We start from the raw sequence: 72,089 nt of genomic DNA, 5'->3' as shown, positions 1-72,089 counted from the left end.
TCACTGTGTGTAAACACGCAGTTACAGTTCAGTGCCAACAGCTGTCTGTGACAGCTGAGAGGCACGGGGAGAGGTGCAAGGAGTGGACCCATGCTGTCAGTCCCTGCACCCAGATCGCTATGACCATACCTCCCAACTTTAGGGGAAGGGAAAGAGGGACAAAGTCAGCGGCGCGCGTAGCGCGCTGCGGCAAATTTTAGGCCACACCCATTTCACAACTAGCCACGCCCCAACCACACCCATTTAGCACTTCTGATCACAATGTTTCGTTAACAATAATTATGAACAAAAAAATATGGCCACACACGACGCTCCATACTGTACAATGGCCATTGGCCACATTATGCTCCATACTGTATAATGGCCCCACATGATGCTGCGTACAGTATACTTGCCCCACGTGATGGTCCATACAGTATAATGGCGCCACATGATGCTTTGTACAGTATAATGGCCCCACACGATGCTGGGTATAGTATAATGGCCACACAATGCTGGGTACAGTATAATGGCCCCACACAATGCTGGGTGCAGTATAATGGCCACACATGGTTACCCCACCCCCATCATTGCCTTCTCCATCAGTACACACAAACACCTTTCACCGTGCTCCCTCGCAGCAGCCGGCAGCTTCCACTCCCACGGCGCTGAATGGTGTCATCCAGCTGCGCCGCTGACTGCTGTATCCAGCATTACAGCTCAGTCCCCATAGAATGTAATACAGCACAGCCCCCATAGAATGTAATACAGCACAGCCCCCATAGAATATAATGCAGCACAGCCCCATAGAATATAATGCAGCACAGCCCCATAGAATATAATGCAGCACAGCCCCATAGAATATAATGCAGCACAGCCCCATCTATAATATAACGCTGGGAGCGTCACTCTGTCCGAAGCCTTTATAGACTGCGCAAGCGCAAGCGCCGGCGCAGTCTGGACCCCACAGAGTGACGCTCCCAGGAGATCGCGGTGTGCGTAAGCACTGAACGCACACCGCGATCTCCAACGGAGAAGCGGGGACGAGCCACGGAGCCAGGAGGGTGAGTATATTTACCTGTCCTCCGTTCCACCGCTGCGCGCGAGCCTCCGTCCTCCACATCCTCTGCCTGAGACGTTCAGTTCAGAGGGCACGATGACGCGCTTAATGCGCGCCGCCCTCTGACTGAACAGTCACAGCCAGAGGACAGGACCCGGAAGACAGACCGGCGCGCCGCAGTGGAACGGGAGGACAGGTAAATATAGCAAGTACCGGGGGCCTGAGCTAGCGGCGACCCCGGCACCTGACCCCCACAGCGCGCCGGTGTCCCCGCCTGCTCAGGCCCCCAGCACAGCCACGCACAGCCGCCCGCAGTCAGCAGAGCCACGCACAGCCCCCCGCAGTCAGCAGAGCCACGCACAGCCCCCCGCAGTCAGCAGAGCCACGCACAGCCCCCCGCAGTCAGCAGAGCCACGCACAGCCCCCCGCAGTCAGCAGAGCCACGCACAGCCCCCCCGCAGTCAGCAGAGCCACGCACAGCCGCCCGCAGTCAGCAGAGCCACGCACAGCCGCCCGCAGTCAGCAGAGCCACGCACAGCCGCCCGCAGTCAGCAGAGCCACGCACAGCCCCCCGCAGTCAGCAGAGCCACGCACAGCCGCCCGCAGTCAGCAGAGCCACGCACAGCCGCCCGCAGTCAGCAGAGCCACGCACAGCCGCCCGCAGTCAGCAGAGCCACGCACAGCCGCCCGCAGTCAGCAGAGCCACGCACAGCCGCCCGCAGTCAGCAGAGCCACGCACAGCCGCCCGCAGTCAGCAGAGCCACGCACAGCCGCCCGCAGTCAGCAGAGCCACGCACAGCCGCCCGCAGTCAGCAGAGCCACGCACAGCCGCCCGCAGTCAGCAGAGCCACGCACAGCCGCCCGCAGTCAGCAGAGCCACGCACAGCCGCCCGCAGTCAGCAGAGCCACGCACAGCCGCCCGCAGTCAGCAGAGCCACGCACAGCCGCCCGCAGTCAGCAGAGCCACGCACAGCCGCCCGCAGTCAGCAGAGCCACGCACAGCCGCCCGCAGTCAGCAGAGCCACGCACAGCCGCCCGCAGTCAGCAGAGCCACGCACAGCCGCCCGCAGTCAGCAGAGCCACGCACAGCCGCCCGCAGTCAGCAGAGCCACGCACAGCCGCCCGCAGTCAGCAGAGCCACGCACAGCCGCCCGCAGTCAGCAGAGCCACGCACAGCCGCCCGCAGTCAGCAGAGCCACGCACAGCCGCCCGCACTCAGCAGAGCCACGCACAGCCGCCCGCACTCAGCAGAGCCACGCACAGCCGCCCGCACTCAGCAGAGCCACGCACAGCCGCCCGCACTCAGCAGAGCCACGCACAGCCGCCCGCACTCAGCAGAGCCACGCACAGCCGCCCGCAGTCAGCAGAGCCACGCACAGCCGCCCGCAGTCAGCAGAGCCACGCACAGCCGCCCGCAGTCAGCAGAGCCACGCACAGCCGCCCGCAGTCAGCAGAGCCACGCACAGCCGCCCGCACTCAGCAGAGCCACGCACAGCCGCCCGCACTCAGCAGAGCCACGCACAGCCGCCCGCACTCAGCAGAGCCACGCACAGCCGCCCGCACTCAGCAGAGCCACGCACAGCCGCCCGCACTCAGCAGAGCCACGCACAGCCGCCCGCACTCAGCAGAGCCACGCACAGCCGCCCGCACTCAGCAGAGCCACGCACAGCCGCCCGCACTCAGCAGAGCCACGCACAGCCGCCCGCACTCAGCAGAGCCACGCACAGCCGCCCGCACTCAGCAGAGCCACGCACAGCCGCCCGCAGTCAGCAGAGCCACGCACAGCCGCCCGCACTCAGCAGAGCCACGCACAGCCGCCCGCACTCAGCAGAGCCACGCACAGCCGCCCGCACTCAGCAGAGCCACGCACAGCCGCCCGCACTCAGCAGAGCCACGCACAGCCGCCCGCAGTCAGCAGAGCCACGCACAGCCGCCCGCACTCAGCAGAGCCACGCACAGCCGCCCGCACTCAGCAGAGCCACGCACAGCCGCCCGCACTCAGCAGAGCCACGCACAGCCGCCCGCACTCAGCAGAGCCACGCACAGCCGCCCGCACTCAGCAGAGCCACGCACAGCCGCCCGCACTCAGCAGAGCCACGCACAGCCGCCCGCACTCAGCAGAGCCACGCACAGCCGCCCGCACTCAGCAGAGCCACGCACAGCCGCCCGCACTCAGCAGAGCCACGCACAGCCGCCCGCACTCAGCAGAGCCACGCACAGCCGCCCGCACTCAGCAGAGCCACGCACAGCCGCCCGCAGTCAGCAGAGCCACGCACAGCCACCCGCAGTCAGAAGAGCCACGCACAGCCGCCCGCAGTCAGCAGAGCCACGCACAGCCGCCCGCAGTCAGCAGAGCCACGCACAGCCGCCCGCAGTCAGCAGAGCCACGCACAGCCGCCCGCAGTCAGCAGAGCCACGCACAGCCGCCCGCAGTCAGCAGAGCCACGCACAGCCGCCCGCAGTCAGCAGAGCCACGCACAGCCGCCCGCAGTCAGCAGAGCCACGCACAGCCGCCCGCAGTCAGCAGAGCCACGCACAGCCGCCCGCAGTCAGCAGAGCCACGCACAGCCGCCCGCAGTCAGCAGAGCCACGCACAGCCGCCCGCAGTCAGCAGAGCCACGCACAGCCGCCCGCAGTCAGCAGAGCCACGCACAGCCGCCCGCAGTCAGCAGAGCCACGCACAGCCGCCCGCACTCAGCAGAGCCACGCACAGCCGCCCGCACTCAGCAGAGCCACGCACAGCTGCCCGCACTCAGCAGAGCCACGCACAGCCGCCCGCACTCAGCACAGCCGCCCGCACTCACTCAGCACAGCCGCCCGCACTCACTCAGCACAGCCGCCCGCACTCACTCAGCACAGCCGCCCGCACTCAGCACAGCCGCCCGCACTCAGCACAGCCGCCCGCACTCAGCACAGCCGCCCGCACTCAGCACAGCCGCACTCGGGCAGTAGAGCCGGAGAGAGAAAGATGGGAGCAACATATGGCAGAATGGAAACAGGAACAGGCAGAATGGGGGCGCGGGATGGGAGCAGCACATGACAGAATGATTGCGCACGATGGGAGCAGCACATGACAGGATGGGGGTGCAGGATGGGAGCACATGACAGGATGGGGCGCAGGATGGGAGCAGCACATGACAGGATGGGAGCAGCACATGACAGAATGGGGGCACACACATGACAGGATGGGGGTGTAGGATGGAGCAGCATATGACAGGATGGGGGCGCAGGATGGGAGCACATGACAGGATGGGGACGAAGGATTGAGCAGCACATGACAGGATGGGGGCGCAGGATGGAGGAGCACATGACAGGATGGGGGCGCAGGATGGAGCAGCACATGACAGGATGGGGCCGCAGGATGGAGGAGCACATGACAGGATGGGGACGCAGGATGGAGCAGCACATGACAGGATGGGGACGCAGGATGGAGCAGCACATGACAGGATGGTGACCATATACCAATATAAATGCTCGCCACCTGGGCGTAGAACGGGTTCAATAGCTAGTAGAATATAATGCAGCACAGCCCCATAGAATATAATGCTGCACAGCCCCCATAGAATGTAACGCAGGCAGGTGGCAGCCCCCATAGAATGTAACGCAGGCAGGTGGCAGCCCCCATAGAATGTAACGCAGGCAGGTGGCAGCCCCCATAGAATGTAACGCAGGCAGGTGGCAGCCCCCATAGAATGTAAGGGGTGCTGCACCAGGTTGGTGGAGAATCCGATGGATGGGTACCAGGGGGAGAGTGGGAGCGGGGTGCGCTGCATGCCATGGGGAGACAAAGTTTAGTTTGTCAGTCCTCCTATGCTGTCAGAGTCTCTGCTGTAACCGCAGCAGGGCAGCGCTGCATGGAGAGGGGGAGAGACACATACATTCACTTACAGTCTGGAGATCCGCTCGCTGCTCCCGCGGTCACACAGACACGGAGTGTCTCACAACTCTGCCCCCGTGCCAGAAACCAGTCCGGGTGCTGCCGCTCTGTCCTCAGAGTCCGCCCACGTCTATAGTTGAGGAGGAAGCCGGAGGCGGGCGGTGAGGCAACTCAAGGGGGCGTGGCTACAACGCAGTCCCAGGGAACGGAACGAACAGCCAGGGGCGTAGCTAGAGCTTTTGCCGCCCGGGGCTGTTCCCGAGTTTGGCGACCCCCCCCCCCCCCTAGAACGTATGCGATTTTCACACTTAGTCATGTACCGACGAGCTCCTCTCCCTTAAGCTCCCAATGTTCAGTGAAAAACTGAGAGAAGCAGAAGAGAAGCTCGTTGTTACAGGACCATGAGTATGAAAATCGCATATGAGTGACGTGTCCATGTGTCAACGACTGGAACCTGCAGAGCTGAATCCTGACATCGCAGCTTCTGAATTCTCACAACTAATGCATTGCACACTTTTAGGATTCTCCCTGGCCGGTGGACAGTCATGTCAGCACAAGCATGCGATTTGTATACTTCCGACCACATTCCGACTAGACGTGCCTGGCCTCGCTCAGTTCATTTTCATAGAGTGAGGCCACACATGTCTAGTCAGCACGTGACCGCATGTATGTAAATCGCCAGCACCAGAGAATCCTGACAGTGTGCAGGGTGCACTGTGAGAAGTCAGAAGTCTGCAGTCACAAAGAATGACTGCAGACTCATTACAAACCTGGACATCCCCTTTAAAGCTCCTAACATAAATAAAAACATGAGAGTTAGTCAGTATCACAAATAACATTTACATCCAGGTACCTTATAGATGACGTCGCCTCTGGAGCCGTTCTTCTTTTCTTCATCTTGTCCAGATCCCATGATGAGTTTTCTCATCCACAGCCATCTCTGCAGACTTCCATCTTCTCCATTCTTTTGCAGAAAGTCTCCACATGACGCCCTTAAAGATACAAGTGTCATTATAATGCTCCTGAATAAAAAATTTCCCCGCACTATATTGTCTGCATAAAATATGACCCCCACACTGTCTGTCTTATGGTACTTGCTCTTCACACTGACCTCCCCTTTCTATACCGGACCCCTCTTCACACTGACCTCTCACACTGTGTCCCCCCTATAGGGCCCAGTATTTATACTGTACTCTCTCATCACACTCCCCCTCCTTTGTATACTATCCCCTCCTGGCTGTGCCCTTACACTGTCCCCCATGCTATGCATGCACACATCCCAACACCCTCACTCCCCGTACTCTGTCCACATACGTTTTTCACATCGCTACTCATACTGTGTCCGCATACATTCCCCTGTTTGACCCCAAGCTGTCTGCACCCATCCCCCATACTGTTTCCTCATATATGCCCCCCCATCTCCCCCTTTGCTCTTCATTTTGTGTCCTCAGATCTCCCCCACACATTAAATCCCCCCCATCCCCATGACAAATCTCCCCCCCACACACAATAAATACCCCATCTCCACTCACATTAAATCTCCCCCCACAATAAATCCCCCCATCTCCACTCATATTAAATATCCCCAATCCAATAATATCCCACTATCCCCACTCAGATGAAATCCCCCCCATCCCCATTCACAGTAAATCCCCCCCAGAATATATGCCCCCCATCCCCACTCACATTAAATCCCCCCCACAATATTTTCCCCCATGCCCACTCACATTAAATCCCCCCCACAATATTTTCCCCCATGCCCACTCACAGTAAATCCCCCCCTGCACCTTCGGTGTCTTCAGCTCCACTCACAGTAAATCCCCCCCACAATAAATGCCCCCATCCCCACTCACAGTAAATCCCCCCCACAATAAATGCCCCCATCCCCACTCACAGTAAATCCCCCCCACAATAAATGCCCCCATCCCCACTCACAGTAAATCCCCCCCACAATAAATGCCCCCATCCCCACTCACAGTAAATCCCCCCCACAATATATGCCCCCATCCCCACTCACAGTAAATCCCCCCCACAATAAATGCCCCCATCCCCACTCACAGTAAATCCCCCCCACAATAAATGCCCCCATCCCCACTCACAGTAAATCCCCCCCACAATATATGCCCCCATCCCCACTCACAGTAAATCCCCCCCACAATATTTTCCCCCATCCCCACTCACAGTAAATCCCCCCCTGCACCTTCGGTGTCTTCAGCTCCAGCCTCCACTCACAGTAAATCCCCCCCACAATATATGCCCCCCTTCCCCACACAGTAAATTCCCCCCCTGCACCTTCGGTTCGGTGTCTTCAGCTCCACAGGAGCACTTACCACCGATCTGCATCCCTCCTGCTCTGCCTCTGAGTCTGCTCTGCCGCGCAGGTGAGTGACGTCAGCAGCGTGATCACATGACCTGATCACGCTGCTGGCGTCGCTCTGACCCGGCAGTCAGAGCTTCAATTGTACTCGCATCACAGATACGAGTACAATTAAACACTGGGAGCCGGCGTGCCGCAGCTTCTCTGTGCCGGCTGTCAGCTTGACAGTCGGCACAGAGAACAGCTGACTCCCAGTGCGGGGGGTGACAGAATGCAGCCGCCGGGGGAGACACTGCGGACCGCCGCTTTAGGCGGCCCGACTGCGCCCCCCTGCCGGCTGCTCCCCCCCTAGATACGCCACTGACTCACCCCCGCATTGTGCCGCCCCCCCGCATTGTGCCGCCCGGGGCGGCCCGCCCCCCCCGCACCCCCCTTCCTACGCCACTGCGAACAGCGGGTACTAATCGGGCTCTCTCTACGTCCCGGAAGTGGGCGGGGCTTCACCGGCGGCCGCAAATTCGGGATTTTAAATGCCCGAAGCGGGACAGCGGGACCCCGGTGCCAAAGCGGGACTGTCACGCTGAAATCGGGACGGTTGGGAGGTATGCTATGACGGTTCAGTTATTCTGACTGACCGATCACAGCATGATCACACAGGAGATGCTGAAATATCAGCACTTCCTGCACGTTCAGTACAACAGCTTAACTCTGCCAGTGGTCGAGCGCCTGCACAAACAGCCAGGAGTGATATCAGCGCTGCCCTGGCTGTTAACCCCCTAACTGCTGCAATCGAGTGCGATCGCAGCATTCAGGAGGGAGGCACAGGGATGGGAGCTCTCTCTGATTTCTGATCGGTGTCCCCGCGACGTCATCGCAGGGCCCGATCATTGCCATGGTGACCCGGGGTCATCACCAAGCTACAGCAAGCTTCTAAGACCATGCTCACAGCATGGTGTCGGAAGCTTTCAGTATAGGTATAATGAACTGCAATGCTAGTGCATTGCAATGTATTACACCTTCAATCAAAGTAAAATAAGTGAAAGTCCCATAAAGGGACTAGGTAAAAAAGTAAAAAAAGAATGTAAAATATGTAAAAAAAAGATATTATGACAAAAATAGTGCACATGTTTGGTATCACCGTGTTTGGAACAATCTGATCTATAAAAGTGTTACACTAGTTAACCCCTACAGTGAACGCCGTAAATAAAAACAAAAAAAAGTAGCAAATTATGCTTTTTCATCATACTACTTTGAAAAAGTCGAATAAAACACAATCAAAAAGACAAATGTAAATAAATATAGTATCACTGAAAACGCCATTTTGTCCCACAAAAAACAAGCCGCCATACAGCTCCATCAGCGGAAAAATAAAAAAGTTATAGCTCTCAGAATAAAGCAATGCAAAAATAATTCTTTCTATAAAAGATTTTATTGTGTAGATGCGCCGAATATAAAAAACAATATAAATGTGGCATCGCTATAGTTGTACTGACCCAAATAATAAAACTGCCTTTTCAATTTTACCACACGCAGAACGGAGAAGAAAAAAAACAATTACAGAATTGCTGGTTTTTGTTCATTCTGCCTTCACAAAAATCAAATAGAAAGCAATCAAAAAATGTCATGCGCCCGAAAATGGTACCAATAAAAAAGTCCTGAAAGAAACAAGACCTCACATGTTACTGTGGGCCGAAATATGAAAAAATATAGCTCTCAAAATATGGCGATGCAAAACTTCTTCTTGCAAAAAAAAAAGCGTTTTTAGTGTGTGACAGAAGCTAAACATAAAAAAGCAGATATAAATCTGGTATCTCTGTAATTGCACAGACCCAAAGAATAAAGTCACCTAATCACTTACACTGCATGAGGAACGGCATAAAAAAGAAATAAAACCAATTCTTTACCTGCTGTGGATTTGTTCATTCTGCCTCCCAAAGATCGCAGTAACGCTCATTGCACATTTATCCTGCACTCTACACTGAGACACAACTGCCGGCGCAAGATTCCCTATAATGAGGCAGATGGAGGCACTGTGAACGCCAAAGGACCTGTGATCTGGCGATGTCTGTCGTTTTCGGCGTGCATAAAAACGCGGTCCACCATAGTTTTATGCACCTCTGAAAGGAAGGACAATGCCAGATGGAGTCCAGAGTAACTCTGCTGCCTCATTATAGAGAATAGATCCATTGGGGGTTTCATTTGTTACGTAGCTCGGAGATTTAGATGGAAACCCCAAAGTATGTGCTCAGTGTAGAGAGCCAGATAAATGTGATCACAAACGTTATGAAAAATGTTCCCAATTAAACCGTCAACTCAATCCACAAAAAAAGCAAGTCCCTACTAAGGTACTTCATCTGTTAATGGAAATATATGGGGCTTCCACCTTACTGGCAGCACAAAGGCTCTGGAAAAGCGAAATGGCTCCTCACCCACCAAAAGAAATTCAGCAAATTCTGCGCTCCCAAATCCAAATGCCCCCCTCCCTTCTGAGTCCCAGTGTCCATATACCAACTTTAGCGTTCACATTTGGCAGGGGTATAATTTACAAAATGGGGTCACTTGGGGGGAGGGAATTCTGCTCTCTAGCATTTAGGGGGCTCTGTATATGGAGTCCGCAAACTATTCTAGGAAAATCTGCACTCCAGGAGGCAAATAGTGCTCTTCCTCCACACATTGGGTATTGGCGTACTCAGGAGAAATTGCACAAGAATTTTTGGTTCCTTTTTCTCCAGCTACCTTTGTTAAAATAAAAAAATTGGTGCTAAAATATGATTTTTGTGGAAAAAATTTGATTTTTATTTTTCACTGTTCTACGTTATAAACTTCTGTGAAACACCTTGGGGTTCAATATGCTCACTATGCATCTAAATATATTCCTTGAGGGGTCTAGTTTCCAAAATGGTGTCACTTGTGGGGGGTTTCCACTGTGTAGGAACATCAGGGGTTCTCCAAATGCGACATGTCGTCCGATCTCAATTCCAGCCAATTTTGCATTGAAAAACTCAAATGGCTCTCCACCCTTCTGAGCTCTACCCAGTGGTTTACCCCCATATATGGGGTATCAGCATACTCAGAATAAATTGAAAAACAACTTTTGGGGGGCATTTTCTCCTGCTATCTTTGTTAAAATAAAAAAATTTGATGCTAAAAGATGATTTTTGTGGAAAAAATGTGATTTTTAGTTTTCACGGTTCTAAGTTATAAACTTCTGTGAAGCACCTCGGGATTCAAGATGCTCACCAAACAGCTAGATAAGTTCCTTGGGGGGTCTAGTTTCCTAAATGGTATCACTTATTGGTGGTTTCAACTGTTTAGGCACATCAGGAGCTCTCCAAATGGGACATGGCATCCACTCTCGATTCCAGCCAGTTTTACGTTCAAAACCTCAAATGATGCTCCTTCCCTTCTGAGCCCTGCTGTGTGCCTAAATAGTGGTCTCCCTCCACACATGGGGTATCAGCATACTCAGGACAAATTGCACAACAAATATTGTGGTTCATTTTCTCCTGATACCCTTGACAAAATAAAAAAAATAGTGTCCGAAGTAAAATTTTTGTGAAAAAAAGTTAAATGTTCATTTTTTCCTTCCACATTGCTTCAATTGTTGTGAAGTACTTGAAGGGTTAATAAACTTTTTGAATGTGATTTTGAACACCCTGAGGGGTGCAGTTTTTAGAATGGTGTCACTTTTGGGTATTACGACGTTGTGGTATCAAGTCAATGTATTCTTGGAGTTGGTGTGTTAATTGCATAGAACTCATTCACTTTTTATGATCTGATGAGGATGAAAGATCTCACTGCAGGGGGATATTGGAGACGCTACCTGTTTCTTGAACATGTATTAACCCTGGTTCATTTTCAGGATGTCTCTAATCTACATTAAAGTACTAATTTGATGTGGCTGTAGGGAGATGGACATACTACCCATGTTCCCCTTTGAAGACATGAGTATTGTAATGTATAATGTATATTTTGACATGTGCTATTAATGGTAATGTTTTATTGTTCCCGACAGAAGAGAGAGTTAGGGTTAATGTTTGGACTAGTCCAGAGTGGAAGGGGTCAAAGTGATGGGACAGAGATAGCTTCCTGTTAGAATGTTAGATAGGGCCAAGCTTGCTGCTGAAGCAGACCTGTAGTCTGAAATGTAAGCAGAATCTCATGATATGAGTGTCCCTGGAGTGAGTGGAGACTGAGGGAACAGAAAGTGAGATCCTAGAATAAGACAAGAGAAAGTGAAAGAAGGTATGTGGTTTTCCGGAAACAGGATTTGGGGCAGGAAACCTATCAATGCAATACCGAGCATGCGAGTTTAGGAGGTAACAGGACGGATCAGAGTAGGGAATGTGACGTGAAATGGAAAGAGTGCCCCAAGCGGTAGTTCCAAGTTGTTTGACAGCAGAGAAGCTGAGTAACGCCATAGTGCCCAAGTAGGTCCCCTAAAGCAAAAAGTGGGGGAACCACAAGTTTGAACTACAGGACTGGCACTCGCTGACTCCAGTACCGTTGTTGGGGACAAGGGAAGTTCCTGAAGTGCAGTGCTGGGTGGTGGTGAAGACAGGACTAAGTAAGGAAGGATAGAAGAAATGTGTATGAAGATGTTCCATGTGCTAAGAGAAACATTCATGAAGTTATGCACCCTCTATCAGTTGTATATAATTCCCAACAAGTTATTGTTCAGTAAAAGACATTTCCTTATTAAGTGGTGGTCTACCTCATTGAACTTTTCAATATCTGGTCCTGTCTAGCCGACGTCACCGCTATCATGCGGCCTACAAGGGAATAGCGCCCCCGTGGACAAAGTCCATACACCCAGCCAGGACGCCCATTTTCATGTAGCCTGCCGTGACATGGGAGATGATGATGCAGCGCCCCAGAGTCCTGGTCGTTGCAATAATGTCGTTCTTCCACGAGGGGGAGTGATATTACGTCTGATGGCAATAAAAAAGATCTTACTACCAGGTATCACAAACCATACACCACACTTCACACTCCAGACCACCAGGGGGAGCCTTGCTCCTATCTACTAGGGCACTCCTCACAGAAGGGTAAAACTGGTGGGTTGGATAGAACGTTAGGGAGAAGCTGACTGGGCTTTGCCCAGGCAACACCTGTCAGGCAGACAGGAGGAAAGGAGGAACATTGGAGCTGCAGGCAGAGGGTCCCTGTCAGGGGTGGGATCCTGACAGAGGCCTAGCAAGACAGAAAGATACGGAGCTGCGCCTGCCCCATGTGCGGCAGCATACTAAGAAAGGACATGAAGAGAATTGTGATGTAGAGGGTGAGAAACGAAGTCATAGCACAAGGAGATAACACCAGAAGGAGTTCTGCCCTGTATAGGCTGCCTCCTTCTGAGGCGCGTAGCCGGTGGCCGGAACACTGAGGGAGTAATAGTCTCTAGGCTTTACTTCAAAGACCGGCAGGACAGTCAATTCCAAGTTGGCTGCTCGACCTTAATACCAAAGAAGACACGGTGGCAACTTGTGGGGGTCGGGGCGTCTCTAGGGTCCCTATAAACAAGCCTCAGGCCATCAGTCATACGGGTTTGTCCTATCCACACCATCTGGGGGACAGAGAGGAAGAAATAACATCTAGAACATCTACAAGAGTTGTGAGGACCTTACCGAGAAGCTCAGCAGGGAGGTACTACAACACACAGGCGCTAGAAGGAAGGCTACTGATTTCAACCTGGATAAGGGGACTCTGAATTTGCCTTCAGACCGGCTGGACTCTGCCTACCCTGTGGTCTGTACCCTGGACTATGGATGCTGAAGTCTTCAGTAAAAGGTAAAGAGACTGCAACCTTGTGTCCTCGTTATTCCCTGCGCCTTACATCATCCACCATCTCCATCTACACTTCTGGGAAGCCCTGGGGATACACTTCACCTGTGGGAAGGTATACCATCACATCACCCCAGCGGACCCCTAAGCAGCGATGGTCACCCTGACCGAATACCACAGGTGGCGTCACGAACACTATCCCTTTTAAGACCTTTCCATTTCAATACGGATGTCCCTAGGGCCACGGACCGGGTCAGCCACCGTGACATCCCCCGAACCAAAGGACCCGGTACCGAGTACCCCACGGCCCTAAAGGGGGCGATCCAATGACGCCCCCTGCAACATTACAAGGTATCCTTGTTTTACAGGTTATAAAGATCAGACTGAGCCCACTGGGTTTAGCCAACAGGATTTTCATCTGCTTCTGACATAGAAGCTTATGTGACATCATGTACAATGAAAGACCAGCAAGATTTATGATAATAGTTTTAATAAAAATCATACATTTTGCTCATTTAAACAGATAAACACATTAAAGCAATAAGAGAAGATACAAAAATGTACACTTAGGGAACCACAGAGAAGACACAGACTGGGTCTTCTCTGCAGCCACAGTGACTCAGGTATTTTTTCACCATCACAATGATACAATAGGTTTCCATGCCAACCTGTCAGTTCAAAATGGCTGATGGAGCATTGTTATTGTGGTCATGTGTGGGGGAACTGATCATCTCAGTTTCACATCACATAGTTGGACAAAAACTATCACTGAGTTATTCATGTCATTGTGAAAGAAATCTACACTGTAGTTCTGTTACTCCCAGACCTAAAGAAATTTTCTACTTACCAAAAACAAAATATTAAACGTTTGTGTGGGCATTAGAGATCAGAAAATTGATCAGTAACAAATCAAATTTGTTACAAATTTTCTACAAAGATATCTGACCATATCAAAACCAAAATATTTGAGATTTGATTCACACAAATCCAGATACTGGCCATTTTGCTGTCTTTTTTGGTGGCTGAGAAGGGGTTAAAATAATAAAATACATTATACTCAGCTGTCCTCACTTTGCCTCTGACATTGCAGCAGCTCTTCTGTCTTCCACCTTGGGCTCCCGTGGTCATATAGGGGAATGATGAGCATCATCTCTCCATGTGATTGCATGAGGCTAATCACTGACCACAGAGCCGAAAATGAATGCTGGAAAAAAACAAAGATACGTGCAGAGGGCCGGCAGCTTTGGCAGCATAAGAACGTAAGGGGCTTCGGACAGATTTTATTTGGACTGAATCAAATCTTTTGACACACCCAAGAGAATCTGCCTGATAAGAATTTGGAGAGATTCACTCATCTCCAACAGCCATTACTAAAGTATCGGCCAGAATTACATCATAGGAGTCGGTACTAGGTCCTTGTGGGCTCAACAAGCTAGAGCTATATGTCCCATGTGACGATCACATAGATTACTCTGCTGCTAACTGCCACGCATCAGATGGAACATGGAAAATAACAGATACAGTGTGCCTCTGCATGAAGGAAACAGTCATCCAATCCGGCCAATTACAAGAAGAATCTAGATGACATGCTAGCCCCACCACCTCCTCAGATGGCCAAGTCAAAAATGACATTCCATGTGATAGAACGTGGCTAGCATGAAAATAACTAATGTAGTCAGCAGAATGGACATCGCGCCATGTTTCCTCATTGTTCCTAAAATATGACCGAGGCAACAAGCAAACCTCGTAACTGACATTTTAAACAGACCTACATGCCGATACAAACATGTACACTTCACTTTTAGTGAGCGAATAATCCTTTTAAATTCAATCTGCATCAATGTATACTGTGGTATGGTGATAGGTAACAATATGTATGGTACACAGCAAACATTTAAAGGGATCCTGTCACCAGATAAACCGCCATTAGCCTGCAGATATGGGGTTAATCTGCCGTTTAATAGCGCTATAATGCTGGCCCTAATGTTCCGGGGAGAAAATTAACTTTATTCTCCAAAGCAGCATTCCCATTTGAGGCACAGGGACATCGCCGGCGCTGGATCAGACACCACTTTAAGAGCGGCTGCTATAACTGCGCCTCTGGCCCTGACTAACAGCTGAACCCAAATGCAAAGGGAGAGTTAATTAGGGCCAGGGCGCGATTATAGCCACCGCACTGTATTCTCAGAGAGGTGACTGAACCAGTGCTAGCGCCGCCCTTGTTACTGAAAATGGAAAGCTGCCTGGGAGAAGAAAGTTCATTTTGTCCCCGGAACGTTAGGTTACATGCAGGCACCGGCAGGCATTATAACTTAATTAACCTGCAGATTAACCCCTGTGATGACACAGCATTTTATCTTATTTAGCAGAAGTCTATTTTCAACAATCACAGCAAGCCGTGACGTAATTTTCAGGTCCTGAATGCAGAATTAGGCATTCAGGACCTGAAATTACGTCACGGCTTGCTGTGATTGGTCGCGTCGTGGTCACATGGGCGGCACGCAACCAATCACAAGCCGTGACGTAATTTTAAAATGCGTGCGTTTCCTGCCTCCCGTGACGTCACGGCTTGTGATTGGTCGCGTCGCCCATGTGACCGCGACGCGACCAATCACAAGCCGTAACGTACTTTTCAAATCCTGAATGCCTAGAATTAGGCATTCAGGACCTGAAAATTATGTCACGGCTTGCTGTGATTGGTCGCGTCGCGGCCACATGGGCGGCACGCGTCCAATCACAAGCCGTGATGTCACGGAAGGCAGTAAACGCGCGCATTTTAAGCAAAGAATGCTGCCGGTTCCCTCGGTAAGGTCCAGGCTGCGTCGGAGAGGTGAGTATAGCAATATTTTTTATTTTAATTCTTTCTTTTACACATTAATATGGATCCCAGGGCCTGAAGGAGAGTTTCCTCTCCTTCAGACCCTGGGAACCATCAGGGATACCGTCTGATACTTGAGTCCCATTGACTTGTATTGGTATCGGGTATCGGTATCGGATTAGATCCGATACTTTGCCGGTATCGGCCGATACTTTCCGATACCGATACTTTCAAGTATCGGACGGTATCGCTCAACACTATTGCTGATACATTGATTACACATTGTCCAGGACAGCCAGTGTATTATCACTATTCTTCCCCTTTAACTGTGAATACTGGATTATGGACAGTTGTTAACTATAAAAATAGGTTATCTGCCTCTGTAACATGAGACAGAGATTCAGCCAAGGCATCCAGACAGTCAAACATCCAAAATAACCAGAGACTTTCTACACTACAGGACAGCAGCCAAGACATCATGGCTCCATCACGAGGGACACAGATTTGTTATTCTACAGGATGCCAGCTTAGGGGACCACAGCCCTGGCTGAAAGAATACAAATTTGCTCCATTGGCCATCACTAATCCTTGGATACATTTGGGGTAGTCAGGATTTGGACCCACTGGTCACCTGAGCCCCATGGATATGTTTGTGGGGGTCAGGAATGGGACCCACCAGTCGCCTGGCTCCATGGAGATGTTCGGAGAAGCCAGGTTGTGACCCTCCAGTCAACAGGCTTTGTCATCTTCCTAAGCTTGTCATTACCTCTTCTCTCTGTGTGTGCCACAAGTCAGATAGTCGGCCCTGGAAGCTTTGAAATAACAGCTGCTCATATCCCGAAAGGGTAACTTGGTAATTTTGAACTATCATGGGTATTTTGCTTGGACTGTCCTATGTGTTAGTTGCCTGTTTTGTAGTTCAATAAAGTATTGCCACACTGTTTTACCCTCCCCGTGTTGTCTTAGTAGTATTACGCCCATAGTTAAAGGAGAGCTGACGTTCGGCGGGATGATCCCCGGTCCATGCGGTTTCAGCTGACGGACTAGGGTGCCCACTGACCAACCGTGTCTCCACAACCCAATATCTATATGTTAATAGTGTTTTTTTCTGGTGACAAGCTCCCTTAAAAAAAAAAAAAAACAGTTTTCTGAATAGCATTGTATTTCAGTAATAAACACTACCTCTTTCAGCAAATCTGTGTGGCATATACTATATAAAATTTCATGTGAAGAAATTATTGATTTTTGGCATGGTTTCTTGTGAACACACAAAACTAATAGCTACTGAAACCAACATATATAGAATAGACCTGCAAGAAGCTTAAAGCGAACATGTTGTATGATAAAACACTATTAGCCTGCAGATATGGGGTTAATCGGCAGGTTAATAGTGCTCTGACGCAGCCACCACACTAAAAGCTCAGCTAGCATGAGAAAATAAACTTTATTCCTCCCATCAGCCTCGGCCTTTCAGCCACAGAGGTGCAGCCAATGCACTTACAGTCACTGCTCAGTGCAGAATGACTGGCAACTGTAACCGCTCCCTCAGCACTGATTGACAGCCCACTCTATAGATATGCACTGTAGAGCTGGCTCTCAGTCAGTGTCAGGCTTTTAGTGTGCTGGCCACATGGTGTCAGAACGCTATTAATTAACTCCTGTAGGTTTTGAGTAAAAGATTTCTGATTTTTAATTAGTGTATTTTCTCTCCTAAAGGATTAGCTAGTGGGAAGGAGGCATATGCCGGGGACAGCAAAACAAAAACCTACTCTGGGTTGCCCAAATTATTCTTTGGCCCCGATGAATAACTGTGTAGCTACTGACAGCCAGCTTTCCAAATTTCTTTGCACCAATTTGATACAAGGTTTACCATAAGAATTAGATCATTTGGACAGATATATAGGGTTTGCATTTATATATATTTTATTGTGAAATATATCTTTACATCGAGTGTTATTAGAATGTGCTTTGGTGTTTTTCAACACTCTGTCCTTGGAGAATAAGCGTAGTATGTATTTCTCAGTCTGGGATCCCCGGAAGGTCTGATTTCTTATTCCCCAATCACATACATCACAACAAACTATTTTTAGCATCAATTTTCCTGCACATCAAACCCAGAGACAGAGAGGAAATACCCAGCCAGCGAAAAAGATGACGAGGGGGAGAGGAAGAGGGGGATGGATGCAGAGAGGGAATTGGAAGAGCAGGTGTGGCGGAGACAAAGGAGAGAATAGTGGAAAGCACCAGAGAAAGGCAAGAAAAAATAACCAGAAGAGGAAGAGCTGGAAAGTAAGTGTGCAAAATAATGAAGCTGATAAATCAGGAGGCCGGAGCTCCAGGGGCATTATAATGGTTTAGAGACCGGGTACCACTGCATGCTGTAGGAATACAAGGACCCTTGACTCTTTCAAAAACGATTTCAACTCAAATTTAACCCCTTAAAGAATAAAACGTGACTATATTGTAAGTAGCCTTCTACTGACATAATTGGCTACTAATGTTAATTAATGTAGACATCTGAAATATGAAAGGAGCATGGGTGGTAATGCATTTATTTTTACACTCATATTTACTAAAATCTATAAGTAACAAATCAGTAATAAAGGTACAGGCATAAATGAAATATGGAAATAGTAAGAAAAATCGATTACAGTGGGCACTTGAATCTTAACCAGCTCATTGCTGAAAGCTTCGCATGCCATACGCAAGATATTGGTCACACCCAGCTCAGCATGACCTTGGTAAAATCCATTTATACATACCTGTTATTGGAAATTAAGGCAGTCAACTGTGACAACACTATGTGTCAGGAATAGATAACCGGCAGAGCAATGTGCACATAGGAAGAAAAAGAAGGCAATATAAAGTGTAAGGTATATAGCTCCGGTGTGCGGGCAGGCAGGAGGCATGGCTGAAGAAAAGACTCTAGGAGAAGAGATTAGAATGACACCAAAGGATATTGAAAATGACAAAATACAGCGTATGGGCAGTGACGAATAATGGAAGAGAGATCATTTACTTACGTATAAAGAGATAAAAGACACCGTAATAAATACTGTCAGAGACAAGATCAGCATCCATAATAAACAGCAGCATTGTCTGCACTCTGCAACGGCTGCGACTGAGAAATATCTTACAATTAGATTCTGTTATCCACATTATATGTATATTAATTATATCCACGTATGTACATTCAGCAGACAGCGACTCTTTTCAATTCAATTGTACACTTAATAAAATTGCTGCAGGTTTCTCATTTGGTTATAATGGGAAAAAGCCTGCAATTGCCCCGGCATATAGACACAGAGGTCTGGGGCGTACCAAACATGGTAGCTAAGTAGTGTGTGAACCAAGCTTAGGCCGCGTATAGCATATCTGGCAAGATAATGTGTGACAGCAGCCCAAATAAACTTGACGCACTAATTTTAATACTCCTTTATATCAGTATTTATTTAAAGGGTATATTTAAAGAGATTGTCCTCAATTTAAAAGAAGCAGCACTCACCATGACGAGCTGTAACTTTGGGATGTGTGTGGGGTCGAGGCGACATTTTGAATGGGTAATGTCCATTTAAGTTAGGCCGGGTTCACATTTGCGTTCAGGAGGGCTGCGCACTTCCTCCCTTCTTCCTCCCTGAAGCTCCGCCTACTTCTGTATGTGTCCTTTGTTTCCAATGTTAGGTACACAGGGACATGCGTTGTAAGTGGATGCATCCGCATGCGGCGATTTGACGTGTGCGGCTACCGCATGGAAACACAAAATTTTGGTATTACAGTGACTAGCATTGTTGCTTTACAGCGCTGGAGTCCTGGGTTCAAATCCCACCAAGGACAACATCTGCAAGGAGTTTGTATGTTCGCCCCGTGTTTGTGTGGGTTTCCTCCAGGTTCTCGGGTTTCCTCCCACACTCTAAAGACATACAGATAGGGAATGTAGATTGTGAGCCCCATCGGTGACAGGGATGATAATTTCTGTAATGCGCTATATAAGAAATGCATAATAAATAAAATACCTTGGAATGTCGAGTTTTTCTTAAACTGTCAGTGATGTAACTTGAAGCTTGTGGGTCACAATATACAGTGGGTACAGAAAGTATTCAGACCCCTTTGAATTTTTCACTCTTTGTTTCATTGCAGCCATTTGGTAAATTCAAAAAAGTTCATTTTTTTCTCATTAATGTACACTCTGCACCCCATCCTGACTGAAATAAACTAACTGAAATGTTGAATTTTTTGCAAATTTATCCATTATTAATGAATCCTGACTTAAATTCCCAGAGTTCATAAATGCTCGTTTGACAAGGTCAGATGGATAATTTTGTTCAGAAAACCTTCTGTTTAAAACAGCAGCTTGTTCTATATAATCCTTGTCTAAAGTACAATTCTTTCTAATTATTCGATACTGATTATTTGGAATATTAGTCAACTATTTCGAGTAGTGTCCGCTATTAAAATGAATATAGCTGTTTGTGTCAATATCCTTAAAAAATGTTTTGCTGCAAATATTATTACTTTAATAAAAATAGTAATATCAAGAAAATTAATGCTACTAGAATCAAAGAGTGCACAAAAGCATAAGCCTCAGTCATTATTATTAATTTGTTCAATTTAAAAATCAATATCATTATTCCTATTGTCCCAAATAAAAATCTAATCGTCAATGAACCTTTTATAAAAAAAACTATTTGTTTTTGCTATTAATCGTTAACTATAAATAATTCTTCCAAAAACCCCATAAAAAGATTGGCATAGGTTGGTGCTACCTTCGAGCCCATTGCGGTCCCTTTTCGCTGATGATAAAACTCATTTTCAAATGTAAAATAATTATTCTTTAAAATAAAATCCAACCCTTTCAATAAAAAATTTTATGGGCTCTGCATAGCTTAGTATCATTTCAAAGAAAATAATTAAAACATATTAAGCCGATGTCATGTGCAATATTAGAATACAATGATGATACATCATAGTGAGTAAAAGTTTTTGCGGTTTCCACAGGATTTTACGCAGGATTTTTTTTTTCCGATGGTTTCTTTGACTGAGTCCATGGCTTGTACAGCCGGAAGGCAGATTGAGGAATAGAATCACATGTTGTTGTGGGTTCTTTTCCCCTATCCCGTTTTCTCTTATATATACATTTCTTCTGACAATTCTGTTTTATTTTTCTGAAAAAGAATGAGATATATAATAAGGTGAGAAATTGTAAATAAGCAGAGAAGTTGTAAATTGTAATTTTTATATTACTATGTACTATGTACATCTTGTTAGAAAATCATTTTCACATGTATTAGTCATGTGTCAATACGTGATGTGCTCTGACGTCAGGTGGCATCTTGGCGCCATTTTTTTAATTCTGATCCTATTTAAACAACATAATAGTACTGCCCTTGCATGTTGATGTGGTATTCCTGAAGAAAGAGTCATATAGACTCTGAAATGCGGACATAATCCACAAATCTTCCTTTATAACATTCCTGTTATGGTCGCGTGTCGACCCGTGGATCTGCAGCAGCTGGCATATGCACGCTTTCATTACACTACAATCAGGTGAGCAGCTCTTTCTGATATGATACTTGTAAATCGTGAGATAAGACCCTAACTGTGCTTTTCTTTTTCCTGCAAGTTTTTATTATCAGTACTTCTGTGTATTATTATGTGTTATGATGCTTGTAGCTTTGTTTATAAATGTTTTATTTTTTTCTCATTAACGAACAACGTTCATTATACACATTAGGATTTATTTGACGTTCTATATTTGACAATCCTATTATTCTACTGCAGCAAACATGATCTTTGTGTCTCTTTATGCGTGTATTTAAGCCGTGTCGTCCTCTTATCAAAATCTGGAAGCACAAATATGGAATTTGTGTCACAGCATCATTTTCTCTGTGTTTTCTTGAATTGCTGCACTTTCTTTGATATTACATGTAGTTGTACAGATATAAATTTACCTATAGAATGATTTAATTGAATCATTTCTAGTTTGCGATGCAGTGGCAGTGATTCTGCTTGGAAACGGATATTTAAGACATGACTTTCAAAGGAGTATTACATTTATTCACTGGAATTCCCAACGAACACTTCACTGAAAACACTGAGAATGGGGGCCCTGTTCTCAAGATAAATACTGGTCCCACTAGTGGGGTCCACACCCACAGTTAATGCATGTATGAGATGGACATACCCCTTTATGTAGACAATGTTATAGCTTCCATTAACAGTATAATCTCTACATCAATTTTCCATGGTTTTCAAGATCTCTATTCTCAGTCTTTTAATGTATACAACAGATAAAAACTAAAAAAGTCAATTGAGCTGCTAAAACCTCTGTTTCTAACACACTAGGACAGATTTTATTCTACTGAAAGTGAACAATTAAACGAAGGTTCCTATTGAATGATGGCAAGCAGAGATCTTGGAAACCTTAGTAATTGATGCAGAAAGAAAATTGGAGAATTTGATACTGTTATGTTATGCATTGAGTAGCTTTTATTTGCTAAGTAGAGTGCTAACTTCTGTGAATGATATCAGGCCAAAATCACCAGGGTATGTAAACTTTTTATCAGGGTCATTTGGATGTTTTTCATGTCATTATGATTTAAAAACAGAAAACAAATTAGTTTGACATTATTTGGCTTCATCCAACCAGTAACCATGAGTGGAGAAAAAGTTTTGGTGTTATCATTCAAATTCTCTGAAAAAAAGTCAAGAAAGCAAAAATTCTGCTGGGGTATGTAAACTTTTGAGCACAACTGTATATATACAGTATTTATATAGATATACAGTACAGACCAAAAGTTTGGACACACCTTCTCATTTAAAGATTTTTCTGTATTTTCATGACTATGAAAATTGTACATTCAAACTGAAGGCATAAAAGCTATGCATTAATAACACATGTGGAATTATATACTTAACAAAAAAGTGTGAAACAACTGAAATTATGTCTTATATTCTAGGTTCTTCAAAGTAGCCACCTTTTGCTTTGATGACTGCTTTGTACACTCTTGGCATTCTCTTGATGAGCCTCAAGAGGTAATCACCGGGAATGGTTTTAACTTCACAGGTGTGCCCTGTCAAGCTTGAAAAAGGTTTACATCTAACTGAACCGAAACGTTGCTGAGAAGAGCTAATAAAAGTAGCTCCTGCTTTTCCACTATGAATGGTGTGCTCCTGCTTTTCCACTATGAATGGTGTGCTGCCTCCATTTTTTGGATTCCTATAATTGAGGTTTGATCTATGCCTTGGGGGCTCTGCACCCGATTTTTCTTGTGTTTTTTTCTTTTGCATTTTTGTGCTGCTCTCTCTCTCTCTCTCTCTCTCTCTCTCTCTCTCTCTATATATATATATATATATATATATACACTAGCTGCCATTTGCCAGGGCATAGTAACTAACTGTGGTTAGTTACAACAAAGTATAATGCAAAGTATAAATTATATTGCATATAGAAGCATTTCACATCATATATTCAATACTACAGATTTGCAACACACATTAACCGACATGTTGACAGTAGTTTATAGAATAAAAGAACAATTTACATTTTACTCAAAAATATACCTATAAAGAGAAAAATCAGACAAACTGAGCATTTTGCAGTGGTCTCTTAATTTTTGCCAGAGCTGTATGTACATATACTGTAAATATATATATATATATATATATATATATATATATATTTATTTACATAATACATAACAATAAATATCTCAGATTTGATAACATGGCGAGGCAGCATGATGGTGCAGAACAATAAAAGCTGGAGGATACAGTGAAGAAGAAGAAAGCTGCTCAGTTTCTGGGGTTGATGAGGATGGGGAAATAAGTGAAAAAATGGAGATTGAGTGGGGGGTTGAGGCCAAAAGGTATAGAGATGAGAGAAGAGCTGATAAGCAGCAAATGAATGAAAGCACACAGTAAAAGGGAAAGATGGATGATGAGGAAGGTACAAAGTCAAGCTTGTGAGTAACTAAGACTGACAGGGAAGAGATAAAGTCGATGAGAGAAAATCTTCTCTGAAAAAAGCGATGTGGTGATATTCATGCACAGCTTCTACATGGAACACGCTGGCTGAATTCACGAACCTGACTAAATATAACACTGAGTCAAACTAATGGCTGAGAGAAATACCAAGACAGGGTTAAAGCTATTGCAGTTCCCAACCCTCCCCCCTTCATCGCCCGCAGACTCAGGGAATCCCCTCTCTCTTCCTCCCTCCCTCAGCATCCCTTTTTTCCACATCAAAGACTGTGCTCAGGCTCTACCGTTGCTATGGCAATTGGCCATCTTCCCTCCATCAGCTTGTATGCCAAAGTCTGTCAGGTGTTTTGTCAATAAAGCTTTGTAATAATAGTTAACCCTTAATATCAAAGAGAAGATGTAGAAAAAGCTTGTGAAATGTCGCAGTGAAACAGGCGACAACAAAGGGCAACCTAGCGACATAGCAAGACAAAGTGCAAGTGACAAGAAGAAATGATGGAATGTAAAATCCTCTAACGCTTCCTAAAAGTCATGACAAAGGAAAACATACACTTTTGGGTAATAGATCTAACAGGGATGTAAAAGCATAAAGAGTTAATAATGTTGCACAAATCTGTGCCAAGATGCAAACATGCCATCCAGCATAAACACTCCAGTAAGCACCACAGTTTATATATCCTTCCTGTTCCCCATTTCCTTCCAGCTAAACTGTTCCCCATTTCCTTGCTTCGCCTCCCCTGTTCCCCATTTCCTTGCCTCACGTCACGTTCCCCATTTCCTTCCTGCTAAACTGCTCCCCATTTCCTTGCCTCGCCTCCCCATTCCCCATTTCCTTGCCTTGTCTCCCCTGTTCCTTATTTCCTTGCCTCACCTCCCCTGTTCCCCATTTTCTTGCCTCTCCTCCCATATTCCCCATTTTCTTGCCTCTCCTCCCATATTCCCCATTTTCTTGCCTCACATCCCTTGTTCCCCATTTTCTTGCCTCACATCCCTTGTTCCTCATTTTCTTGCCTCACATCCCTTGTTCCCCATTTTCTTGCCTCGCCAGTGTGATGCGGTAAACTAATGAATCCTCTATAGCAGCTGCTGAGATACTGAAATGCCCTATTTATCTGCAGTTTAAAGGTTAATTACTAGTTAAACTCCAGAGAATTGCTGTTCTTCGGCCCACTCCTCAATCAGCCCTCACCCCTTCCACAGAGAGATATGTCTGTCACACATTGCACTGCAGTACAGAACGCCACAATATGAAGAATCTTAACCTTTGAAGAACTGATACAACATATGTGCTTTCTAATTTTCTGTCCAGTTAGATGATCTAATTATAATACACCAATATGGAAATGGAAAGGACTGTGAGAGTGCAAGACCCAAATTATTTTCTAGGGGCTTTGGCCAGAAATGATCTTATATAGCTGTAAGGACTGTAATGGCATATAACAGCAAGTCTATTCGAAGTGCTTTAACTTACCATAGGACTGTCTAGTCTTCCACTCCTGACTCTTGCTGACCTCCAGCTTTATTGTGCGCTCAGCCCACTCCAACATGTCTCCCTGGATCTTAATGGGAACCTGTAACTTGAATCACGTTGTCCAAACTATTTGCAGCATGAATCAAAACCCATCTGCCCATGGTCTGTAAGAAAAACCCTGATGCCATAGAGAAAATAAAATGCTAAAACGGGCATTTCCCAGCTCCGCTTTAAAGGGATTCTGTCAGCAGCGTTTTGCTGCCTCATCTGAGAGCAGCATGATGCAGGCAAAGAGAAGCTGAATACAAAGATGTACCACTTAGATTACTGGGTGCAGCCATTCTGACACAATCAGAGTTTTTAGATTTAGCAATGCAGCAGAGCTGAGTAAGCTAACTCCACCCACATAATAGACAGTAAGCTGCTTATCACAAGGGGGCGGAGTCGTTCAGACCAGGAGGCATGCACTGCTGTAGCTGCTGTAATCCAGCAATCATAATCATAAGGTAATAAAGCCTTCAGTCTAAGTAAAGAGTACTACACCAGTTGACATGCTTTACAGCCTTGAATTCTGTGTTTAACTCCTACTTTGTGCTGTTCTCATATCACATAGCAAAAACTTGCTGACAGATTCCCTTTAAGTGATTGATAGGTCTCTTCCATAGTGGAAGTGGCCCTAGGAAAACTTCTTCAAACTATATATTTTTTAAAATGCCGTATAGAAAAATATACCTAGCTGCAATCGTTCAGCCAGGCTCAGATTCATGCTGCTTGTTGTTTGGGCAATATGAATCCAGTATCAGATTCCCTTTAAAGGGGTTTTCCAGGAGTAGAAGTAAATAAATAACATTCTAGGGCAGGTTGCTGTCAATGTAATAATGTGGAATCCATTTTAATTCAATGGTGATTACCTCCCTAAACAAAACAATTGTGATTTGCTAATCAAAGTATTTAACAATTGATTTCTAATGAAATTTCCTTTGGTTATTTAGTTTTTTTCTAGTCTAGGAGAACCCCTTTAAAAAGGGGTCTAGGTGGTTGCATTTTGAATATCAGGAACTACTTCATTACTTATTATGCTGTGCAGAGATAGATTATCTGCGAGCCAGTACTGTCTTAGCTCCTGAATTGCCTAAATACCGGCATGCATATTAGACAAAAGTCAGATAGTCAGTCTGACTAATGTGCAGGGACACTGAACACGGACTGCACCAGGAAGTCCAGGTTACTGTTTGGGTTCTGCTGCCCAAACACCAGGTGTTTGTCGCGTGTATGACAGCGTGGCAAACACTGCTTCCGATTGGCAGTGAAAGGTCAGACAGCGGCAGTTACCCCACTGTCAAAAGACAGCATGAGCGCTCAGCTGTGATTGGAGGTATAAAGTTTACCTCCGATCAATTGTGTCAGCTGATGGGACAACTGCTCCCATCATCTGACACCTGCTGCCACTAATAACAGCGAGAGCAGGAGTGGCAGATGGGAATATTCATCAACCACTCCTGCGCTGAAAATAAATAATTAAAAAAACGGCGTGAGTGCCCCTGTATTTTTGATAACCAGCCAAATAAAGCTCACAGCTGGGAGCTGCAACCATCAGCAGTCAGCTTCAGCAAGGCTAGTTATTAAGAATAGAGGGGTCCACTCCCCACGCCATATTTTTTAATTATTTAAATAAATCATTTAAAAAAACCAGACCTCTGACAGAGGTAATTTGCTCACGAAGTTACAACCTTAATGATTTGTTGATCAATGTTTGAGTATTGAAATCTTTAGTATACAGCTATCCATTTTTGTATCAATCTCACAATCCTGTATGTGCCTATAACTGCATTTAAACATCTGATTACAACTGTGTTATTTACGTGCAATTCAATCTTGATTTACACAAAAAAAAACAGCGTGGGGTCACCCCCATTTTTGACAACCAGCCTTGCTAAAGCAGACAGCTGGGGGCTGGAATTCTCAGGCTGGTAAGGGGCCATGGATATTGGCCCCCCTCAGCCTAAAATAAACAGCCCGCAGCTGCCAAGAAAAGGCGCATCTATTGGATGCGCCAATTCTGGCGATTTGCCCAGCTCTTCTCACTTACACTGTAGAGGTGGCAAGTGCGGTTAATATTTGTGGGCTTGATGCCACCTTTGTATTGTCAGGTTGGCTTAGTAATGGAGAGACGTCTGTAAGACACCTATCCATTACTAATCCTACAGTTGTATTGTAAACAACAATATCCCTCACATCTCCCCCATTCTGTCACTAAGGCTGCTCTCGCAGCAGTTCAGTCACCAGTGGTTCTCAGCCTGTTAGGTCGCATTTTGGCACCGTCCAGGTTGAAAACTGTTTTTCCCCCAGACATGGATTATGGCGTGGGACAAAACGATGGAGAGGTGCGGGATATTGTTTTTTTATTTTATCTTTATTACAGGAAAATGAGGGTTTCGGTGGAATAGGCGTTTGGTGAGTATAACTGTGTTTGTTATTTTTCTTTTAAAAAAGGAAAACTATGTTTTGTTTTTTTTCTAATATAGGACTTTATTCTGGCTGTGTCTTTGGAGTGGCCCCCAAATGCAGGGCAATGGGGTACTCGGTACCGGGTCTATCTCTCGGTGCTGGGGATGTCACGGTGGCCTGACCCGGTCCGTGGCCCTGCTAAGGGGCGCCCAATTAAAGATGTAGGTGCAGATGTAGGTCGCAGTAAATGACGAGGACACAAGGTTGCAGTCTCTTTACCTCTTTACTGAAGGCTTCAGCATCCGCAATCCAGAGCACTGCTAACAGGGCTGGCTGAGACCGGCCGGTCATAAGGCACATCCAGAGTTCCCTTTGCAGGTGGAAATCAGTGCCTACCTACTAGCGCCTGGGTGTTGTAGTACTTCCCTGCTGAGCACCACGGGATAGTCCTCACAACTGTCCTGTATCTTTCTGTTCTTTCTCTCTGTCCCCCAGATGATATGGCTAGGACGCACCCGTATGACGGGGTAGGCCTGGAGTTAGTTTATAAGGACCCTAGAGGCATTCCGTCCGCCGGCTATGCACCTCAGAAGGATGTGGCTGATCTTGAGGCACGACTCCTTCTGGTTCTATCTCCTTTGTGCTGTGATCCCGTTTCTCACTTCTCCACAATATACTTCGCTTCGTGTCCTTTCTTAGGAGTCTGCCGCTATAAGGCACAGGCACGGCTCCGTAACGATCTGTCCTTTTCTAGGCCTCTGTCAGGATCCTGTTGTGAACTGTGTTTCTGGGCTCCCTCTGGTGGTCACTAACGGTATTGTGTTAGGTATGTCTTGTTGCAGGCCTGAGCTCCAGCTGTGTCGTTAAGCAGCGGGTGTTTCCTATTTGAGCCTCCTCTGGACTCAGTCTCTTGCCTGGCATCGTTGTATCCAGACCTATTTGGTCTCCTCCGGATTCCTTTCAGTCTGCCTCATGCAAGAAAAGCTAAGTCTGTTTTGTACAATTTGGATTGTTTGCATTATTCAGTGTTTTTGTCCAGCTTGCTTTACATTTGATTTTTGACTCGCTGGAAGCTCTAGGGGGCTGATATTCTCCCTCCACACCGTCAGTCGGTGTGGGGGTTCTTGAATGTTCAGCGTGGATGTTTTGTAGGGTTTTCTGCTAACCGCATAGTCCACTATCTATTTTCTGCTATCTAGACTATTGGGCCTCACTTTGCTGAATCTAGTTCATCTCTACGTTTGTGTTTTCCTCTTGCCTCACCGTTATTATTTGTTGGGGGCTTTCTATATCTTTGGGGTTCAATTTCTCTGGAGGCAAGCGAGGTCTTATTTTTTCCCTCTAGGGGTAGTCAGTTCTCCGGCTGGCTCGAGACGTCTAGAACCAACGTAGGCACGTTCACCGGCTACTTTTAGTTGTTTGTGTCAGGATCAGGTATGCGGTTAGCCCAGTTTCCACCTCCCTAGAGCAGTATTTATATTTTTGCTATCTTGCCGGAATATCAGAGATCCTCTGCCATTGGGATCATAACAGAATGCCAGGCCTAAAGAAAATGTTTAATGCATCGCAGAAGCGGGATTAAAAAGAAGTTCTGGGTTTTTTTTTTTTTTTTGCTGCAGTTTGCCTAGCTTCTTCCATCCCCTTTTTCTCTGAGTGGCTGAAACTCTGCTGCAGATATGAATGTCCAGACTCTGACTTCTAGTGTGGATCAGCTTGCTGCTAGGGTGCAAAGCATTCAGGATTTTGTTATCCATAGCCCTATGTCTGAACCAAAAATACCTATTCCTAAGCCGTTTTTTGGAGATAGATCTAAATTCCTGAATTTTAGGAATAATTGTAAGTTGTTTCTGTCTCTGAAACCTCGTTCCTCTGGTGATTCCGCTCAGCAAGTTAAGATTGTTATTTCCTTCTTGCGCGGCGACCCTCAGGATTGGGCCTTCTCTCTGGCGCCAGGAGATCCTGCATTGGTGAATGTTGATGCGTTTTTTCTGGCACTTGGTTTGCTTTATGAGGAGCCTAATCTTGAAAATCAGGCTGAAAAAATGTTGCTGGTTATCTCTCAGGGTCAGGACGAAGCTGAGGTATATTGCCAAAAATTTCGGAAATGGTCCGTGCTTACTCAATGGAATGAGTGTGCACTGGCCGCAAATTTCAGAAATGGTCTTTCTGAAGCCATTAAAGATGTGATGGTGGGGTTTCCTATCCCTACAGGTCTAAATGATTCAATGGCTCTAGCCATTCAAATTGATCGACGTTTGTGGGAGCGCAAATCTGATAATCCTTTGGCGTTGCTGTCTGAACTGTCACCTGATTCTATGCAATGTGACAGAATTCTGACCAGAGCCGAGCGACAAAATCATAGACGTCAAAATGGGTTGTGTTTCTACTGTGGTGATTCAACACATGTTATCTCAGCATGCTTTAAACGTTTAAAGAAAAAAGTTAATCCTGTCGCCATTGGTACTTTTCAGCCTAAGTTTATTTTGTCTGTGACTTTAATTTGTTCATTATCTTCTTACTCAGTTATGGCTTTTGTGGATTCTGGTGCTGCTTTAAGTCTGATGGATTTCTCGTTTGCCAAGCGCTGCGATTTTGTCCTGGAGCCTTTGGAAAATCCTATTCCTCTTAGAGGAATTGATTCTACGCCATTGGCAGAGAATAAACCTCAGTATTGGACGCAGGTGACCATGTGCATGACTCCTGTACATCAGGAGGTGATTCGTTTTTTGGTACTGCATAAAATGCATGATGTTGTCGTTTTGGGTCTGCCATGGTTACAGGCCCATAATCCAGTTTTAGATTGGTAAGCTATGACTGTGTCTAGTTGGGGGTGTCAGGGGATTCATGGCGATTCTCCATTGGTGTCTATTGCTTCTTCTACTCCTTCTGAGATCCCTGAGTTTTTGTCAGACTTTCAGGATGTATTTAATGAGGCCAGGTCCAGTGCCCTTCCTCCTCATAGGGACTGTGATTGTGCTATAGATTTGATTCCTGGTAGTAAGTTTCCTAAGGGACGACTCTTTAATTTATCTGTGCCAGAGCTTGCCGCGATGCGGAGTTATATAAAGGAGTCTTTGGAGAAGGGACATATTCGCCCATCCTCGTCCCCTCTTGGTGCAGGATTCTTTTTTGTGGGCAAGAAAGACGGGTCTCTGAGACCTTGTATTGATTATCGTCTTCTGAATAAGATCACTGTTAAATTTCAGTATCCTTTGCCATTGTTGTCTGATTTGTTTGCTCGGATTAAGGGATCCAGTTGGTTCACCAAGATAGATCTTCATGGTGCGTATAACCTTGTGCGCATAAAGCAGGGAGATGAATGGAAAACGGCATTTAATACGCCTGAGGGTCATTTTGAGTACCTGGTGATGCCTTTCGGATTATCTAATGCTCCTTCTGTGTTTCAGTCCTTCATGCATGACATATTCCGGAAATATCTGGATAAATTTATGATTATTTATCTGGATGATATTTTGTTTTTTTCTGATGATTGGGAGTCCCATGTGAACCAGGTCAGGATGGTGTTTCAGGTTTTGCGGGAGAATGCTCTATTTGTGAAGGGCTCAAAATGTATCTTTGGGGTACAGAAGGTTTCTTTTTTGGGCTTTATTTTTTCCCCTTCTACTGTGGAGATGGACCCAGTTAAGGTCCGTGCCATTCATGACTGGACTCAGCCCACGTCTGTTAAGAGCCTGCAGAAGTTCTTGGGCTTTGCTAATTTTTACCGTCGTTTTATCGCTAATTTCTCCAGCGTGGTTAAACCTTTGACGGATATGACCAAGAAGGGTTCTGATGTTGCGAATTGGTCTCCTGCGGCCGTGGAGGCCTTTCGGGAGCTGAAGCGTCGGTTTACTTCAGCGCCAGTCTTGTGCCAGCCGGATGTCTCTCTTCCCTTCCAGGTTGAAGTTGATGCTTCTGAAATTGGTGCAGGGGCTGTTTTGTCGCAAAAAAGTTCTGATGGCTCCGTGATGAAGCCATGCGCCTTCTTTTCAAGGAAATTTTCGCCTGCTGAGCGGAACTACGATGTTGGTAATCGGGAGTTGTTGGCCATGAAGTGGGCATTTGACGAGTGGCGACATTGGCTCGAGGGAGCTAGACATCGTGTGGTGGTCTTGACTGATCATAAAAATCTGATTTACCTCGAGTCTGCCAAGCGCCTGAATCCTAGACAGGCCCGTTGGTTGTTGTTTTTCTCCCGTTTTGACTTTGTGGTCTCGTACCTGCCTGGTTCGAAGAACGTGAAGGCTGATGCACTTTCTAGGAGTTTTGTGCCTGATTCTCCGGGAGTCTCTGAGCCGGCTGGTATTCTCAGAGAGGGAGTAATTTTGTCTGCCATTTCCCCAGATTTGCGACGAGGGCTGCAAAAATTTCAGGCTGATAGGCCTGATCGTTGTCCACCGGAGAGATTGTTTGTCTCTGATGGATGGACCAACAGAGTTATTTCTGAGGTTCATTCTTCGGTGTTGTCGGGACATCCTGGGATTTTCGGTACCAGAGATTTGGTGGCCAGGTCCTTTTGGTGGCCTTCCTTGTCGCGGGATGTGCGTTCTTTTGTGCAGTCCTGTGGGATTTGTGCTCGGGCTAAGCCTTGCTGTTCTCGTGCCAGCGGGTTGCTTTTGCCCTTGCCTATCCCAAAGAGGCCTTGGACGCACATTTCCATGGATTTCATTTCGGATCTTCCGGTGTCTCGGAAGATGTCTGTCATCTAGGTGGTGTGCGATCGTTTTTCTAAAATGGTCCATTTGGTGCCCTTGCCTAAGTTGCCTTCCTCCTCTGATTTGGTTCCTTTGTTCTTTCAGAATGTGGTTCGTTTGCATGGCATCCCTGAGAATATTGTATCTGACAGAGGATCCCAGTTTGTGTCCAGATTCTGGCGATCCTTTTGTGCTAAGATGGGTATTGATTTGTCTTTTTCGTCGGCTTTTCATCCTCAGACTAATGGCCAGACCGAGCGAACTAATCAGACGTTAGAGACTTATTTGAGATGTTTTGTTTCTGCTGATCAGGACGACTGGGTTACCTTTTTGCCACTGGCCGAGTTTGCCCTTAATAATCGGGCTAGTTCTGCCACCTTGGTTTCACGCTTTTTCTGCAACTCTGGTTTTCATCCTCGTTTCTCCTCGGGTCAGGTTGAACCTTCTGACTGTCCTGGGGTTGATTCTGTGGTGGATAGGTTGCAGCGGATTTGGAACCATGTGGTGGACAATTTGAAATTGTCACAAGACAGGGCCCAGCGGTTTGCCAACCGCCGCCGCGGTGTGGGTCCCCGACTTCGTGTTGGGGATTTGGTTTGGTTGTCTTCTCGGCATGTTCCTTTGAAAGTCTCCTCTGCTAAGTTCAAGCCTCGCTTTATCGGTCCTTATAAGATTTTGGAAATCCTTAACCCGGTGTCTTTTCGCTTGGACCTTCCAGCGTCTTTTGCTATTCATAATGTGTTCCATAGGTCCTTGTTGCGGCGGTACGTGGTGCCTATGGTTCCTGCTGTTGAGCCTCCTGCCCCGGTTTTGGTTGAGGGCGAGTTGGAGTACGTGGTGGAGAAGATTCTGGATTCTCGTATCTCTAGACGGAAACTCCAGTATTTAGTTAAGTGGAAAGGCTATGGTCAGGAGGATAATTCCTGGGTTGTCGCCTCTGATGTTCATGCGGCTGATTTGGTTCATGCCTTTCACGCTGCTCATCCTAATCGCCCTGGGGGTCTTGGTGAGGGTTCGGTGACCCCTCCTCAAGGGGGGGGTACTGTTGTGAACTGTGTTTCTGGGCTCCCTCTGGTGGTCACTAACGGTATTGTGTTAGGTATGTCTTGTTGCAGGCCTGAGCTCCAGCTGTGTCGTTAAGCAGCGGGTGTTTCCTATTTGAGCCTCCTCTGGACTCAGTCTCTTGCCTGGCATCGTTGTATGCAGACCTATTTGGTCTCCTCCGGATTCCTTTCAGTCTGCCTCATGCAAGAAAAGCTAAGTCTGTTTTGTACAATTTGGATTGTTTGCATTATTCAGTGTTTTTGTCCAGCTTGCTTTACATTTGATTTTTGACATCCTGGAAGCTCTAGGGGGCTGATATTCTCCCTCCACACCGTCAGTCGGTGTGGGGGTTCTTGAATGTTCAGCGTGGATGTTTTGTAGGGTTTTCTGCTAACCGCATAGTCCACTATCTATTTTCTGCTATCTAGACTATTGGGCCTCACTTTGCTGAATCTAGTTCATCTCTACGTTTGTGTTTTCCTCTTGCCTCACCGTTATTATTTGTTGGGGGCTTTCTATATCTTTGGGGTTCAATTTCTCTGGAGGCAAGCGAGGTCTTATTTTTTCCCTCTAGGGGTAGTCAGTTCTCCGGCTGGCTCGAGATGTCTAGAACCAACGTAGGCACGTTCACCGGCTACTTTTAGTTGTTTGTGTCAGGATCAGGTATGCGGTTAGCCCAGTTTCCACCTCCCTAGAGCAGTATTTATATTTTTGCTATCTTGCCGGAATATCAGAGATCCTCTGCCATTGGGATCATAACAGGATCCCACCCCTGACAGGTCCTCTCTCGAGCTCTCCCCAGCTACTTTCTCCCTGACTTCCTATCCAACCCCCAGTTTTACCCATGTGTGAGGAGTGGCCTAGTAGATAGGACCTTTTGCTCCCCCTGGCGGCCGGAGTGTGAAGTGTAATGTGTGTCTGTGATACCTGCAAGGTGAACTCTTTTAGTGCAATCAGACGTACCATCACTCCCCTTAGTGTCGGAGCGACAGTACTGCAACGACCAGGACTCTGGGGCGCTGTATCTTTATTTACAATACAACTCTAGGATTAGTAATGGATAGGTGTCTTACAGACGCTTCTTCATTACTAAACCGTGGGCTTGAAGTCACTTGACAATGCAAAGGTGGCATCATCCCCACAAATATTAACCCCACTTGCCACCCCTACAGGGCAAGTGGGAAGAGCTGGGCAAATCGCCAGAATTGGTGCATCTAATAGATGAGCCTTTTCTGGGTAGCTGCGGGCTGCTATTTTCAGGCTGGGGGGCCTGGATGTTTGGGCCCCGCATTCAAGTCAATTCTGGTACCCGAACCCAAACTTTTTGTAACTGTTTGGCCGAACCCGCCGGACCCGAACATCCAGGTGTTCACTGTTATGGTTCTCAATGGCAAGAGAACATAGCCCAGCAAACATAAGTACTAGCTCTTGGAAGGATGGAAACTAAACTGACCATGAACTAAACCTGCCGCACAACTAACAGTAGCCGGGTAGCGTTGCCTACGTTTTTTTATCCCTAGACGCCCAGCACCGGCCGGAGGACTAACTAATCCTGGCAGAGGAAAATATAGTCCTGGCTCACCTCTAGAGAAATTTCCCCGATAGGCAGACAGAGGCCCCCACATATATTGGCGGTGATTTTAGATGAAATGACAAACGTAGTATGAAAATAGGTTTAGCAAAATTGAGGTCCGCTTACTAGATAGCAGGAAGACAGAAAGGGCACTTTCATGGTCAGCTGAAAACCCTATCAAAATACCATCCTGAAATTACTTTAAGACTCTAGTATTAACTCATAACATCAGAGTGGCAATTTCAGATCACAAGAGCTTTCCAGACACAGAAACGAAACTACAGCTGTGAACTGGAAGAAAATGCAAAAACAAACGAGGACTAAAGTCCAACTTATCTGGGAGTTGTCTAGCAGCAGAAACATGCACAGAAATGCTTCTGATTACAATGTTGACCGGCATGGAAGTGACAGAGGAGCAAGGTTAAATAGCGACTCCCACATCCTGATGGAAGCAGGTGAACAGAGGGGATGATGCACACCAGTTCAATTCCACCAGTGGCCACCGGGGGAGCCCAAAATCCAATTTCACAACAGTACCCCCCCCTCAAGGAGGGGGCACCGAACCCTCACCAGAACCACCAGGGCGATCAGGATGAGCCCTATGAAAGGCACGGACCAGATCGGAGGCATGAACATCAGAGGCAGTCACCCAAGAATTATCCTCCTGACCGTATCCCTTCCATTTGACCAGATACTGGAGTTTCCGTCTGGAAACACGGGAGTCCAAGATTTTTTCCACCACGTACTCCAACTCGCCCTCAACCAACACCGGAGCAGGAGGCTCAACGGAAGGCACAACCGGTACCTCATACCTGCGCAACAATGACCGATGAAAAACATTATGAATAGAAAAAGATGCAGGGAGGTCCAAACGGAAGGACACAGGGTTAAGAATCTCCAATATCTTGTACGGGCCGATGAACCGAGGCTTAAACTTAGGAGAAGAAACCCTCATAGGGACAAAACGAGAAGACAACCACACCAAGTCCCCAACACAAAGCCGAGGACCAACCCGACGCCGGCGGTTGGCAAAAAGCTGAGTCTTCTCCTGGGACAACTTCAAATTGTCCACTACCTGCCCCCAAATCTGATGCAACCTCTCCACCACAGCATCCACTCCAGGACAATCCGAAGATTCCACCTGACCAGAAGAAAATCGAGGATGAAACCCCGAATTACAGAAAAAAGGAGACACCAAGGTGGCAGAGCTGGCCCGATTATTGAGGGCAAACTCCGCTAAAGGCAAAAAAGCAACCCAATCATCCTGATCTGCAGACACAAAACACCTCAAATATGTCTCCAAGGTCTGATTCGTCCGCTCGGTCTGGCCATTAGTCTGAGGATGGAAAGCAGACGAGAAAGACAAATCTATGCCCATCCTAGCACAGAATGCTCGCCAAAATCTAGACACGAATTGCGTTCCTCTGTCAGAAACGATATTCTCCGGAATACCATGCAAACGGACCACATTTTGAAAAAACAGAGGAACCAACTCAGAAGAAGAAGGCAACTTAGGCAGGGGAACCAAATGGACCATCTTAGAGAAACGGTCACACACCACCCAGATGACAGACATCTTCTGAGAAACAGGAAGATCCGAAATAAAATCCATCGAGATGTGCATCCAGGGCCTCTTCGGGATAGGCAAGGGCAACAACAATCCACTAGCCCGAGAACAACAAGGCTTGGCCCGAGCACAAACGTCACAAGACTGCACAAAGCCTCGCACATCTCGAGACAGGGAAGGCCACCAGAAGGACCTTGCCACCAAATCCCTGGTACCAAAGATTCCAGGATGACCTGTCAACGCAGAAGAATGAACCTCAGAAATGACTTTACTGGTCCAATCATCAGGAACAAACAGTCTACCAGGTGGGCAACGATCAGGTCTATCCGCCTGAAACTCCTGCAAGGCCCGCCGCAGGTCTGGAGAAACGGCAGACAATATCACTCCATCCTTAAGGATACCTGTAGGTTCAGAGTTACCAGGTGAGTCAGGCTCAAAACTCCTAGAAAGGGCATCCGCCTTAACATTCTTAGAACCCGGCAGGTAGGACACCACAAAATTAAACCGAGAGAAAAACAACGACCAGCGCGCCTGTCTAGGATTCAGGCGTCTGGCGGACTCAAGATAAATTAGATTTTTGTGGTCAGTCAATACCACCACCTGATGTCTAGCCCCCTCAAGCCAATGACGCCACTCCTCAAAAGCCCACTTCATGGCCAAAAGCTCCCGATTCCCAACATCATAATTCCGCTCGGCGGGCGAAAATTTACGCGAGAAAAAGGCACAAGGTCTCATCACGGAACAATCGGAACTTCTCTGCGACAAAACTGCCCCAGCTCCGATTTCAGAAGCGTCGACCTCAACCTGAAAAGGAAGAGCAACATCAGGCTGACGCAACACAGGGGCGGAAGAAAAGCGGCGCTTAAGCTCCCGAAAGGCCTCCACAGCAGCAGGGGACCAATCAGCAACATCAGCACCCTTCTTTGTCAAATCAGTCAATGGTTTAACAACATCAGAAAAACCAGCAATAAATCGACGATAAAAGTTAGCAAAGCCCAAAAATTTCTGAAGACTCTTAAGAGAAGAGGGTTGCGTCCAATCACAAATAGCCTGAACCTTGACAGGATCCATCTCGATGGAAGAGGGGGAAAAAATATATCCCAAAAAGGAAATCTTTTGAACCCCAAAAATGCACTTAGAACCCTTCACACACAAGGAATTAGACCGCAAAACCTGAAAAACCCTCCTGACCTGCTGGACATGAGAGTCCCAGTCATCCAAAAAAATCAAAATATCATCCAGATACACAATCATAAATTTATCCAAATAATCACGGAAAATGTCATGCATAAAGGACTGAAAGACTGAAGGGGCATTTGAAAGACCAAAAGGCATCACCAAATACTCAAAGTGGCCCTCGGGCGTATTAAATGCGGTCTTCCACTCATCCCCCTGCTTAATTCGCACCAAATTATACGCCCCACGGAGATCTATCTTAGAGAACCACTTGGCCCCCTTTATGCGAGCAAACAAATCAGTCAGCAGTGGCAACGGATATTGATATTTAACCGTGATTTTATTCAAAAGCCGATAATCAATACACGGTCTCAAAGAGCCGTCTTTCTTAGCCACAAAGAAAAAAACGGCTCCTAAGGGAGATGACGAAGGACGAATATGTCCCTTTTCCAAGGACTCCTTTATATATTCTCGCATAGCAGCATGTTCAGGCACAGACAGATTAAATAAACGACCCTTAGGGTATTTACTACCCGGAATCAAATCTATGGCACAATCGCACTCCCGGTGCGGAGGTAATGAACCAAGCTTAGGTTCTTCAAAAACGTCACGATATTCAGTCAAGAATTCAGGAATCTCAGAGGGAATAGATGATGAAATGGAAACCACAGGTACGTCCCCATGCGTCCCCTTACATCCCCAGCTTAACACAGACATAGCTTTCCAGTCAAGGACTGGGTTATGAGATTGCAGCCATGGCAATCCAAGCACCAACACATCATGTAGGTTATACAGCACAAGAAAGCGAATAATCTCCTGATGATCCGGATTAATCCGCATAGTTACTTGTGTCCAGTATTGTGGTTTATTACTAGCCAATGGGGTGGAGTCAATCCCCTTCAGGGGTATAGGAGTTTCAAGAGGCTCCAAATCATACCCACAGCGTTTGGCAAAGGACCAATCCATAAGACTCAAAGCGGCGCCAGAGTCGACATAGGCATCCGCGGTAATAGATGATAAAGAACAAATCAGGGTCACAGATAGAATAAACTTAGACTGTAAAGTGCCAATTGAAACAGACTTATCACGTCTTAGTACGCTTAGAGCATGCTGATATAACATGAGTTGAATCACCGCAATAGAAGCACAACCCATTTTTTCGTCTTAAATTCTGCCGTTCACTTCTGGACAGAATTCTATCACATTGCATATTCTCTGGCGCCTTCTCAGTAGACACCGCCAAATGGTGCACAGGTTTGCGCTCCCGCAGACGCCTATCGATCTGGATAGCCATTGTCATGGACTCATTCAGACCCGCAGGCACAGGGAACCCCACCATAACATCCTTAATGGCATCAGAGAGACCCTCTCTGAAATTCGCCGCCAGGGCGCACTCATTCCACTGAGTAAGCACAGCCCATTTACGGAATTTCTGGCAGTATATTTCAGCTTCGTCTTGCCCCTGAGATAGGGACATCAAGGCCTTTTCCGCCTGAAGCTCTAACTGAGGTTCCTCATAAAGCAACCCCAAGGCCAGAAAAAACGCATCCACATTGAGCAACGCAGGATCCCCTGGAGCCAATGCAAAAGCCCAATCCTGAGGGTCGCCCCGGAGCAAGGAAATCACAATCCTGACCTGCTGAGCAGGATCTCCAGCAGAGCGAGATTTCAGGGACAAAAACAACTTGCAATTATTTTTGAAATTTTGAAAGCAAGATCTATTCCCCGAGAAAAATTCAGGCAAAGGAATTCTAGGTTCAGATATAGGAACATGAACAACAAAATCTTGTAAATTTTGAACTTTCGTGGTGAGATTATTCAAACCTGCAGCTAAACTCTGAATATCCATTTTAAACAGGTGAACACAGAGCCATTCCAGGATTAGAAGGAGAGAGAGAGAGAGAAAGGCTGCAATATAGGCAGACTTGCAAGAGATTCAATTACAAGCACACTCAGAACTGAAGGGAAGGAAAAAAAAAAAAAAAAATCTTCAGCAGACTTCTCTTTTCTCTCCTTTCTCTGTCAATTAATTTAACCCTTTTCTGGCAGGTCAAACTGTTATGGTTCTCAATGGCAAGAGAACATAGCCCAGCAAACATAAGTACTAGCTCTTGGAAGGATGGAAACTAAACTGACCATGAACTAAACCTGCCGCACAACTAACAGTAGCCGGGTAGCGTTGCCTACGTTTTTTTATCCCTAGACGCCCAGCGCCGGCCGGAGGACTAACTAATCCTGGCAGAGGAAAATATAGTCCTGGCTCACCTCTAGAGAAATTTCCCCGATAGGCAGACAGAGGCCCCCACATATATTGGCGGTGATTTTAGATGAAATGACAAACGTAGTATGAAAATAGGTTTAGCAAAATTGAGGTCCGCTTACTAGATAGCAGGAAGACAGAAAGGGCACTTTCATGGTCAGCTGAAAACCCTATCAAAATACCATCCTGAAATTACTTTAAGACTCTAGTATTAACTCATAACATCAGAGTGGCAATTTCAGATCACAAGAGCTTTCCAGACACAGAAACGAAACTACAGCTGTGAACTGGAAGAAAATGCAAAAACAAACGAGGACTAAAGTCCAACTTATCTGGGAGTTGTCTAGCAGCAGGAACATGCACAGAAATGCTTCTGATTACAATGTTGACCGGCATGGAAGTGACAGAGGAGCAAGGTTAAATAGCGACTCCCACATCCTGATGGAAGCAGGTGAACAGAGGGGATGATGCACACCAGTTCAATTCCACCAGTGGCCACCGGGGGAGCCCAAAATCCAATTTCACAACAGTTCACCCATATCTACAAAAGATCAGTTCAGCACTATGGTCTTCTATCTCTGGTGGTCCCATTAAGAATGAATAGAGGAGAGGTGCCCATGCTGGACCACTACCCCAATCACAGGAGTCTCTTCAGAGTTTTGGTTCTTGGCATTAGTGGGAGTCCCAGCAGTATGACCCACAGTGATCAGGAAGTTGATACAACCCCCTTAGTTTAACCTTTATTGGTAAGCGAGGCTAAAGGTGTCAGGAAGCTGATCATCTCCTCACACACCTCATATCACCAGTAGGGTTGAGCGAAACGGATCGTTCATTTTCACAAGTCGCCGACTTTTGGCAAAGTCGGCGTCTCATGAAACCGACCCGATCCCTGTGTGGGGTCGGCCATGCGGTACGCGACTTTCGCACCAAAGTCGCGTTTCAATGACGCTAAAAGCGCCATTTCTCAGCCAATGAAGGTGGACGCAGAGTGTGGGCAGCGTGATGACATAGATCTCAGTCCCCACCATCTTAGGGTATGTCTCCACGTTCAGGATTGCATCAGGATTTGGTCAGGATTTTCCATCAGTATTTGTAAGCCAAAACCAGGAGTGGGTGATAAATGCAGAAGTGGTGCATATGCTTCTATTATACTTTTCCTCTGATTGTTCCACTCCTGGTTTTGGCTTACAAATACTGATGAAAAATCCTGACCAAATCCTGATGCAATCCTGAACGTGGAGACATACCCTTAGAGAAGGGCATTGCAGTGATTGGCTTGCTTTCTGCCACGTCACAGGGGCTATAAAGGGGCGTTCCCGCCGACCGCCATCTTATTGCTGCTGACCTGAGCGTAGGGAGAAGTGCCGCTTCGTCAGAAGCAGGGATAGACAGTGTTAGGCAGGGTACATTCACCCCCAAACCGCTTGTGCTGTAGCGATTTCCACTGTCCAACACCACCTTTTGTTTGCAGGGACAGCGGAAGCTACATTTTTTTTCCTCAGCGCTGTAGCTCATTGGGCTGCCCTAGAAGGCTCCCTGACCCTGATAGCTGCGTTGCTGTGTGTGTACGCCGCTGTGCAAACCAACTGCTTTTTTCAAAGCACAAATCCTGTTGTTCCTTCCTTTCTGCACAGCTATCTTGTGTGTTTGTCCCCACTTTTGTGTGCAGCAGTCCTTTTTATAGCTGCCTGCCATACTTTCCTGAGATTACTGCAGGGAGATAAAGATTGGCAAGTCTGCCTCTGTGCCAGTCCTGTGTGTGGCATCTGTCTCTCATTGTGTGCCACCGAAAACCACTGTGTAATACTGGGCCATTCTTTTTTTTTTTTTCTAAATTCTCCCTGAAAAAAAAAAAATTATTAGTGGGAGATAAAGGTTGGCAAGTCTGCCTCTGTGCCAGTCCTGTGTGTGGCATCTGTCTCTCATTGTGTGCCACCGAAAACCACTGTGTAATACTGGGCCTTTTTTTTTTTTTCTAAATTCTCCCTGAAAAAAAAAAAATTATTAGTGGGAGATAAAGATTGGCAAGTCTGCCTCTGTGCCAGTCCTGTGTGTGGCATCTGTCTCTCATTGTGTGCCACCGAAAACCACTGTGTAATACTGGGCCTTTTTTTTTTTTCTAAATTCTCCCTGAAAAAAAAAATAATTAGTGGAAGATAAAGATTGGCAAGTCTGCCTCTGTGCCAGTCCTGTGTGTGGCATCTGTCTCTCATTGTGTGCCACTGAAAACCACTGTGTAATACTGGGCCATTCTTTTTTTGGGGGGGTAAATTCTCCCTGTAAAAAAAAAAATAATTAGTGGGAGATAAAGGTTGGCAAGTCTGCCTCTGTGCCAGTCCTGTGTGTGGCATCTGTCTCTCATTGTGTGCCACCGAAAACCACTGTGTAACACTGGGCAATTTTTTTTTTTTTGGGGGGGGGTAAATTCTCCCTGTCAAAAAAAAAAATTAGTGGGAGATAAAGATTGGCAAGTCTGCCTCTGTGCCAGTCCTGTGTGTGGCATCTGTCTCTCATTGTGTGCCACCGAAAACCACTGTGTAATACTGGGCCATTCTTTTTTTTGGGGGGTAAATTCTCCCTGTAAAAAAAAAATAATTAGTGAGAGATAAAGATTGGCAAGTCTGCCTCTGTGCCAGTCCTGTGTGTGGCATCTGTCTCTCATTGTGTGCCACCGAAAACCACTGTGTAATACTGGGCCTTTTTTTTTTTTTTCTAAATTCTCCCTGAAAAAAAAAAATAATTAGTGGGAGATAAAGATTGGCAAGTCTGCCTCTGTGCCAGTCCTGTGTGTGGCATCTGTCTCTCATTGTGTGCCACAGAAAACCTAGTGTGTAATATTGTTTTTTTTTTGTTTGTTTTTTTTTAATTTTCCCAGAAAAAAAAAAAATTGTGGGAGATTAAGATTGGCATTTCTGCTTGAGTGCTGGTCCTGTGTGTGCCATCTGTCTCAAATTATTGGTGCACAGAAATCCTAGTGTGTAACATTGGGCCTGATTTTCCTTTCAGTGTCAGGCACCTATAAAGGTATATATAAATCCTACAGAAGTTTGAGTTCACCTTATAAGTTGTTTTACAGTAACAAATACCGTTACTTTGGTTACGTTTTGCAAACAATGAGGAAGTCTAGTCAAAGAGGTCGTGGCCGTGGGCGGTCATTGTCAGCTGGTAATGATGGTAGTGGTGGTGGAGCATCAGGTGGTCATGGTAAAAGCAGTACAGCACCTAAGTCTCGAGTTGTTGATCCAGGTTCGTTGTCTGGCTACACAAGGCCTCGAACGCTCTCTTTTCTGGGAGTAGGAAAACCACTTTTGAAGCCGGAGCAGGAGGAACAAGTATTGGCTTTCATTGCTGACTCTGCCTCTAGCTCTTTTGCCTCCTCCTCGGAAAGTGCCAAATGTCAGAGCAGTGCATCGTCAGTGGATGCTCCCGGTCAGGAACAAGTCGCTTCCTTGTGTCCTTCACCCAGAACAACAGTGAAGGATGCGTCAGTCGACACAACAGGTTACTCCATGGAGCTCTTTACACATACCGTTCCTGGGTTAGACAGTGAAACAGTTAACAGGCCATGCCCATTAGAAGTTGAATCGGACATGGAGTGCACAGATGCACAGCCACAGCCAGATTACTATGCTGTTCCTTTGACTCAGACCAGAACATTGCCCTCGCAGTGTACTGAGGCAGAATCAAACCCAGCGGAGACTATGGTGCCCCGTCACGAACGCAATACCACCGGCTTACACGGTGACACAGACGAAGTTGCACACGACATAGAAGAGGAGGTCATAGATGACCCAGTTGTTGACCCCGATTGGCAGCCATTGGGGGAACAGGGTGCAGGCGGCAGTAGTTCTGAAGCTGAGGAGGAGCCGCAGCAGGCATCAACATCACAACAGGTTCCATCTGCCGGGCCCGTATCTGGCCAAAAACACGTGGCAAAACCAAAACCAGTTGGAGGACAGCGTGGCCATCCAGTTAAAGAAGCTCAGTCTGCAATGCCTGAAAAGGTATCCGATAGTAGAAAGAGTGCAGTCTGGTATTTTTTTTAAACAACATCCAAATGATCAGCGCAAAGTCATCTGTCAAAAATGTTCAACTACCTTAAGCAGAGGTCAGAATCTTAAAAGTCTAAATACAAGTTGCATGCATAGACATTTATGCACCATGCATTTGCAAGCCTGGACTAACTACCAAACGTCCCTAAAGCTTGCAGCACCCTCGGCCAATGAAGCAAGTCAGCAACGCTACATCCCTTCCCTCACTGTAAACCCACCATTTCCCGCACCACCTGCAGTATCTGTGCAGCTTTCGTCGCCAGGCCAAAGCAGTCAGGGAATCACCAGGTTCGCAGTAGGAAACACTGCATGTAGGGCACCGGCAAGAATACCATCTCCAACCCTCTCTCAGTCACCCATGTCCAGCGGCACCACCGCTAGTTCCACGATCTCCAGCTCTCCAGTCCAGCTAACCCTACATGAGACTCTTGTTAGGAAAAGGAAGTACTCATCCTCGCATCCGCGTACACAGGGTTTGAACGCCCACATTGCTAGACTAATCTCATTGGAGATGATGCCCTACCGGTTAGTTGAAAGCGAAGCTTTCAAAGCGCTGATGGACTACGCTGTACCACGCTACGAGCTACCCAGTCGACACTTCTTTTCTAGAAAAGCCATCCCAGCCCTCCAACAGCATGTTAAAGACCGCATTGTCCATGCACTCAGGCAGTCTGTGACTACAAAGGTGCACCTGACAACAGATGCATGGACCAGTAGGCATGGCCAGGGACATTACGTGTCCATCACGGCACACTGGGTGAATGTGGTGGATGCAGGGTCCACAGGGGACAGCAATATTGGGACAGTTCTGCCTAGCCCACGGTCAAGGAAAGAGTTGGCTGTAGGCATTCGCCCCCCCTCCTCCTCTTCCTCCTCCTCCTGCAGAAGCAAGAGCTCGTCCACAGACCGCAGTCGCACATCCACTCCATCCGCAGCTGCCACTGTTGCACACCAGGTGTGTCATTATGGGACAGCTAGTGGCAAGCGTCAGCAGGCTGTATTGGCAATGAAGTGTTTGGGTGACAACAGACACACCGCGGAAGTTCTGTCCGAGTTCTTGCAGAAAGAAACTCAGTCATGGCTGGGCACTGTACATCTTGAGGCAGGCAAGGTAGTGAGTGATAACGGAAGGAATTTCATGGCTGCCATAGCCCTTTCCCAACTGAAACACATTCCTTGCCTGGCTCACACCTTAAACCTGGTGGTGCAGTGCTTCCTGAAAAGTTATCCGGGGTTACCCGACCTGCTCCTCAAAGTGCGCAGACTTTGCTCGCATATCCGCCGTTCGCCCGTACACTCCAGCCGTATGCAGAACTATCAGCGGTCTTTGAACCTTCCCCAGCATCGCCTAAGCATCGACGTTGCAACAAGGTGGAACTCCACACTGCACATGCTTCAGAGACTGTGTGAACAGAGGCGTGCTGTTATGTATTTGTGGAAGGATACACGGGCAGGCAGTTGGATGGCAGACATGGAGTTGTCAGGTGTGCAGTGGTCGAAGCTACAAGACCTGTGTCAAGTCCTTCAGTGTTTTGAGGAATGCACACGGCTGGTTAGTGCAGACAACGCCATAATAAGCATGAGCATCCCCCTAATGCGTCTGCTGATGCAAAGTTTGACGCACATAAAGGAGCAGGCGTCTGCAGCCGAGGAAGAGGAAAGCCTTGATGACAGTCAGCCATTGTCTGGCCAAGGCCGTGTGGAGGACGCGGTAGCGGGCGAAAAGGAGGAGGAGGACGAGGAGGATGATGGGGATGAGTACTTTTTTAATGAGGAAGCTTCTCCTGGGCCAACCGAAATTAGTGGCGTTGCAAGGCCGGGTTCTGTTTCTTTAAGGGAGACAAGTGACGTAGATTTGCCTGTAACTGCCCCTCAAACCAGCACAACCGCAGATTTGACAACTGGAACTTTGGCCCACATGGCGGATTATGCCTTACGTATCCTCAAAAGGGACCCACGCATTATTAAAATGATGAGCGATGACGATTACTGGTTGGCCTGCATCCTTGACCCTCGCTATAAAGGCAAATTGCAAAATATTATGCCACATGAGAACCTCGAACAAATATTAGCAACCAAACAAGCTACTCTTGTAGACCATTTGATTCAGGCATTCCCAGCACACAGCGCCGGTGATGGTTCTCACACGAGCTGCAGGGGGCTACAGGGCAGAGGTGTTAGAGGTGCACAGATCAGAAGTGGCGTTGGACAGAGGGGTTTTCTGACCAGGTTGTGGAGTGATTTCGCAATGACCGCAGACAGGACAGGTACTGCAGCATCTATTCAAAGTGACAGGAGACAACATTTGTCCAGTATGGTTACTAACTATTTTTCATCCCTTATCGATGTTCTCCCTCAACCGTCATTCCCATTTGATTACTGGGCATCCAAATTAGACACCTGGCCTGAATTGGCAGAATATGCATTGCAGGAGCTTGCTTGCCCAGCAGCTAGTGTGCTATCAGAAAGAGTATTCAGTGCTGCTGGTTCAATATTAACCGAAAAAAGGACTCGTCTGGCTACCCAAAATGTGGATGATCTCACCTTTATTAAAATGAACCACTCCTGGATTTCAAATTATTTTGCCCCACCTTTCCCGGCTGACACCTAGCTTTCCTATAAAAAGGTCTTGCTTGCGGACTGGTCTTACTGAGTGTTCCAATCTCTTAATTTGCAGCAGCTGTTTGTCCAGCATACGACATGTTTACACCTCCCTCAATGGGAAAACTCCCCCCACGGGGCCGTGGTCTCACCACTTGGCGCAAGCACCCGTTACAGTGCTGTTTGTCTGAAGAGGTGGGTGTGCCCGCTTTTGGTCGACGGCACTGCCACTGGGTCCCTCATAGTACAATGAAGTGTCTCTGGCGGTGGTGGTGCGCACCCAACGTCAGACACACCGTTGTAACATGAGGGGCCCTGGGACAGTACCGCCGGCCACAAGAGAGTTCCCCTCCGCTCAGCTCAAACTGTGCTCTACCATGTGCAAAATTCTCTCGCACAGCTCCACCAATGTTTAGTCTATGCACTGACATCATTCAATGCCTGGCACTGACAATACCAATTTGTTGACATCTATGATGCCAGTTAAAGTAGTCTGGGTCAGTGTCCTATATTGACACCAGTAAATACTTACTGCCAAATTACTTTGTCAGAAACTCAGCAGATGAGCCCACCCCTGTACCTAAGTATGCCACACTTTTTTTTTTGTTGTTGTTGTTTTGCGAGACATTAACATCTATTTATTTTTTGTGAGTACTAACTGTGTCAGACACTCCTTGCAATCCTCCTCCGCTGACCACAATGCTGCCTGTGTATCCATGTAACCGATTTAAAACTGCCATGAGCCTATTTTTTGTTATTTTAGGCCTTCATTAGCCTGTCTGCGGTCCCTCCTTGCAATACTCCTCCACTGACCACAATGCTGCCTGTGTATCCATGTAACCGATTTAAAACTGCCTTGAGCCTATTTTTAGTTATTTTAGGCCTTCATTAGCCTGTCTGCGGTCCCTACTTGCAATACTCCTCCACTGACCACAATGCTGCCTGTGTATCCATGTAACTGATTTAAAACTGCCATGAGCCTATTTTTAGTTATTTTAGGCCTTCATTAGCCTGTCTGCGGGCCTTCATTAGCCTCTCTGCGGTCCCTACTTGCAATACTCCTCCACTGACCACAATGCTGCCTGTGTATCCATGTAACCTATTTAAAACTGCCATGAGCCTATTTTTAGTTATTTTAGGCCTTCATTAGCCTGTCTGCAGGCCTTCATTAGCCTGTCTGCGGTCCCTACTTGCAATACTCCTCCACTGACCACAATGCTGCCTGTGCATCCATGTAACCGATTTAAAACTGCCATGAGCCTATTTTTTGTTATTTTAGGCCTTCATTAGCCTGTCTGCGGTCCCTCCTTGCAATACTCCTCCACTGACCACAATGCTGCCTGTGTATCCATGTAACCTATTTAAAACTGCCATGAGCCTATTTTTAGTTATTTTAGGCCTTCATTAGCCTGTCTGCGGTCCCTACTTGCAATACTCCTCCACTGACCACAATGCTGCCTGTGTATCCATGTAACCGATTTAAAACTGCCATGAGCCTATTTTTAGTTATTTTAGGCCTTCATTAGCCTGTCTGCGGGCCTTCATTAGCCTGTCTGTGGTCCCTACTTGCAATACTCCTCCACTGACCACAATGCTGCCTGTGTATCCATGTAACCGATTTAAAACTGCCATGAGCCTATTTTTTGTTATTTTAGGCCTTCATTAGCCTGTCTGCGGTCCCTCCTTGCAATACTCCTCCACTGACCACAATGCTGCCTGTGTATCCATGTAACCTATTTAAAACTGCCATGAGCCTATTTTTAGTTATTTTAGGCCTTCATTAGCCTGTGTGCGGGCCTTCATTAGCCTGTCTGCGGTCCCTACTTGCAATACTCCTCCACTGACCACAATGCTGCCTGTGTATCCATGTAACCGATTTAAAACTGCCATGAGCCTATTTTTAGTTATTTTAGGCCTTCATTAGCCTGTCTGCGGGCCTTCATTTGCCTGTCTGCGGTCCCTACTTGCAATACTCCTCCACTGACCACAATGCTGCCTGTGTATCCATGTAACCGATTTAAAACTGCCATGAGCCTATTTTTAGTTATTTTAGGCCTTCATTAGCCTGTCTGCGGGCCTTCATTAGCCTGTCTGCGGTCCCTACTTGCAATACTCCTCCACTGACCACAATGCTGCCTGTGTATCCATGTAACCGAATTAAAACTGCCATGAGCCTATTTTTTGTTATTTTAGGCCTTCATTAGCCTGTCTGCGGTCCCTCCTTGCAATACTCCTCCACTGACCACAATGCTGCCTGTGTATCCATGTAACCTATTTAAAACTGCCATGAGCCTATTTTTAGTTATTTTAGGCCTTCATTAGCCTGTCTGCGGGCCTTCATTAGCCTGTCTGTGGTCCCTACTTGCAATACTCCTCCACTGACCACAATGCTGCCTGTGTATCCATGTAACCGATTTAAAACTGCCATGAGCCTATTTTTTGTTATTTTAGGCCTTCATTAGCCTGTCTGCGGTCCCTCCTTGCAATACTCCTCCACTGACTACAATGCTGCCTGTGTATCCATGTAACCTATTTAAAACTGCCATGAGCCTATTTTTAGTTATTTTAGGCCTTCATTAGCCTGTCTGCGGGCCTTCATTACCCTATCTGCGGTCCCTACTTGCAATACTCCTTCACTGACCACAATGCTGCCTGTGTATCCATGTAACCGATTTAAAACTGCCTTGAGCCTATTTTTTGTTATTTTAGGCCTTCATTAGCCTGTCTGCGGTCCCTACTTGCAATACTCCTCCACTGACCACAAGTGCTGTTTTTTAAAAAGCTTGGTGGTTACGGCCTACTAACGTTGTCTGCTGCTCCCTGGTGTTGACCTCAACTGAATAAAGCTGAGCTTCAACCTTCTGGCTCTCATTAAGTGCTGTTTTTTAAAAAGCTTGGTGGTTACGGCCTACTAACGGTGTCTGCCGCTCCCTGGTGTTGACCTCAACTGAATAAAGCTGAGCTTCAACCTTCTGGCTCTCATTGAGTGCTGTTTTTTAAAAAGTTTGGTGGTGACGGCCTACTAACGGTGTCTGCCGCTCCCTGGTGTTTTCCTTAACTGAATAAATCTGAGCTTCAACCTTCTGGCTCTCATTAAGTGCTGTTTTTTTTAAAAAATTGGTGGTTATGGCCTACTAACGGTGTCTGCCGCTCCCTGGTGTTGACCTCAACTGTATAAAGCTGAGCTTCAGTCTTTAGGCTTTCGGCCTAAAGTATCAGATATTAAACTGCATTTGCCCTTCAACTTTGGTTACGGCCTACTATCGGTGTCTGCCGCTCCCTGGTGTTTTCCTCAACTGAATAAATCTGAGCTTCAACCTTCTGGCTCTCATTAAGTGCTGTTTTTTAAAAAAATTGGTGGTTATGGCCTACTAACGGTGTCTGCCGCTCCCTGGTGTTGACCTCAACTGTATAAAGCTGAGCTTCAGTCTTTAGGCTTTCGGCCTAAAGTATCAGATATTAAACTGCATTTGCCCTTCAACTTTGGTTACGGCCTACTAACGGTGTCTGCCGCTCCCTGGTGTCGACCTCAACTGAATAAAGCTGAGCTTCAACCTTCTGGCTCTCATTAAGTGCTGTTTTTAAAAAAAATTGGTGGTTATGGCCTACTAACGGTGTCTGCCGCTCCCTGGTGTTGACCTCAACTGTATAAAGCTGAGCTTCAGTCTTTAGGCTTTCGGCCTAAAGTATCAGATATTAAACTGCATTTGCCCTTCAACTTTGGTTACGGCCTACTAACGGTGTCTGCCGCTCCCTTGTGTCGACCTCAACTGAATAAAGCTGAGCTTCAACCTTCTGGCTCTCATTAAGTGCTGTTTTTTAAAAAAAATTGGTGGTTACGGCCTACTAACGGTGTCTGCCGCTCCCTGGTGTTGACCTCAACTGAATAAAGCTGAGCTTCAACCTTCTGGGTCTCATTAAGTGCTGTTTTTTAAAAAGCTTGGTGGTTACGGCCTACTAACGGGGTCTGCCGCTCCCTGGTGTTGACCTCAACTGAATAAAGCTGAGCTTCAACCTTCTGGCTCTCATTAAGTGCTGTTTTTTAAAAAACTTGGTGGTTACGGCCTACTAACGGTGTCTGCCGCTCCCTGGTGTTTTCCTCAACTGAATAAATCTGAGCTTCAACCTTCTGGCTCTCATAAAGTGCTGTTTTTTAAAAAGCTTGGTGGTTACGGCCTACTAACGGTGTCTGCCGCTCCCTGGTGTTGACCTCAACTGAATAAAGCTGAGCTTCAACCTTCTGGCTCTCATTAAGTGCTGTTTTTTAAAAAGCTTGGTGGTTACGGCCTACTAACGGGGTCTGCCGCTCCCTGGTGTTGTCCTCCACTGTATAAAGCTGAGCTTCAGTCTTTAGGCTTTTGGCCTATAGTAGCAGATATTAAACTGCATTTGGCCTACTAGTGTGGATGGGCCCTTAAAACAGTGTCTGCTGCTCCTGGGTTTGCTCCTCCACTGAACAAAGCAATGCCGCCTGTTTAGTCCTGTTACCAATTTTGAACTGCATTTAGCCTACTTTATTCTTTGGCCCTATATCTGTGTTTCCTCCTCATCCTGCCCATTGCCCAGCCACTGCTAGATGAGTCTGCTGGTACATTGACCTAGACCACTACATTCCCCTTGCACTCTACACAGCCAGAATCTGACCCTGCTGAAAGTAAGGTTCCCCTTCCCACATGTTTTACCACCTTACACAGGGACAAAGAGGAAGGTGCAGATGAAAGTGCAGGTTCCTTCATCAGGTGGGGGGGGCATACTCGTTGGCGACGTCACTGGCACAGGGCCCCTCAGAGTATGCAAAAGTGTCGCTGCTTGTGGGAGGCGCCCCCGCCGTGCAAACACACCGCTGTACTTTGAGGGGCCCTGTGCCAGTGCCAATGCCAACGAGTGGGCCCCCCTGCTTGCTTAGGATCACAGCACTTGCAAACTTGACATACTTACCTCTCACTGCTCCACCGCCATGACGTAGTCCACGTTTCCTGGGCCCACTAAAACCTTGAACCAGCCCTACCCCCACAACTTTTGCCAAATGACCCCCAATTTCCAATGCCCAACTATTATTAGAAAGTTAATTAAGATTGACAAGCTTGAGAAACAAGAATGGATGTTTTTGGCATTAAAATGGGCACTGTAGGTGTTTTCCTGGCCTCCACTCACTGCCGACTATGCTTCCCCATTGACTTGCATTGGGTTTCGTGTTTCGGTCGATCCCCGACTTTTAGCGATAATCGGCCGACTGCACTCGACTCGACTCTGGACAAAGTCGGGTTTCGCAAAACCCGACTCGATCTTAAAAAAATGAAAGTCGCTCAACCCTAATCACCAGTACAATGCTTGATCAAGCTAAATAATAAATTGATTTCCCGGTATTTCATTGTGTGTAACACCCTTGTTCTTGAGCAGTACCTGCTATTGCAGCTCAGTTTCTTTCACTTTAGATAATATGCAACATTAGCTAAAGTCCACAGTCAGGAATGGTGCTGGACTGGTCCCAACAAAGTTTGACCACTTTTTGTAATGTTGTCCATGTTTTTTAATGTGTTATCATGTGGATACCTGATAACAGCTGAATAAACCAAACACAATTTGTTGCCTCACAATAACAATTGATTATTTAACTCTGTCAGCCTTCTAGAACCAGGGTAATCATCTTTTTTTAAGGAAATTTTGTATTGTGCCTTACATTATATTAAAACAAGTGAATAACTAACCTTGTAGTACATGGAAATGGTGGGTCCAAGAAACTTACAGAAGAGAGTCTAAGGTGGGAAACTAATCATTCAAGATTCATTGTTATACATATAAAACAATATAGGTGAGATGCACGGAGAGGGACGAAAGAGCTTACCACGCTGAGAATGTGTAGCTAGAAATTCGGCCTGGAGTTCCTCCTGTGGGTGCCGTTTCCACTGGTGATCACAGGAAGGTAGATGAAAAATGGGGAAAGATTCCTGCACAACCATCCAGTGATGAAATGGATTTGTTATTCAAACATAGTAAAACATTAGGCGAGGCCTCGTACCTGACGCGTTTCAGGTGTATACACACCCTTACTCATAGGCTAACTGCCTATGACTAAGGGTGGGTATACACCTGAGACGAGTCAGGCACAAGGCCTCGTCTTTTAATGTTTTACTACATTTGAATAAAGAATCCATTTTATCCCTGGATGGTTGTGCCGGGATCTTTACCCATTTTTCGTCTATAATACAAAATACTTCTTACACAGCAGACTTCAGGTCCGCAAGCTTGAAATTGGACAGATTTTAGTAACATTAAAGTTAAAGGGTACCTGTAACCTCCAGAAAAGCAATTTACCTGCAGATATAGTGGTAAAATGCAGGCTAATAGGATTTAAATCATGTCTGGAAGCCTTACTGCTACAGCTGCAATACAGAAAAAATCTATCTATATAATCATCTAAGGGTGACTTCCGTCTGTTTGTCTGTCACGGAAATCCCGCGTCGCTGATTGGTCGTGGCCGTCCGGCCGTGACCAATCAGCGACAGGCACAGTCCGGCCACGAATTCGCCCTTCCCTACTCCGCTCAAGTGAGTGCCCCCTCCGTACTCCCCTCCAGTCAGTGCCCCATTGCAGTTTAGCAGTCTGTTAAACGGACTGCGTTACACCGCCGCATAACGCGGTGTAACGCAGTCCGTTAATGCTGCTATTAACCCTGTGTGACCAACTTTTTGCTATTGATGCTGCCTATGCAGATCTAATGTTAAACATAATTAAAAAAAATAAAAAATCATTATATTCTCGCCTTCAGGCGCCTTTCCCGCTCCTCGCGACGCTCCGGTCCCAAGAATGCATTGCGGCAATGACCGGAGATAACGTAGCGGTCTCGCGAGACCACTACATCATCACGTGTTATTGCCACAATGCATTCTTGGGACCAGAGCGTCGTGAGGAGCATCGCTAAACGCCTGGGCTGGATCCGGGGGCCGCCGGAAGGTGAGTATATAACTATTTTTTGTTTTAATTCTTACAGGGATATGGTGCCCACATTGCTATATACTACGTGGGCTGTGTTATATACTACGTGGGCTGTGTTATATACTACGTGGGCTGTGTTATATACTGCGTGGCCTGTGTTATATACTACGTCTCTGTGCTATATACTATGTGGGCTGTGCTATATACTACGTGGCTGTGCAATATACTAAGTGGCTGGGCAATATACTACGTGGCCTGTGTTATATACTACGTGGGCTGTTATATACTATGTGGCTGTGCTATATGCTATGTGGCTGTGCATTATACTACGTTGCTGGGCTATATACTATGTGGCTGGGCAATATACTATGTGGGCTGTGTTATATACTACATGGGCTGTGTTATATACTACGTGGGCTGTGTTATATACTACGTGGGCTGTGTTATATACTATGTGGCTGTGCTATATACTATGTGGCTGTGCTATATACTACGTGGCTGTGCTATATACGTGGGCTGTGTTATATACTACGTGGGCTGTGTTATATACTGCATGGGCTGTGTTATATACTGCGTGGGCTGTGCTATATACAACGTGGGCTGTGTTATATACTGTGTGGGCTGTGCTATATACTACATACATATTCTAGAATACCAAATGCATTAGAATTGGGCCACTATCTAGTTAAGTTATATTCTCTCTGTAGCAGCTTGCTTCCAGTCATCGGGAAAATGCAGGGAGCCATATAAAGTCACTGCTCACTATAAAGTGGCATGGCTGTAATCACGCCCTGGCTCCTTGATTGGTAGCCTGCTGTGCAATGCGTGTGGGAAGCGTATTTCAGTTGCTTGGAAGAACTCATTTTCTTTGCTCTATGCAGGAGCATAGCTACTGGGGGTGCAAAGGGGGCCATTGCCCCAGGCCTCACACTCTAAGGGGGCCCACCCAGAGCTAGGCTACTGTAACTGCATCGGCATGCACATCTCGCTGATACAGTTACATTCTGCGGCAGAGCAGGGAGACTTGATCTCCCTTCACTGATGCCCGACCGCTATGAGGCCCCTGAGGAGGAGGTGGGGGACTCGGTGCCAGCAGTGGGTCCCCCCACCTGTCATCGCAGGTTCAGCTGCATTGACTGGATGCTGACCGCATAAATGGGAGGAGCGTTACGCTCCCTCTCCCATCATTCCCCCTGTCAGTGTCTGATGCAGACACTGACAGCGGGAGCGATTACATCACTGCTCAGTGCCCACGGTCCGGAGATGTGCAGGTGCTCAGAGCAGTGCAGGAACCAGGAGGAAGAGAGGTAAGTATATATTTATTTATTAATAGAGGCTGCCTATGGGGGTGCATTATGTTATAGAAGCTGCCTATGGGGGGCTGCATTATGTTATAGAGGCTGCCTATGGGGGTGCATTATGTTACAAAGACTGCCTATGGGGGGCCCCATTATGTTATAAAGGCTGCCTATGGGGGGCTGCATTATGTTATAGAGGCTGCTGCCTATGGGGGGCTGCATTATGCTATAGAGGCTGCCTATGAGGGGGCTGCATTATGCTATAGAGGCTGCCTATGGGGGGTTTGCATTATGTTATAGAGGTTGCCTATGCGGGGCTGCATTATGTTATCGATGCTGCCTATGGGTGGCTGCATTATGCTATAGAGGCTGCCTATGTAAGCGCTGCATTATGTTATAGAGGCTGCCTATAGAGGGCTGCATTATGTTATAGAGGCAATTTTTTTGTTTTTAAACATGTTTTTTACCTACAGAAGCGCAGCACAGCCATGGGTGCGGCCTGTGCACCCTCGTACGCTAATCTCTCCCTTGGCTTTTGGGAGAGATTCCTTTTTGGTGACTGGGGCGCGGAGGCCACCGACCATGTGCTGTGCTGGCTTCGATATATAGATGATATTTTTTTCATGTGGGCGGGGACGGCGCGGCAGCTCAAGGATTTCATGCTTCAATTAAACACGAATCCATTTAATATCAGGCTAACCTATCAGTACCATCCTACTAGGATTGATTTCTTAGACGTCACTCTGGAGATCGACGATGCTCGATACATCCAGACTGACGTCTTCCGAAAACCAACTTCTGTTAATGCCTTGATTCGTGCAGATTCAGCACATAATCCTGCCACTATCAGAGCTGTCCCGGTCGGACAGTTCCTGAGGATGAGACGGATCTGCTCATCCGACCAAAAATTCCATACTCAGGCTGGGGATTTGCAGTCCCGCTTTTTAGCACGTGGCTACAGCCATAGGAGTATTAAGCTCGGCTTTGATAGGGCTAGAAAAACTCGGCGTAGTGACCTGTTGTACACAACCAAGAGAAAGAAGGCAAGTACCTGATCAGATTCATTGGTAAATACAACCATGAATGGCAAAACATCAGGGGCATTCTGAATAAGCACTGGTCTATTTTGAAGACAGAGCCAGCCCTGGGGACCAGTTTGGGAGATTTTCCTGCCATGACCGCCAGGAGAGCGCCTAATTTAGGCAATCTTCTGGTTAGGAGCCATTACGTTCCACCTATTAAAAATATTTTTGGCACTCGGGGTCCCCTCCTGGGGTGTTTTCAGTGTGGCCACTGCCTGGCCTGCGCAAATGTCGAACGCATCTCTACTTTTGACACATCAGATGGCCTTAAGCGGTTTCAGATAGCACATTACTTGTGGTAGAAGTAATGTCGTGTATTACGCCACATGTGCCTGTCCCCGTATTTATATAGGCCTCACATCCAGGGAGCTCAGAATCAGGGTGCGTGAACATGTTCGGGACATTCGCACGGCTGGGACGGTGGCCGATCCCTCTGAGCTGAAGACTATCCCGCGTCATTTTAGGACCTTCCACAATTGTGATGCGGGGTCTCTTCGGGTCAGGGGGATCGAAAGTCTTCACCAGGGGGTGAGGGGTGGAAATTACAAAAAGCTCTTAGCCCAACGTGAGGCGAACTGGATAGTTCGCTTCAACACTATGGTACCTAATGGGCTTAATGAGGCATTGAGCTTCTCGTCCTTTCTATAGTATATAGATCATATTCTGGGGCCCATTAGGTCGTCCCTTTTCCTGCCATCATTGTGTACCCCTTGGATCATAGAATCGGATCCTAATATTGCTCTCTGTTTTTCATTTTCATTTTTTTCATTACTTTTTTAGTTTTTATGGATTGGTGCACGGATCAGAGTATCCTATACATACCTTGATGTGTCTCCAGCTGGACCCTAAAGTCTCCTATATATGCGCCTGATACAATGGCATTTCCTCCTCCAATATCTAAGATGCATACATAATTTGATGAGAAGAGGAATTCTTCTAGGAGGAGCGGAAAAAGAACAAGAATGATGGACGCTTTCTCTATATTTGTTTATACCTATACATTTTATATTGGTGGCGACATGTTATGGGGAGTTGTGTGGGTTAATCTTACCCAGCCATGCGCGTGCGCGCTGTCGATGCAGCGGCTCCTCCCCCTGCCTCGGCGTCTCTAAGCTTTCTGCAGCTGCGCAGTGAATTCACATTCCTGCGCATGCGCAGTTGTGCTTGACGATGACGGCCGGTGTAGGACCTGCGGCTCACAGTGCGCACGCGCCGTATAAGCTGGAGCTATTGGCCGGTTCACAACATGTGTCCGGCCCCACAATCACCACCAATGGGATATAAAAGGTCCTTGCAGGGATATAGAGCTATCCCCTTGACAAAGCTGATATACCAATAGGCAGAACGTGCGTTGGGGCGCTCTTGGATGCGGTCTGGTGCCACCTCCCCCACTAACTCTTGGTAAGTGTTGCTCCTGTTATGCTTTTTGCATATTTAGACCACTTGGTCCTAATAGATATATACTGCATTTGGAGCATACTTTTTACATTTTTTACCTTTCTATATGTATTGTGTACTATTGGGGCATAGGTGGCGCTGTTAATCTAGTACATCATCCGGTTTTATTATACTTTTTGGAATATATTTATATCACTTGATGTGTTTGTAATAAAGTTTATTCTTTTAAACCCTAGGTACTCCTGCTTCCTCCGATTTTCTATGTTATAGAGGCTACAGCCTATGGGGAGTGCATTATGTTATAGAGGCTGCCTATTGGGGGTGCATTGTTATAGAGGCTGCCTATATGGGTGCATTGTTATACAGGCTGCCTATGGGGGTGCATTATGTTATACAGGGTGCCTATAGGGGTGCATTATGTTATGTAGGCTGCCTATGGGAGTGCATTATGTTATACAGGCTGCATATGGGGGGTCTGCATTATGTTATAGAGGCTACTGCCTATGGGGAGTGCATTATACTGTAGTCTGCCTATAGAGGCTGCATTATGCTATGGAGGCTGCCTATGGGGGGGTCTGCATTATGTTATAGAGGCTGCTGCCTATGGGGAGTGTATTATGGTATAGAGGCTGCCTTCAGGGGTGCATTATGTTATAGAGGCTGCCTATGGGGGTGCATTGTTATACAGGCTGCCTATGGGAGTGCATTATATTAGGGGCTATATTACACTATAGAGTCTGCCTATGGGAAGTGCATTATACTATATAAAGTCTGCCTATGAGGAGTGCATTATACTATAGAGGCTGCCTAATGGCGTGTATTATATTATGGGCTGCATTATACTATAGAGTCTGCCTATGGTGGGTGCTTTATATTAGGGGCTGCATTATATTATAGAGTCTGCCTATGGGGGTTCATTAAATTAGGGGCTGCATTACAATGTAGAGACTGCCTATGAGGAGTGCATTATACTATACAGTCTGCCTACGGGGGGTACATTATACTGTAGAGGCTGCCTATGGGGAGTGCAGTATACTATATGGAGACCTATGGGGAGTGCATTATACTCTAAATAGTCTGCCAATGGGAAATGCATTATACTATAAATAGTCTGCTTATGGGAATGCATTATACAATATAGAGTCTGCCTATGGGGGTGCATTATACTATATGGAGACCTATAGGGAGTGCATTACACTATATGAAGGCCTATGGGGAGTGCATTATACTATATGGAGACCTAAGTGCATTATACTATATGAAGGCCTATGGGGAGTGCATTATACTATATGGAGACCTGTGGGTAGTACATTATACTATATGGAGACCTATGGGGAGTGCATTACACTATATAGAGGCCTATGGGGAGTGCATTACACTATATTGAGGACAATCTGGTGTATTATGCTATATGGAAGCTATCTAGGGGGTCATCATACAGTGTGGAGATTACAGTGACCGTGCCATTATACAGTGTTGGGGCCATTAAATAGTTTGGGGGATGTTAAGGGGTCAGTATATATACAGTGATGGGGCATTATACTGTGTATAAGAGAGCATCATACTATGTACAGGGGGAAGAACTCGGGACATTGGTAAATGTAAAGTGAGCACTTATTATTATAGGGGAACGCAGATTACTGTGACTGTCAAAAGGGACACAGGGCACTATTACTTTCTAGGGGACAAAATGTGGGTGCTTTTTCTAGGGCATTTGCACCCGGCATTACTATATTATAGGGGGTTGCTTTAGAATTTAGAGGGCACAGAGAACCGCACGACAGGTGCAGTAATAAGGTCACATACGGCAGCAGCGGCTCAGTATTGGTGTATAAGCAGGATGAGGAGTTTGTGCAGGTTGGGAATAGTCCCATTGGGGACAGTGCTGAAAATATGAGACGTGAAATGTGTCTTTGTTGTATTCTCTGCAGCCAAGTCCTAGCAGGGATAAGTTGCAATGTCGGTCTGGGCCAGATGGAAAAGACGTGAAAAGTGAATGATTCCTACAGAAATAACGTCAGCAGTAAGTCACCATCTATAATTGTGCTGTAATCTCTTATATGTTCTGTAGGGCTGGTATCTACCACTGACCATATGGCGGTAATATCAATATTGGTCTTTATATAGAAATTATTTTCAGCAACTGCGAGGTCATCTGCTGAGGTTCTCCACTATTAGGGTGCGTCACCCAGTTATAATCAAGGTTACCTGGTTAGGGGCCCACTGGGAAGTTTCGCCCCCCTGAAACAAAACCCTAGCTACGCCTCTGGCTCTATGAGAGATGTACCGGTACTACTTCCTTAATTTTTACAGCTCATAGAGTAGAAATGTTACATTTGCAAATTTCTTTTTTTCTGCAGCATTGAACTAGATAGATCACCCAGTATTTTCGCCCTTATATGACGTGGTTGATGTAACCTAAATCCACATTAGCCATGCCGAATCTACTACTGCTACACTAATGTGGTGATGACAGACTAATTTGCAAAATATCTGATTACTTTCCTTTAAAGTTATACCTGGAAAGTATAATGTTAATAACACAGGTCAACAAAAAAAATTTTTTTTTCTGGTGTCCAAAATATTTTAATGAATTTTGGGTATTTTTGGGGTGCTGATTCTGAATATGCTATCAGTTTTGCCAGATTGGCTCAAGTTTTTGACATTTTTGGTATCTTATTTATAGCACTTGTTGGTAAATGCGACGCATCATCTCATTAATTTCTTTGGATTAGTACTTGAACTGAGCAGTTCTCAATATAGTTTTGTGTTAATTAGTGTTCTAAAAGTTTGTTCATAGCTTGATTTTTGCACTAACTTTATGTTGTTGTCTGTTTTCCAGTGAAAAGCATGAACTCATCAAGAAGAAGTTGTCTTAACGATCCAGACTCATTCTGTTACATTTGTGGTGAATACACACTGCCAAAACATAGAAGAAACATAACAGACTTCGTAAGAAAAGAGTATTTTGCCTATTTTGGGGTTATGCTTGGGGACCAAGACAAGTTTTGGGCACCACACATAGTGTGCAAAGCATGTATCGAATTATTACGAAAATGGAGCAAAGGACAAAGAAAAAGCTTCAAATTTGGTGTTCCAATGGTGTGGAGAGAGACAAAAAATCATCATGATGACTGTTATTTCTGTGCAGTGCAAGTGCAAGGATTCAATAAGCATAAGAAACGAAAATGGGAGTAACATGGAATCTGCAAGAAGGCCTGTCCCTCATTGTGAAGATGTGCCTGTACCTGTGTTTACCATAAATAACAGTCATCATGATGATTTTTTGGCTCTCTCCACACCATTGGAACACCAAATTTGAAGCTTTTTCTTTGTCCTTTGCTCCATTTTCGTAATAATTCGATACATGCTTTGCACACTATGTGTGGTGCCCAAAACTTGTCTTGGTCCCCAAGCATAACCCCAAAATAGGCAAAATACACTTTTTTACGAAGTCTGTTATGTTTCTTCTATGTTTTGGCAGTGTGTATTCACCACAAATGTAACAGAATGAGTCTGGATCGTTAAGACAACTTCTTCTTGATGAGTTCATGCTTTTCACTGGAAAACAGACAACAACATAAAGTTAGTGCAAAAATCAAGCTATGAACAAACTTTTAGAACACTAATTAACACAAAACTATATTGAGAACTGCTCAGTTCAAGTACTAATCCAAAGAAATTAATGAGATGATGCGTCGCATTTACCAACAAGTGCTATAAATAAGATACCAAAAATCTCAAAAACTTGAGCCAATCTGGCAAAACTGATGACATATTCAGAATCAGCACCCCAAAAATACCCTAAATTCGATGAAATATCTTTGGCACCAAAAATGCTGTTGACCAGTGTAATTCAAATGTTTGATCTCTCCTCCAAACTCAGTGGTGTTGAGCAACTTAGAGACACCAAACTGTGAATGCCACATTAGTACTGTACATGACTGATACACTGTTCATGCAAGGTGCCAGAGGGCGGTAGCCATTGTCGAGCTGCTGCTCCCATTTGCCCTAGCACTTTACAGGAAAATCATGTCCCAGGCCCAGGGTCCTGTCTTGTGTAAGGTGCGTTACACTCACTTGCAGCCCACAGGCTTCCGCTGCCTTCTGATCTCCATCCTCAGGAATAGCCGCATACACATCAAGCGACACCCAGTTTGTTTTAACACTCACAAGTTTTTTAACTTGTTTCAGTATTGTAGTACATTTTCTATTTCTTTTTCAGTTCCACCTAGACTACCCTTACGCTTACTGGTTACTTCAGTCCCAGGGTTTTCTGTCCTGCCCCACAGTATTGACGAGGTCCACTATGTTTCCCACACGCTATTCCACGACTATCGTTCTCTGTACATTAAGGATTAAGGTATATTCCATGACACCTGCCGCGAGCCTCAGACTCTGGACGTTACAGGAATGTCCGCAGGGAGTCTTGTAAAGTCTCATACCGCCCAACACCAAATGTACTCCTCTAGCTTTCAGCCCTCTGCTCCTTGAACTTGACATTATCCCTGTCACCAACAAAGTCTTTCACTATCTACAGTATCTGAAACCAGAAAGTGGTTCCCTTTCTTCTTGACCTATTCCCCTCCAAATCTGGGCCAGCCCCAAATTTTATATGTATCTTGTCCTAGTGTACCTAGGGTCACTAGCTATAACCTAAGGACTAAAGTATATCCTATACTGGTCTTACCCTATACGCGTGCTGGAGTGTAAGTTGGCCAAGCTAGGCATTGCCTTTACAGAACCTGCAGAGCAGCATTACCTAAAACACTATGCATTACTTCACATTACATTCCAAAAACCGCATGACATAGTTCACACTTCAAATATAAAAATTAGTGATGAGCGAATAGCTTTGTTGCTCGGGTGATCTCAGAGTATTTGTTAGTGATCGGAGATTTAGTGTTTGTCGGCCTCAGCTGCATGATTTATGGCTGCTGGACAGCCTGAATACTGTACATGTGGGAATTCCCTAACAGGCATTCCTCACATGTATTCAGCCTGTCTAGCAGCCGTAAATCATGCAGCTGAGCCCGACGAACACTAAATCTCCAAGCACTAACAAATACTCGGAGATCACCCGAGCAACAATGCTATTCGCGATGGGCGTGGCTCTGTAACAGGAGTGAGAGGACGCACCCGGGGGGAGCTCCTGATATCCTGACCGAATCCTGGCACTTAAACCCCTTCCAGTGTGAGTTACTCACTGTTTGGAGACCCTCTTGGACCCCGGAGGGTGAGCAGCTGCTGCGGGGAGTATTCCGGTGTTCAGAGAGGAGCGGAGATCCGGAGAAGCCCATGTGAGCGGTGGGACACACACGAGGCGGCAGCCATTTTCTATGTGCGCGCGCTCAGGAGGTACGGAGCGGCGCCAGCTTTCATCACCGCTGGGATTCTCCTGAGCCTGGGAGGCTCTGCGGTACGCGTGGTGGTGCGTGACTGGGCTCGGTTGCGCCGGAGGTTGGAGGGAGCTGATCGGTGGTGCTGGCGGGAGGTGGCAGTCACACTATAAGTGCGCACCTTATCATGAAGAGGCGCAACGCTGAACACCATCCTTATGGCGCTGTATGAGAGGTGAGCACATATCCTGAACCACACAGTGGGGCAGTCGGCGTGTGCTCTGAGATATTGGGCCCCGTGCTCCCCCCTATTCGGAAGTCACCTATTCCCATCAGTGCTAGAGACTTGGAGGGATTGGCTCCCCTCCTTGCTGCTTTCTCTGCGGGGGGCTGCAGACCCTCCCCTCCCCCCCGATGCACAAAGTTTGACTTGGACTGGGCACTGCTACGTTTATTTTACTTCATTGCTACTATAAGTACCTTACTCATATTGTGCTGCCTCATAAACTCTATATACATGATCCGCACCACCCTATCATCTTTGTGAGTGGAACTGTTTCTTTTATTATCCTGGTCACCTTGATCTTTTCCACCTCTGTTAGTCATGCAACATTCAAAGGGTTCAGGAGCTGCTGACAGGCTGAAGAAATATGCTAGAGAGGACTATCCGGATGGTGGGTGAACTCTTAGAAATAATCCCACACAGGCTCAACGTAAAGGCTGCCTGTCAGACAGTAATGAGGAGGGTGAACAGGAAGAACTAACCCTCAAACAGGCTTCTGAACAACTAATGCAGGCTATCTCTTTGACCAGATCTTCTCTTACTGAAAAAATAGAGGATGTGCACACTGAGGTAGGCCGCCTGAGACATGATATGCAAACCATGGGAGGACGTATTACAGACGTGGAAACAAGAGTGTCACAGGTGGAAGACATCATCCCTCCCATGGAGGCTAAATTGACAAAGGTGGCTGGCTCCATAAATGCCTGGAAACAAAAAGCGGATGACCTGGAGAATAGACTGCGTCGGAATAATAATTATTGGTCTGCCGGAACGCTCTGAGGGCCAACGTCCTGAAGAATTTCTAGAGGAATGGCTTAAGACCTTTTTGGAAGATGAATTCTCAACTTTCTCTGTGGAGAGAGCCCATAGAGTTCCTACGAGACCATTCCCTCCCGGAGCCCCGCCGAGACCCTTTTTGGCACGTCTTCTCAACTGCAAAGAGAGAGACACTATCCTGCACCTCGCAAGGCAGAAGAGCCCTATTAAGTTCCACAACGCTACTATTTCAATCTTTCCAGACTTCTCAATGGAGCTTCAGAAACAACGGGCACGATTCATGGATATAAAGAAACAGCTCAGAGACCGAAATGTTATATACTCCATGATCTATCCAGCTCATCTGCGTGTTGTTCATGAGGGTACCTCTGTATTTTTCACTGATCCGGAAAAAGCAGCTGAGTGGCTGCGAACCCACGGGGTGTCCAATGCAAAAAATCCTAATGTAGTTGTGCTGATAATTGCATAATGGAGCTTTCTGTGTGGGCGTCCCACTTAACAAGAATACCGGACGCTGAACCTAGCGAGGGTATCCCCGTTTTTCTTGTTAATAGGAGCACAGGACTTTACTCCTATATTGTTTGGTTGTTGCTCTGTTTTTACTTTCATGTTGGTTTTACTTGTTCTGTAGGTAGAAATCGCCGCCAACAACTCTCCTGCCCTATATGGGTTATCCCCAGTCTTTGCTCAGACACCACTATTTACCATATCTTGATCTGTGAGTATGGGATCTGAAGTAATCTGTATGACTTGGAATGTACGGGGTATTAAATCACCTCGGAAGAAGTTTAAGGTCTTTTCACAGATCAAGCGTCATCATCCCCATATCGTGGCGCTGGTAGAGACACATCTGACCAGATATTCGGTCCGTTGTGTACAGAAACCATGGGTGCAATGGTCCGTTCACGCGTTCCACACTAGCTGTTCCAGAGGGGTCTCACTGCTCATTCATAGAGATGTTAGATGGGAGGTCAGAGAAGCTAGAAGGGATACCGAAGGCCGTTTTGTCTTTGTATATGCACTAATTAACTCTCGTGAATATGTTATACTGTGTGTTTACAACCCTCCTCCGGCTAACATCTCAATTCTTCGGAAGGCACTGAGTTTTGCCCTAAGTTTCCCAGAACCCAATGTTATTTGTATGGGAGACTTTAATCTAGTCATGGATAATCACCTTGATAGACTGAGACTGGGCGATGAGACGGCTGGGGAGCCTCCATGTCAGGCTTCTTCCCAACTGGCTTTATTTATGGAGGGAAGTGGGTGGTTGGATCTGTGGAGAATGCGCCACCCTGGGGTAAAGGGATATACCTGCCACTCATCTACCAGACGCTCCCTCTCCCGTATAGATTACATATTCGGATCCGAGAAGGTGGCAATGTGGGTGGACAGCATTGAACATGGTAATAGGGGAATATCTGACCACAGCCCAATTATCCTTAAGCTTAAATTTGGACAATTCAACAATGGCATAGTTTGGAAGCTGAACCCGTTTTGGCTTAAATTAATGGACTCTAGTGACAGAACTGTCGATCAGCTGAAATGTTTTCTTTCGTCCCACCCGGAGCCCCAGAACACTAATATATTCTGAGATGCCCTTAAGGCGTATCTGCGGGGATGTTTATCTTCCACAATTTCCTATATAAAGAGGGTGACCTCAAGGGAGGATGACGAGGTGGAGCGGAGATTAAAAGATTCGGCATCTGCATACATGTCTGACCCTACTAATGGCAATAGACTTGAGTGGCTATCTTCTCAGAGGCTATATGTCCAGCATGTAGACACTAAGTCCAAGCGTAAATTATTTTTTGCGCGTCAATCTTATTTCGAATTGGGCAACCAAGCTAGTACATTTTTGGCCTTCTTGGTACGTCAACACAATATATCCAATACTATATTACAGATCCGAACACCTGACGGACTATTGGTGTCCTCAACCGAGGAGATACTCCACTGTTTTCATGAATATTATAAGTCACTATATTCATCCAGTGTGACTTTGATATTTCGGAAAACTTAAACTACTTATCGGATTTAACTTTTCCCATACTGAGCCCAGCTCAGCGGGCCTATATGGATGCTGAGTTTACCTTGGAAGAGGTTGAATATGCTATGGCAGATATGGCTTCTGGGAAAGCTCCTGGTCCAGACGGGTTTCCCATTGAACTATATAAGAAATATCGCCGCATACTGGCACCATTTTTGTTGAAAGTATTCCAGGGGATGTGGGAGGAAGGCTCTATGCCCGACACCTACTACGAGGCAAACATTATTGTACTTAAAAAAGAGGGGAAGGACCCTTCGGAATGTTGATCTTACCGCCCTATATCATTGGTAAACGTGGACTATAAAATCTTTGCTAAAATTCTAGCTATCAGACTGAACTCAATTATACTAGACCTTATACATCCAGACCAAACAGGCTTTATGCCAGGTAGGAATACTTCCATCAACATTAGACGAGTCCAATCGGTAGTCCAATATAGTTCATTAGTATTAGATAATTCCTGGGCACTGGCATCGCTGGATGCGGCCAAAGCCTTTGATTCTCTCGAGTGGCCCTTTCTCTCAGCCTGCTGGTTTCAGAGACAAATTCTTAAAATGGGTGGGTCTACTGTATATCAAACCTAGAGCCCATCTAATAGTAAATGGTACAATCTCTTAACCCTTCTCACTACATAGAGGAACCCGCCAGGGGTGCCCCCTCTCCCTGGCCCTAATCGCTCTTGCGATAGAGGCATTGGCAATACGTGTGAGGTCCTTTTCGGATATTAAAGGTATAGACATAGCTGGCCGGGTGGATACCATTGGTCTATATGCTGACGACATGGTGATTTTTATGGATAAAGCGGAGGAAACATTGCCACGGGTAATTGCCACTATAGACGAATTTAGTAGATATTCAGGCCTATACATAAATTGGGACAAATCCGTGTTGATGCCCCTCTCCCATACTCCAATGCCGCGCCTTGGGACCCTCTCTCCCCTTCCTATTGTACCCAGCTTCAAATACTTAGGCATACATATCTCTCAATTTAGTAGGCTCGACTTACAACTTAATATATTTCCCCTGACAGAGTTGGTTAAATCTAAATTTGCAACTTGGACTTGGACTGTAGCTGGTTGTATTAATTTAATTAAAATGATACTGCTCCCTAAGCTCAGTTACTTCCTTCAGCACAGTGCTGTGCCAATCCCTAAATCCTTTTTTGCCACTTTGAATACTCAAACTACAACTTTCATTTGGGGTAACTCCAGACCTAAACTTAAACTATCCACGCTACTGAGACAAAAACAGGGGGGTGGGGCGGCGTTGCCGGATTTCTATCTCTATTACCGGGCCGGTCAGTCTAGAGCTCTCAATAAGTGGATGCCCGAGAGGTCCCCTCCCAACTCTGAAAGTCACCTATTTCAATTGTCCCAAATTAATTGTCCACTAAACTTTCTGGAGATGGAGAAAACTAATGTCCTGCGTTTGCTACCTTTGCTTCGTTTGACGAGATCAGTTTGGAAGCAAATTAAAAAAAACTATTAGATTTACGGCCATTATAGCGGAGATGCCCCTGAGGAACAACGGCTATTTTCCAACACTATCTAATCACCCGTCCACTGACTTCTGGGTAACGCATGGTGTCTTCTTAATAGGCGATCACTATAATGGGGGGATCTTTGTATCTTTTGAGCAACTACAAGCTAAACATAGTATACCGAGGTCCCATTTTTTTCGATATTTACAATTAAGGTCAGCTGTTCAATCGTATATGAGACACTCAGGTGCAGGTCGTGTTATTTCCTCTCTACCCTTGATAGGGATCCTCAACTCTCAGGGCCCTCAAGGTCTTATCTCCTCCCTCTATACTTATTTGCTATCTTCGGGAGCTACATCTACTCTTGATTCTATTAAGGGAAAATGGGGGGGGACTCCTTTCCAATATACAGGAAGAGGAATGGGAGGACGTTCTTGAATCTCCAATTAAATTATCTCCATCAGTTAATAATAGGATGATCCAGCTATATATAATGCACCAAGCATATCTAACTCCGGTACGGCTCTATAAAATGGGTCTATTCCAAACGTCAGAGTGTCTGCGATGTCATTCATCAGATTTCATCCACATGATATGGAGATGTCCTGTCACTTCTCACTAGTGGAAGGTGACATCCTTGCTAACATTGCTGTTATCAATCCCCGTTCCCCTTGATCCACTAATTTGTATATTCGGAGTGTGGGAGGAGGAGACTTGGGATCATTACACTGAGATCCTCTTGTGGGAAACCCTTTTTATGGCACGAAAGGCATTGGCACTGCGGTGGATGGGGAGCTCATGCCCATCCCGTAGAACATGGATTGATCTGGTAAACTCGATCATTCCATATGAGCGCACACTATATCAAAATAGGGGGTGTTAGGGAAAATTTGAAAAAATCTGTGGTAGACGGAATTCTTCCCATCTTACTCTGTAGATATAACTGGTTTTGGTACTGGGTGGGGATATCGCATGGGCGACAGGCACGAAGCAATGCGGCGTATTAGTAGTTAGAGTAGAGATAGGTACAATTCTAGATTTATATCTCTATATGTTACAAATAACCTAGCACCTTTACTTTATAGCTTCAAGAGAGCGTTTGTTATAACTGAGACAGTATTCTATAGTATGCTTGCCAATACATAATTCAAATGTACTGTTTATTATGTTCAATCTTTTGGTAACAAATATGTATGTAACATAATTCATTTTGTTATTAATAAACTAATAAAAAAAAAAAACAATGCTATTCGCTCATCACTAATAACAATACATTGTAATGCCAGTGTCTCTGCATTACCTTCCCCGGAAGAGACACTGATTCTCTCACCGCCGCAGCCCTGCACCTTCTGCTCCGCCTCCTGCCTGGTCTCTGCGCTCACCTACACTAAGCAGAGGTGCCGACAGACTCACCACCACGTTTCCGCGCCATGTTCTCATTCTCCTGCAGCTGCCCGGTGTTTGCGCACTGGTCTCGGATCCCCTGGCACAGTGCTTAGAACGCCAGGTCCCGACTTCTTAAAGGGACAGCATGCGCTGTCCTAAAGTGTCCCTAGCCAATGACTGGGAAGCACTTATTATTTAAAGGCATCTCCATAAGGTGGGGGTGCCCGTGCAATGTTGTAAGTGTGTTCCTAACATCCTTATCAATTCTCAGGTCCCAGCGCTCATATTCCTGAATACCAGCCTGTGGTATCCCTGGTCAGATTAGGTGAGGCTCCTAGTCACACCCATCCAGGTCTTCCTTGAGCTTCATCACAGTGGTTAAACCTCCCAGCCAGTTACATACATGAACAAAAATGTATGACACTATTCACTTTATACAATTGTTGTCTTCAGGGGCAGGAACACGACACACACACCTCCTGATAACTGACTTTGACTCAATGCAACTACCAAACTTTTGGTCATTGGACTTTTGGAAGCTTCTTCTCAATCCCACATTCCCACAACTAACTGCCTTGACATTTTTTTTGTTCATATTGGGGCTTTCCAACTGATTTATACAGTAAGTCCTTTCCTTAAAAAGAAACATTCAAATTAAACAAATTGACAACACAAAGCTATGGGACTTTAGGTATTGGTAGTTATATGATGAAAGCAAAGGGTAGGCCATAAATAAAAGAAAACCTATTTCTCTTGCATGGTTTTGGACAGAATATTGTTTATCGGGACTCATTCAGCATAACTGCCTTACAACGACATTGTCTTTATTGCCCATAGCAGCCAATCAGAGCTCAGTTAACATTCTATCAGATTTTAAGAAATAAATATCCTTCCCTGTCAATTGAATGATACTCTTCATGGAGGAGAGTAGATTTATGTGTGTGGTCAATATATCATATTCATTTTCTCAAAGAATTGCAAAAGTGGAAACCACTTTAGGATCCAAAAATCTGTTTCATGGGTGGCTATAACTATGTGGATTGTGGATTCAATGTTCTTTGATGAAAAGGTAAACACAAGCAGGTAAATGGATATCTCTCAGCAATTCTCTTAAAAGTTAATGGGTTATTCTCAAAATAATAAGTAATAACTTATCAATAAGATAGGGGATAATTTACTGGACTCTGGGGGTTCGACTGCTGGGATCCTCAGCAACTCCCTGAACAAGGCTTTGGAACTTGGCAACTAAGCTATGCAGACTACATCTCGAAAAAAGCAGAGATGCGCATGGTTGATCTCCAATCATTGGCTATGCGACTGCCCAGAAAAAGCCAAGCACAGTACAGCAGTTCTCTAGACAAGGAATAGAGCAAAGGTTGAACATGTGCAGCTCCGCTGACTGAAACGGTGTCTGCAGAGCCTGGTTTCTGATCCTCGGTTGGGCCCCTATCTATGAGAGATGTATCCCTTATCCTATGAATAGGGAATAGTTTACTATCTTGAGAATAAATCTAATGGTGTGTTACTTTTAATTGTATAAATTAATTAAACTAGTCCCTAGACAGTACTGAACTGAACCAGCAAATCAGAAGTATTGTAGTTTGAGATGAAGCTATGGGGGGGTATGCATATAGCTTAAATGTTGCTATTCAACCAACCAATAAAGGTTTCAGTGATCTCATAAGACATGATTCAGTCCTAGCCTTGGCACAGACACATAATTGCAATTTTTTACACCATAATTTCTTTCAGATGATCAAAGCTTTTAACAGGCTGCACACAAGATACTGCATTTACATTTCTGGTAATTCCTGTGCTATTTTATACTGCAATCTGGGCTGATGTTTGCTTTCCTGCTGCCAAAAAAGTTGAAATGGTGCCTTCCCTGCAGTGTAATATAAACCTGCATTGAATACGCACAACTCTGTCATTGTGTTTGGGGGTATTGCTTTCATAGTATTCATTGTATGGTAAAAATAACCAGTGAACATGTTTCTTCAGGTTAGCACAATTACAGCAATAGCAAACTTTCACACATTTTGCTTTGTAAAAAAATTAAAAAAATTGTGTATCCAGTTCTTGAGACCCATAGCGCTTTATTTTTCGTCCCATGGAGCTGCGTGGTCAGGTGACGTATTTATCGATATCAATTTGGGGTATATACAACATTTTGATCACTTTTTATTGCAATTACTGTAACAATCAAAAAATACAAGGCCTGCACCCCAAAACAGTATGAAAGGGTAGTGCAGAAAGAGTCACTGACGGTGCCAGGATATAATAGAAAATCATATACAAACTAAACACCACGAAATATACTAAAGGTAGCAAAAAGTTTATTGAAAATAATACAAACAACAAGAGAATAAAATAGGGATATGACAGAGTACACCAGTGGTGGATGGCTCCACAGAAACCAGACAAGCAGTCAGACATATGTAATAGTAAAAACCAGAGGAAAGACACTCCCAGGCTCTAAGTAGTAGTGCATATACATAATTAATGAGAATATAAGGGAAGGCTGTACACCGCCCCTAAAGATGAAAGCCAACTAGAACCGTTGAGGTCTGAAGTAAATATGGGAATAATACCTGACTGAGTGCTGGAGTTCTGTGATGCCACCGTCCCCAACGCGCGTTTCGGCGCTATATGCCTTCTTCCGGGGGATGGCATCCAGACACTCACGAAATCCTTATATAGAGGGAACTACCCAATAGGATTAAAAACGACGCTGCTATGCACCGTATGCAGCGGCGCATGTAGTCGCCGGCGCGTCCGGAAATGGGCGCCTGCGAGGACGTCATCAGGATGTCCCGCCCGCCCGCAAGGCCCCGCCCACTGTGACGTGAGCGAAACCCAGCGAGCAGGGAGGAAGCCCCGAGAGAGACGCCGTCACAAGCGCCCAGCAACCAGGGGCAGGCGCTCATGCGCACAACGGTGGAAGAACCAGGACACAGACTGGATTAATATGGTAAAGTGCAGTGCAAAAATAATAGAATTAATAAATATATACAGGTGTTAAAATAATCATGCATAACGCACGATAATAGGGGGAAAGATCACTAACCCAACTGGTACAGTAAGGTGCAGTGCAAGAAAACGATAAGCATTATATTTATGTGTTTTAAAAAATAATTAATATAAATAGGTTAATGAACAACAATAATATAGATAACATAATTAAACCTCAATATGTGCACCTAAACTAAATACACAAGTGGAAACACATTAATTTATTATTATAAAAAATCCACGAAAGTCCATAAGAAGATGATGAGTAAGTCGAATATTTTCACCTCCAAAGCTGGATATGGGCAAGCAGTCACAAACAACTAAAAGAATGTAAAAAGGAAAAATGTTAAAAA

Source organism: Ranitomeya variabilis, chromosome 1 (assembly GCF_051348905.1).
Source record: "Ranitomeya variabilis isolate aRanVar5 chromosome 1, aRanVar5.hap1, whole genome shotgun sequence".
Taxonomy (NCBI): Eukaryota; Metazoa; Chordata; class Amphibia; order Anura; family Dendrobatidae; genus Ranitomeya; species Ranitomeya variabilis.
The sequence above is the reverse complement of the archived record's forward strand: the minus strand, read 5'-3'. Positions refer to the sequence as shown.